This window comes from Solanum lycopersicum, chromosome 11 (genome assembly GCF_036512215.1).
Source record: "Solanum lycopersicum chromosome 11, SLM_r2.1".
NCBI lineage: Eukaryota > Viridiplantae > Streptophyta > Magnoliopsida > Solanales > Solanaceae > Solanum > Solanum lycopersicum.
In genome coordinates, this window is record NC_090810.1 from 13,327,130 (window position 1) to 13,397,792 (window position 70,663).

At 34.3% G+C, this 70,663-nt stretch overlaps 2 protein-coding genes across 3 annotated transcripts; both read right to left on the minus strand.

Annotated features, from left to right (window-relative positions):
• Window positions 1-37,576: 37,576 nt before the first annotated feature.
• On the minus strand, window positions 37,577-49,494 carry LOC101253343 (uncharacterized). The gene is made up of 11 exons (XM_004250371.4): window positions 48,825-49,494; window positions 47,759-47,806; window positions 47,521-47,676; window positions 47,316-47,362; window positions 45,716-45,872; window positions 45,557-45,618; window positions 45,226-45,424; window positions 44,021-44,110; window positions 39,634-39,764; window positions 39,418-39,538; window positions 37,577-38,722 (listed from the first exon to the last, which is right to left on the minus strand). Exons 1-11 carry the CDS (start codon window positions 49,296-49,298, stop codon window positions 37,718-37,720), a joined length of 2,490 nt encoding a protein of 829 aa, XP_004250419.1. The 5' UTR covers window positions 49,299-49,494; the 3' UTR covers window positions 37,577-37,717.
• Window positions 49,495-51,313: 1,819 nt separating this feature from the next.
• Window positions 51,314-58,963, minus strand: LOC101253649 (uncharacterized). 2 transcript variants are annotated; one of them, XM_004250372.4, is made up of 11 exons: window positions 58,380-58,963; window positions 57,365-57,412; window positions 57,129-57,284; window positions 56,923-56,969; window positions 55,305-55,461; window positions 55,151-55,212; window positions 54,816-55,008; window positions 53,659-53,748; window positions 53,340-53,470; window positions 53,114-53,234; window positions 51,314-52,420 (listed from the first exon to the last, which is right to left on the minus strand). In XM_004250372.4, exons 1-11 carry the CDS (start codon window positions 58,851-58,853, stop codon window positions 51,446-51,448), a joined length of 2,454 nt encoding a protein of 817 aa, XP_004250420.2. In that variant the 5' UTR covers window positions 58,854-58,963; the 3' UTR covers window positions 51,314-51,445. The 2 variants fall into 2 exon arrangements, with proteins under 2 accessions (XP_004250420.2, XP_069147714.1); XM_069291613.1 differs by having other exon boundaries at window positions 57,365-57,404; window positions 58,380-58,943.
• Window positions 58,964-70,663: the final 11,700 nt, after the last annotated feature.

A 70,663-nucleotide genomic window follows, 5' to 3' on the forward strand; every position in this document is an offset into this window, starting at 1 on the left:
AAGAATCGTATTCGATATTTGACTAAGTTATTACCTCGTACCAATCAATACTAGCCTATTAGATAGTATACACTAAATCTATGTTAATAATTCTTTTCCTATTATCTACCTCTTTGGTCCGGCAAGTAGCATTAAGGTGAGTTTCAACGTTAGCCATCCGTTAAAAGGACTTTTAAGCGAAAGAATTATTAATACATGCAAGACACTATTCTAGAATTGTTATTTTAGTTAGGGTTTATCTCATTATTTGCCTATGGTTCCCACAACCCTAGTTATCGAGTTTAGTTACTCATGGCCATAAACACAATATTCAAATATATTAAATGAGAATTCATGTACTTACTTCAATGAGAAAGAGTAAAATCCGAAAGTTTGCATGATTAATCACCAATATTCACTTGCAAGAATATCAAAGTAATCAATAATCTCACAAAAAGTCTAATGATTATCAAGAATCTCACAATACAATGTTTACCAATACGGAGTTTTACAACCTAAGAGCCTAACAATCTAAGATTCTAACCTCAAAAATGAGGTTTTTCGAACTATTTATAAAAAATAAAAACATAATTAAATAAGGACTCTGTTTGCTGGAAATCTGCCAAAACACGGTTGGGTCGATGGACCTCGCGACGGATCGTCGTGGTCACGACGGACCGTCATGGACTACGTCATCCCATACTTATGCAATTTCTTCTGCTGCTCTCTTCACCACCCTCGACGGCAAGTATGACGAACCGTCATAGGCACAACGGTCCGTCGAGGGTCTTCGTTTCAAAACACTTCAACTCTTGGAATCTGGGTACTGGGATTACTTCTTTGAACTTCATAACGAACCTACAGGACGGACCGTCATAGCCACGACGGACCATCACAAGCTTCATAACCCCACACTTGGTCAGAATTCCCCATCTTCCTTCAGCAACTTCACTATGCTGCCACCTACAGACCGTCACAAGAACGACGGACCGTCAGAAGCTCCGTAGGTGGTCTCTTCTGCATTTCTTCGCTCAAAATCTCTGCATTCAGCGTTGGACAGATTTCCTGCAAAACAAAGAGAAACTTTTATAAAAATTAGCACAAAAAGACTTTCGAACACACTAAACTTAAGGAAAAAGTATTAATTATACCATGAAACCACGGTATATCACCTTCTCATGAGCATCATATAAGCAAAATTAATGTAAATACTTAATAGTAAACTCAGAATACATTAATATATCAAATCTTATAGTTGGGAGGTTTCCAAGGATGAATCATGTGATCAGTGTGGCTTCTCTTTACACAACATCCTATAACAGTGAACTCCTGATAAAGGACTTAAATATTTATATCGGTAGATCCCTGTTCGAGGGATAGCGGTAACGGTATACTAGTTCTACCTTCCCACTAGCAAGGGCTTTATCAGTAATCGATAATTACAAGGTGCATCAGATCTAACGATCCCGTTGTTAGCTACAGGATTCATCAAGGTTTACTCCCACTTATAATTTTTCTTGTAATCGGTATAAGCATTTTAAAATTGAACAGAGCATTTAAATGTTATCAAATCATATCATTTCAAAGTTCAAAAATCACCTATCGAAATACTATTTCTCAAATAAAAGTAAAACTTTTTCAATAATAATAATCATATCTTCACACACAAGGAACAAGGAATACGTTTTCTTTTCTTTTTCAGTCATTCACGGGGGAACAAGAAGAGATCAATGTTTTTTATTATTTTTAGCTATTGTTGTGTCAATAAGAGGAGGAGGTTGAAAAGGTTTAGTAGACCATTTTTTTATGTTTGCACGTGAGATAGGGCTAAAGACCATTACCTTTCCTTTTGTTTTTAACTAAAGCTAATGACTAAATTGCCCCAACTTAATAAAATGGTTCAATCATAGGGTATTACACAAAGAAAACCCTTTCACAAACCTTCTATAATAATTGATCAAGGCAAAAAAACTTCAAATATCTAAAGGGAATAGAGGTCTAGTGCAGTTATTAATCACTTCTGTTTACTTGGGATCTACCTCAATACCCTTACCGGAAATAATGTAAACAAGAAAAACCACGTATCTCAACCAAAACTCAACCATACTAAACTTTTCAAATATTTGTTGTTCCTTAAAGACTTGCAACACAATCCTTACATGACGGCATGTTCATCCTTACTCGTAAAATCAAGATATCATTATAAACACAATCATGAACGTATCAAGATTTTGTCTGAACACTTTATTCATCAAGTCCATGAATTTGGCTGGAGAATTAATCAAACCAAATTATATCACTAATAGTTCTTAATGAGCATACCGAGTTTGAAATGTCATTCTCTGTCACCCCAGTTGGTAAAATCCTGGCCAGAGGTCAATCATACAGAAGTAATTTGCACTTCGAGTTGATCAAACAAGTCATCGATCCTTAGAACAAGATACTTATTCTTTATGGTAACCTTGTTAAATTTTTAGTGATCAATACACATGTCAAGTGAAGCATCCTTATTACAAACAAATAAAATTGGAGTACCCCATGGAGAGATACTCAGTCGGATGAAACCCTTATCCAACAAATCTTTCAATTTATCATTCAATTATTTAAGTTATGTTGGAGCCATACGGTGAGGAATAGAGATAGGTTGCATATCTGGGAGAAGGTCTATACCGAAGTCTATTTCCCTTTTGTGAGGAAAATCATGTATATCATTTATACACACTTCTGGAAACTCATTTATCCGAACTAGATAATATATGCAACCCTTAGAAATCATCTTTCTAGCTTTAAGAGAAGAAAAAAACTAGCCCTTAGGCATAAAATTACCTCATTTCCTATCTTGGACGGGCTCATTAGGAAATTAAAACTTAACCACTTCGGTTCTACAATCAACAAAATTATAACAAGAATGGACCAATCATACCAAGCATAACATCAAAATCCAACATACAAAGCTCTACAAGATCAACAGAAGTGACTCCATGGAATAAGGTGATGGGCAAATTTATATAGACTCTCTCAGCCAAAATAGATTCACCAATAGGAGTAGAGACAAAAAGGACCTAACAAACATCCGGAGAAACATCAAATCTCATAACCCATATGGAGTATCAAAAGTCAAAGTATCTCGAGGATCAAGCAAAGCATAAACATAAATATGAAAGACTTTCAATACACCAATAACTCTATCTGGAGACCTGTATTGATGATGTCGATTTTGCTTCGGAGCACTTAACCCAAACCACTAGGTTGAGCTTGCCTACCATTTCTCCTTGTCGACTCTAGATGGAAAATATCTCAAGTTATGACCATTTTTACCACAACCAAAATAATTATCCATACCCATCAAGCATTTCCTCGAGTGACTCTTGCCACACTATTGGCATGCGGGAATCAAAAATCCATTTCCACTACCATTTCCTTTTTGATGTTTACAGTTAGACACCATATATTTGTTTGAATTAGGAGCCTGAGCATTGGAGGAATCTTGACCATAAAACCTTTGTCAGAACCTAGAACGACCACATCTATCGGACCTTGAATGTGAGAAGTCAACATCAATGGTATTTTCCCATTTTGCCTCCTTGCAACTTTCCTTACCATTATCCTCTTCAATTTGTTGAACATTAATTATTAAACAATAAATACCCATTTCCTTAATGAGAATAGTGGTACGAAATTCCTTAACCACCATTTCAGACACATTCAAAACAAACTTACTCATCTTTTCCCTAGAATGGGCAACTAAAGAAAGATCATACTTGGACAATTGTGTGAATTTCAAAGCATATTATCTCAAACTCATATTTTCTTGATGAAGTTTATTTAACTCAAACACATTTGACTCCTTCTTCTCAAGGAAAAAAGAACCTATCAAGTAAAGTGACTTTAAACTTATCCCAATCATGAGGAGCCGCATTAACCGCCATTTCTTCCTTTCATTGATTTAACCAAACTTGAGAAACACCATTAAGTTAATAAGCGGCCAATCCTTTGTCTACGCAATAATGTCCAACATACTGAGGACTAAGTTTTCCATTCTTACCAAACCTCATAACACCCTTCATGGATCAAACATTCAAGTATACCAATTATTCACCTCAAAATCCAATGGCCTTCTCCTAACATATGTGTTGGATTTTTGATGAATCTGTGCCATTTTCAATCTCTCTTGAATCACATTAACTTTATCCATAGCTTGATGAATTAGATTTGGTCCTATCAACCCCGCTTCACCAACTTTGAACAACTCAATAGGAGATCTGCATCTTCTCCCATAAAGAGATTTTTATGGAGTCGTTTGTATGCTTGAATGATAATTGTTGTTGTAAGAGAACTCAATGAGAGGTATATGATCATCCCAATTCTCCTTGAAATCTATCACGCAAGCCCTCAATATATATTCTAAGGTATGGATAGTACGTTCTACTTTCCCATCCATCTGAAGATGAAAAGCAATGCTTAAGTCACCTTTGAACCTAAACTTTTCTGGAAAACTTTCCAAAAATGTGTAGTAAATTGTGCACCTCTATCTAAAATTATCGAAAGTAGGACTCCATGAGTCTTACCACCTCCTGAATGTATAACTTTGCAGAACTCTCTACCGAATGAGTGGTCTTTACCGACAAAAAATAGGATGATTTTGTCATTATGTAGACAATCACAAAAATTGAATCATGTTGTCTACGACACCTTGGCAACCTTGTGATGAAGTCGATATGAATCATCTCCCACTTCCATTCCGGAAGTTCAATATTCTGAGCCAACCCTCTAGGCCTTTGGTGTTATACTTTCACTTGCTGTCAATTCGAGCACTTCGCAACAAACTCAACTCGCGGTACATATTTGTGGAACCCAGATGAATTTAATATCTAAAGTCGTGAGCTTCCTCCATGATCCTTTCTTGGAGTTCATCCTCCCTAGGTAAACTTATTCTACCTTGATACTTCAGAACACCATCTCCCCCTTGTTCATAAGCTAATATTCTTTGCTTCTGAATATTTTCCTTCACATAAAGCAAAATGGGGTCTTGGTCTTGGTTATCTTTCACCTCTGACACTACTAATGATTCAGCCCTGTTTTTCAAAACTATCCTCCTTTTGTGGAATCCATAAGTCTTACTTTCAAGCGTGCAAGTCTATGCACATTTTGGATAATTCCCTCTTTTATTCCTCAACATAAGTGGTACTCCTCATAAATAACATGCTTAAAGTATCAGGAACCACATTAGCCTTACCTGGGTGGTAAATAATACTCATGTCATAATCGTTGAGTATTTCTAACAACCTACTTTGTCTGAGATTAGAACCTTCTGAGTAAATATATATTATAAGCTCTTGTGATTTGTGAATATGTCTAAATGAAAACCATACAAATATTGTGGCCATATCTTCAAAGAAAAAACTACCGCAGCCAATTCTAAGTCTTGGATAGGATAATTCTTCTAGTGAAATTTCAACTATATGGAGGCATAAGTTATAACCTTGTCTTTCTACTTTAACACATAGCCCAATGCAGCTCTAAATGCATCATACTACACTACAAAACCTTGAGTACCTTCTGTTATGGTCAAAATTAGGGCAGAAGTCAACCTCTTTTTCAACTCCTAGATGATTTTCTCACAAGTTTCAGACCATTAAAACTTGATTGTCTTCTGAGTCAACTTGGTCAAAGGAGACGAAATAGATGAAAACCCCTCAACGAACCTTTTATAGTAGCCAGCCAAACCCAAAAAACTCCTTATATCAGTTTGAGATGTGGGTCTAGGTAAACTTTGAACTGCTTCTATCTTTTGGGTATAAACTCTATCCCATCACCGAAAAATATGTGGCCCAAGAAAGCCACAGACATAAGCCAAAACTCACATTTTGAAAACTCAGCATATAACTCCTTATTTTTAAAGTCTTAAGGACCATTCTAAGGTGACTAGCATAATTTTCTTCATTTCTTGATTAGGATAGTATGTCATCAATGAAGATGATAACAAACATATCTGAATAAGGTTTGAAGACTCTATTCATAAGATCCATGAATGCTGCAGGCGCATTGGTCAACCCAAATGACATGAACAAAAACTCATAATGTCACATTCTCACCCAAATGACATGACCAAAAACTCATAATGTCACATTCTCTAACTTTCAACTGGTGGTATCTTGATATGAGGTCAATCTTTGAAAAACAAGAAGCACCCTGAAGCTGATAGAAAAGATCATCTATCCTTGGAAGAGGATACTTATTTTTTATGGTAACCTTATCCAATTGATGATAATTATACACGTCCTAAGAAAACCATCATTCTTCCTCACAAATAAGACTAAAGCGCCCCAAGGTTAGACACTTGGCCTAATGAAATCCTTATCTCACTTGTCTTTCAACTGTTCTTTCAACTCTTTCAACTTTGATGGTGCCATTCTATATGAAATAATAGAGGTAGTACGAGTATTTGGAAGAATATCTATACCAAAGTCTATTGCTCTCTCATGAGGGGCTTCGGAAAGATCATCTGGAAAGACTTCTAGAACTTTTTTACTACTGGAACTGACTGAATATGAGGTTTCTCAACACTAGAGTTATTAAATCGGACTAAGTGATACACCACCCTTAGAAACTCACCCTTAGAAACTAACTCCCTCACCTTCAGGTATGAAATGAAGCAACTCTTAGGCATTGCTGAATTGTTTTTCCACATTAAGACAGACTCATTTGGAAACTGGAACTTGACTACTCGAGTCTTAGAATCAACTGTGGCATAAAATCCATGAAGCCAGTCCATACCAAGGAACTACATGGAACTCTACCATGTCTAAATCAAATACATCATACATGGTACTCTTGTGATTGATGGTTAAAGGATAATCACGATGGTCTATTTCTTCTATAATGAATTCACCAACAGGTGTGGAAATACTGAATGGTTCACTAAGTTGCTCAGGAATAATATCAACGTTCATGGAAACATATGGAGGTACAAAATATAAACTCGCTCTTTGATCTAGCAATGCATAAACAATAAAGTCGAAGACTTGAATCACACCAGTAACAACATCTAGCGAATTCTTATGCTCTTGGCGATTGTTGAGAGAATACAAGAGGCCCACCAGTACTAGAAGCAGCGACCTTAGGTACAGCCCTGTTTGGTGGAGCAACTGATGAAGATTAGGCTCTATTGCCCCCATTACCACTTCCTTGCTTATTCTTTTGACACTATCTCATGAAATGGCCGGTCTGACCGCACTTGAAACAACCAGTTGAGCCCTCAAGAAAAACATTGGATTGGTTTTTACCACACTTGGTGTAGGCAGGAGGATTATTACCGCCCTCTCCCCCGCGCCAAACTACCCTGTGAATATGCGGGTTTAGCTCTGGAATTATGACCATAGTACTCACCCTTGTTCTTAGGTACAGGTGAACTTGAAGATGATGGGGCAAGGCCCTTTTGTTTTTATTGGAAGGATGACATGTTGTCATTACTCTTCTACTGCCCAGACTCATTCCATATCTTATCTCTCTTGTTTCTATACTCTTCTTTGTCCCTCAGCTTCTGCTCTTCAACCTGCTGCATATAAACCATCAACCTGGATATATCCATGTCACCTATCAGCATTGCAACTCTACCCTCTTTTCTTGATGCACGACCCAAGCCAGCGACAAACAAGTTCATCCTAATCTTTATGTCCATAACCATTTTAGGAGCATAGCAGAACAGCTGGATAAGCTTCAACCTATACTCATACAAACTCAAAAGGTCCTGTTTCGTGTAACAAACTCTCATACCTTAGCCTCTTTTGAATCTAGGGGAAACAAATGCCCCAAGAAAGCCTCTTCAAAATATGTCAAACTCAAATATGGTGCAACCTCATCTATGCCCTCCTTCCACTGATCGAACAAAGTCGTAGCCACATTTTCTAGTGATATGCAAGTAACTCAACTCTTTCAGCGTCAGCAACATACAACACATCATGAACTTTTTTAGTTCCTCAACAAAATTCTCTGAATCCTCATTAGAGATTGAACCCGTGAAACTTGGAGGATTCATTCTCTAAATCCTATAAATGTCAGCCTCTTCTTGTGGATCTTCTCTCTGTTGTCCAGCCTGATCAGTCACAGCTTAGCTAAACATCTGGACAGCCTCACAGAATTTAACATTTGTGACTTCTCCTAGAGGTTGCACGTTTGGTGCATTAGGTACCACTATCTCTTCAAAATTTCTTCTTAGATGGACGACCCCAGACTAATCTTCGTGGAGGCATGGTAATATAAAAACATGCGCAAGCACTAACTAGAGGGAAACTTTTAGAGATAAAATCTAACGAATGAAAAGGAATATGAAAGAATTAAAGTATTTTCTAAATGTTGAAGCCTCCTAATTATAGATGTGGCACGCTTCACACTAATAACTAGAACTCTACAGACATGGCTTCATAGACTTCCTAGGACTCCTGAACTTTGTACTCTGATACCAATTTTGTCACACCTCGAGCCTACACCCTGGACGTGGCCAGCATTGAATTACCATTGTTGGCCTCGAGTGGACCCTTGGTCTGGCTTACTTAACTTAGCGTAAGACTTAACTCAACATAATAGAATCATTCAATAACTTAAAGTAAATATATTTTCTAAAATGGCACTTGAGTCTCATAACAAACAGTCTGCAATACGAAGATAAGAGATTAAATATTAAATGTTTGGTTGTCTATCTATGAAGCCTTCTAAAACTGAGATGGATGTTGGGAAAGACCCGACAACATCCTATAAAATAAAAACTGAAAAGCGAATACGTGTGTCCTCCAAAATAAAAGAAGGCTCACCACTAACTCCAAGTGCTCAGCTGGAACAATGAGGTGCTAGATGATGTTGATCATGGTTACCTGCGTCTACATCATCATAAGATGAAGGCCAACTGGCATTAGTATATTGAATGTATGAGTATGAAAGTTGGAATGCTAAAACGACTTAAGCTTGAAAAGAGTAAGAAGAAATACTACCTTGGCTCTGCTCAACTTATGAATAACATAACTCATTAACACTGACTCATTTTAATATAAAGTAATTTAAACGCAAGTGCAATATAAAGATAAGTTGTTTGAAAACATGTTCTAAATTCTGAATGTATATATATATATATATATATATATATACACATTTAACTTCTGTGGGAATTTTTATAACCGACAACCATCACTTAAGAGCTACACTGATGATACATCGTTCTACCTCACGTTGCCAGTGCATTCTATACCCGTCCAAAGGTATAAAACCTGAATTGCCTAATGGATTAACTAGTCTACTATCAAAAGGGTTCATCTAAAAAGTATGACCCTTTTCTTCTACCCATGGTTTATGGGGGCTGTGAGTTATTTAAACTCTTGCCCATATCGGTACTCAATACTGCACTAAAATATATTGTCTCTTATGTTTATAAAAACATATTGACTCTGTGATTTGAGATTACTTCTCAAAATACTTAGCTCAAAGGCTATCTTGAAAATCTCAGTTTCCCTGCTTGCTTCATTTAGAAAGCTATTTTTATTTAACTGAAAACTAGCCCGAAGGCTCTTTGGAAATCTCAGTTTCCTTTCTTTATAAATATGAAAAAAATTTAAGCTCCTTTGGGAACACTTTGTTTTCATATACTTCCTTGAAGGAATACTTCACTTTACTCTTAATTGAACTCGAGCTTAAGTATTAAAATGACACTTAAAAATAATTTTGAAAGACTTATGAAACTTGAAACGGAATTTTTCTTCTTATCTTTAGTCCTTACTCAACCTGATCTTTAAAGTCATAAAACAAGGTTAAAGACAGACTTCTTGAAAGGACTTCAGGAATTTTCTCTACTTGGCTCTAACTTTTTCGTAAAATTTGAAGTTATGGATTCAAGGATGTAAATATGTGTTTCTGGATGATTTCTATATGATTAGAAGTCATTTAGAGTAGTTAGGATCATTAGAAAGTGTTAAAAAACCTTTGAAAGGCTTAATCGGACTGAATTATGAAAAATGGGCGGAAAATGCACATTTGGGCGCATTTTGGGCGCGCCGCGCTAGGCCTCAAGTTCAGAGGCCTCATTCTGGCGAAGCGCAGATATGTCATTCTAGCCCTCGAGCGCAGATTGGGCTTGCCGCGCCTGGCTTTGTCCAGGTGACGTCTGACGATTCTCAACTCATTGTTCAACGCTAAACCCCCTAAACCTCCATAGTTCTTGTCTCAAATCCTTAAGGTCATTAGTACCTTCAATACCCAAAAGATCTAACTCTAAAAGCAACTGGAATTACGAATCAATTCAGCATTAGGCATTCAACAACTCAATCAACAAAGATTCAACAATATTCTTCAAGAACTTCACCACTTTTTATTCAACCAATTAGAAAATCTCTCAATTTAAACAAGCTTGATCTATGATTTGAATGACAAGACCATTAATGTCATGCAAACCATGGAGCAACACAGATACCTCTTACAACCAAGAGGATGGTGTTTCACATCACTAGAAGTATGATACAATTGCTCCAAATGAAAGGTTCCTTGGGGTCTAGATCATGAGGATCCCTATGAGCACCTTAGGAATTTCAAGGAGCTATGTGGACCCTTTGTGTTCAATAATATATCCCAAGAATTTGAGAGGTTGAGGTCATTCTCATTCTATATAATGGGAGACGCTACGAGATGGTTGGCATACTTGCCAAATGATTTTATTACTACGTGGGATAAGTTAACTAATGCATTCTTTGAAAGATTATTTCCACCCTTGCAGATTGTTAAACTTCACATCCAAATCCAAAATTTCAAGCGTAATGGTGGTGAGACCTTGGACATTGCTGAGGTTCAAAAAGTTACTTTTGCAATGTCCAATGGATGCCGTTCCAGTTAATTTGCTGCTACAATACTTTTATTTTAGCCTTAATTTAGCTCGGATAACCATTATTCCATGGTGGATTAATAACACAACAGAATGAGGTATCTTCTTTGTTACTAGATTATATGACTAAGTTCACTGAGCATGGAACACTAGAGAAGACCAAGCTTCTACAAGTGGGTTTGAGCAAACACCCCGTCGAGAAGGACCATGAAAGGATCTAAACATGACCAAAATGATAACTCAAATCAATTTTTGTCTAAACATGTCATAGAAGGTGGAACCACGGTAAATGTGGTTGGAACCATCAGTGGGTAGTGCCCAACTAATGCCAAATTTGAAGCATTATACAATGAGGAAGTTCATTACTTGGAAAATCAAGTAGGGGGTTTCACAGAAATTATCAAAGACAAGGTTGGAACAAGGATAGACATAGTGGTTAGAAAGACAAGCGGGGTCGAAATTTGTAAGACAAGGAGAAGGACAAAGATAGGTATGTGCCTCCCCATGATCTTCCACGCCTAAAAGAACCAGGTGGTCCGGAAGGAATCTGGACGGAAGACATATTTGTAAGGATCTACAAAAAGGTGTGAAGAATTTGAAAAATGAATTCTCAACTTTATCCTAGATGGTGACTTCTCACTAGGTTGCTATCAAACAGTTAGAGACCCAACTAGTTCAAATTTTCACTCATCTAAATCCAAGGGAGAAGGGAACTTTCCTAGTGACAATCCCAAACCACAAAAAATGATTGTTGAGTGTGAGCAATATGTCGTGCCACGACATTAAATAAAGCGCTTCTTAGAAGGCAATCCAAAACTTTATTTTTGTTTTTACTTCTTTCAGATAACATTGTTATGAGTGGAGGTTGAAAAGAGGTTGGAACATTTCAAAGGGAAGCATAGGAGTTGTAAAACCCAAACATAAATTTGCCGAAGGCATTCTGCGGACTAAATTTTGTCCGTCATTCGAGCTTTAAAAGATGGAAAAGTGCACTATCAAGATCAGCAATCTGAACTCCAAAGGGCAATTCATTGAAATGCACAAAGCAAACTCCATAGGGCTTGCCAAACTAGCTTTTAGGCTTGGTGTTTTTTCAGGCATGTTCGATGAGCTTAGAAGATTGGAGGTTTAAACACATGAATATTAGAGCCTCACAAGGTGAGCTGAGGAAAGAAGGTAGATTTTTCGACCAAGTTTGGAAAGTCCGACAATGTTGCCGAGTCAGTCACTAAATGAAATTTTGGGCCAAATTTTGAGAAAACATAAATAGCCCAATGGATGTCATTTTAAAGAGAGATCTTTTGGAAGATAATTCATAATAGATTTTTAATTTGGCGAGTATTTCACAGAATTGAAAAACACTTTACCTTTAAAGAAAACTTTTCTAGCTTTTGGGGTTTTACAACTTGGACTCTAAATTTGATAAATTGAAGATTAAATGCAACGTGGTTTTACTCTAAAAATTTTCATTTCATGTTACCCATGGCTACTGTCATGGAATGTATAATTTGTTTAATTTTTGTGATGGGTGGGGTGAAAACCCGGGAATTAAGAGTTCTCAAATGGGGTTGGGTGTTTATTCAATGTAGTGGGTATTGTGCTATGCTCTTTTGTTATTGTTCATGCATGAAGTCGGTCCAATTACCATAGGGTTAACTGAAGATTTAGGTTGCAAACTAATTCCTACTTTTGATCTTCTGTTGATGTTCGAAAGAGATTGATTGGAGAAGGTGATTAGTTAAATACTAGCCATTTAGGTTTGACGTATATGGTTGCTTGAAAGAGAGGTTATGGGTCAGATCACTCTAGATCAACACAATCACCCCTATGTGACATCGATATCTAATTCCTGAACCCCTATATTAATTGCTTCTTAAATTTTGATTTCTTCGATATTTTAGTTTAATTGTGATAATCGATAAACAAATCTTTATATTAAGTTGGTGGTACCATCCAACCAATTGTTTTAACTATTACAAATGAGTTAATTTAAAGTCCAAATTTCATAATAAGGAATTCTCCACGACGTAACATTCCATGTGGGATTCAACCCCGAGTCTTTGTTGGATTTTTCACTAGCTACAATTACTCACTCTTTTAATTGGTTTAGAGGGTGATTTGAGCGTTATAGGGTCCATTTAATTTCAACTAAATTTCATGTATTAACATTAAATTATGCATTATAAGACTTAATCAATAATAAAAATCATAATTAGGTGAAACTCATAGAACCCTAATTTTTTATTAATTGAGAAATTGAAAACCTTGGGGACCCCGTGGAGGAATGGATTCCATGGGTGGATACCCACATGAATGGTGAATTGATACCCCGGAATGATCCCTAGCTTCTTGTTCTTCAGATGAGGTTATAGTTGTGTGTCTTCAAGGTTGTGTACCTCATCTAAATTTGGAGGGTCTCACAGCCTTGAAGAACACAACAATGTCTTCTGATCTTCTTCTTCCAACTTGGGATTTGCTCTTTCTTAGTCACTCTTTTTGGGTGAATTTATTGAAGATTTTGTTCGAACTTTCTAATTCAGTGGACCTATCTGATCTATACTTTGCGATTTTTCTCTTTTTTCCTCTCGACTTGATATGGATTCGCTTGCGGATTTCAATAGTACTTCCTCTGTTCCTAATTACTTGTCCAATTTTGTATTGGCACACCTGTTAAGAAAATAATGATTGTCATGTTAAGTTTATACCTCTATTAATTATGAAGTAGATGAATTAAAAACTTAAGATTTTAAAAAGTTATATATTTTTAAAAATAACTAATTCAGGGTATATAAGGTCAAAAAAATTGTCCATGTTTGATATTTCAAATGGGACAATTAATTAGGGAGCTAAAAAAATAAAAGTTCACAAGTAATTAGGAACATAGAGAGTGGTAATTTCTGGTTTTCTTTCTATGGTATTTGATGGAACTGGCATTTCTTCTGGGTTTAGATATATTGTGGGTGCATAGTTATGACCTTATCAAAAGGAAATCTTAGAAAAGATTTTGTGTTGACCTTAAATTTATTATACACATGCACTAAACTTTTTACTTTTTTTAAAGCAATTCCGTTAGGCAATATGTGCCTAAGGCTAGTTTTATTAATAAAAAGAAAAGGATCTCAATGAGAAAAGTACAAGCAAGGGGGCCTAGGTTTTACCTTACTAATCCTAATGAGGAAACGAACCTCTACTAATTAACAAGCATAAAAAAAATAAGAGGAAGAGAAAAGTAGATATTCTATGATGAACGACAAACAAGGATGCTTAAGTAATGCAACAATACAAAATCTAAGAATAAAGTTGAGTTATCAACCTAAAACTTGTAAAAATTAAAAGAGATAGATTGCCCGTGTAAAGTAACCTGAAATATTTCCCTCTTGTCTTCTTCGTCAAATGCGTCCAACAAAACTTGATAGTTCTTCACTATTTTTTTGGATTTACTGGATCTTGTTTTTGCTGAAATTGTCATATTATTTTTTTTGCCAGCCTCATGGGTTGGTGCCTTGGAAGAAATTCCTCAGTCACCTTACTATTCCAACTATGTTGCCCGTTATATGCCTTTTTTTTGTTTTTGTTGCTTCCGCTTCTTTGTTGCCTAGGCGAGAGATCTCCATACTGGTATACCTGATAAAATAATATGTCTAGCATCTCATCGTCATCATCAAACTTTTCACTGCCCAAGTTACTATCATAAGTTGTAGTTGAACTAAGTCCTGAAACTCCAACTTGTGGCTCATGGCTCTTCTCCAATACCTTGGTGGTAATGGTTAAGATCTTTTTGGATTTATAAATTGTCACCGCCATAGATGGATTTGCCTTATTTAAAGTAAAAAATATTGGTGTTTGAGGACTTAACTTACTCATTGCAAGTGCAGAGATATGTTCTTCTTCCTCAACCAAATTTGCCCATCTAGAATTTCTTGTTTCCTTCCCCAAACTCTTGTCATTGCTTTTGGATATTGACAGTTGTACAAATATTTTCTCTCCAAGATATATTCCAGCGATGGAGAATTAGGAACATCATGATTCGAGGTGTTGATTGTTTCCATAGGTGGTTTGACCATTGGTTTTTCTTTATTCAACATTGTGGCATATGACTCTATGATTCTGGATTACAAACTTGAAGAATTAGGGTAGAGAATGCATGCAGCTCTTGATCGGAATTGATCATTAAGGCATCAAAGGTGTTAGAGCACATAACATTCCTTGATACTTTATCTTCACAATTCATAGTTTGTGCTTTGTGTGTTGGATTAGTAAAATCGACTTGTTGCAGTTTGGTGTTGTTGACATCAAATTTTTGTCCGATAGTTTAAAAATTGATACATTTTGAGTCAAATACAAAAAAAATCTGCCTTTCGCACATATTTTCTCAAACAATTTTCAATTTTGCAACAGTCCCACATCGGTATTTCATCCTTTTTGAGAATTTTTGGGTTTCTATATAAACCCACTTCATCCACTATTTTTAGAGAAGGATTTTGGAGGGGAAGACCAAAGAGTACCCATAAAATTTTGAGAATTCTTGGTTCTATAGTTCAAAATTATAAAGTGTTTTTGTGGTCTTTCGAGTTGATGGGGTGGAGTCGTCTCCTTCAAACTTGTAGTTCTGGTTCGCTGCCCAGAACCAGGTATATTTTTTTATTAGCCTTGTTTTATTTAATTCCCGGGCCCGGGTCTTTTATGTTTTCTGTTTATTATATGTAGCTTGTTTTGTTTTTTAGTTTAATGAAGTTCTAAAAGTCAATTAATATTTGTGTTTATCGTAGTTTTAATATTAGTATTATTTTACGGTTTGATGTTTATTTATTTATTATTATTATTATTTTAAAATTGTTAGTCGACTATTTGCTATCTTAACTTTTCAGGGTTTTATTATTATTCTATTTTAATGTTTTTTTCAATTTTTATATATTACGTTATTGTTGTTTCCATTTCTAATTATGTTGTTTTAGTTTGGTTGTTGTATTCCATATTCTCTTCGGATAAGTTTGTCATGTTTTGTTGATGTTCAGGTTATATTAAATATATTTGTTAAATTGGCCAATGAAAAATCTATCCTTCAGGTTTAGAGGGTTTTCCATTTTAAAAGATGGAAATTTTAATTTAAGTTCATATATGTTTATTTGTTAAATGGTCGATGAAGAAATTACCGTCGATTTCCAAGGCCTTTCATGTTCATAAGACGGACTTTTATTATTAAGTTATCATTTGATTAATTTATATTTATTTATTTATTTATTACTGACACTTTTACTAAGTTTTTTTACAGGTACACAGAGTTGCTTCCCATGAAGTTATTCGAAAAAGCTCGAGTTATATTTTTATTTCATTATTATGTATATATTGACGTTAAGCAAACCTTAGGACGATAATTATTATTTTATTTTATTGTGTATATTGCATGTTTATTATATTTGTACATTATTCTATTCTCATCCTCAATTTGAAAAAAATTAACTCAGTCGGGAACCACAGTTGTGGATTTCGAAGGGTGCCTAACCCCTTCCCTTCGGAATAACTTGAACCCCTTACCTAGAATCAAATTGATTCCGTAGACATTTCTTTCAGGTTAATTAATTAATCAGTTTTCTAGTTTTCCCAAAAAATTAGGTGGCGACTTTCATTAATCCTTTTAAACTCATTTTACTACTTTTGACCAATTTACCCGTTTTAAAAATTATTTTAACTAATTCTTTTTTTAATTGAGTCGCAGCGACGTTGCTCCCATTCAAAGGATGTCAACAGAGTGGCGACTCCGCTGGTGACATAGAGGTTCTACCCATTATCGGTTTATTTTTTCAAATTGAGGATAGTTTTCTTTTATTGTGTTATTTATTATATCTTGTATATTTTGTTGATTGTTTTCATATTGTACTCAGTATTGATTTATTATTTTTTGTATATTGTCATTGCATGCACAACATTTATTCCATCAAACGACACCTAATTTTATTTTTTTACTTAAAGGAAGATTATGCGGGTTCGCAATCGTTCGTTAACCAAATTTTCTCGGGGCACCCTGACGAATGTAGTTGACTACTGGATAGTCAACGGTCGTTAACTGTCTCAACCCAAGTAGTCCGCTTGGGTCACCTATCCACAATATACAAAGTCCACTCTTAATCATCTTGTATAGAGCGATGCCAAAACCTCATATTAAGCATGACACAATTGTTTTTATGTTATGTGATATACTTGTTGTACGCAAATATGTTGTATAATAGTTCATTATTTTAAAATCACTTTTGTTAACCTAGTTTTTACAATATTCATAATTCAAGTCCAGTTTTTATTCAAGTTAACTGGTTGGAACTACGTTTGACCTGATTCCTACTTCAACGGGATACGTAGGCGCCACTTCAACGGGATACGTAGGCGCCATTAAGGCTCGGTCATCTTCCATATAAGTTTTCCAAATTTTACGAACAGAAACTGGGGCAAAATTTTGTGAAATTCTCCAAAATTTTACAATGGAGATAGTTGTTCCAAGATTAAATACCGGAGGTTTGTCGAAGCTGAAACAGGGGCAAAAAAACTATAGGAATGCCCTCAAAATTTTCACCAAGATTGTACACAGACTCCAGAATTTATGAGGCTTCATTCCAAAAGTGTTTGTACATTCTACATTAATTTTTGTACATGATGTCATATTTACTGTATATTTTTATTTTTATTTATCTTATATACCACTAAAAATATCGTTTTGAGCTGTGTTGCCCGCATTCCAATATGACTCATTCATTTTCACTTTTGTTATTTTTATTTAATTGTTAGAAAATCCTTTTTTTGTTAAATTTAGGTGGTCCGCCCTTCAATGTGACTCACTGATTCATTCGTCCTTGTAAAATTTTCTTTAAATAGTAAATAAAAAATATTTTTTTCAATTCGGATTGTGCGCCTTTCAATGTGGCTCATTTGTTGTTTATGAATTTTATGTAATATTAGGACGAACTACGCAAACCTGATTCTCATCATTGAGATACGTAGGCAGCCCTTTGAGGGTTCGGTATTTCTTTATTCAAAAGATCTTTTATTTTTATTTCTTTTAATGTTTATAATTTTTAAATCATTTTTTGACTTGGTGGATGCCAACACAGTTCAAGTGTGCATGTGAAAAAATAATTTGTACAATAAAGAAGATTGACTTCTTGTTAAACCATGGATTATTTTGGTACTTCTCATCCATACTTTGTTACACTTGCAAATGTTGTCTTGTATAAATTCTAGATTAGAACAAAATCAGATTCATTGTTTCATGTGCATTGTGTGGTGAGTTTTGAATTAAATTCAATTATTTTGCATTGTTGATCTAGAACTTGGCATAAATGTTATTGAGGCGAAATTTTGAGTAATGTTTGATCTGAAAAATGATTGTAGGCCTTCTTTGATCCGTTTGAGCCTTTCAAAGCCTACCAAATAATGTTAATCCTTAGATGTCCCCACTTTGAGCCTTAAGCCTTTTCTTTGGACAACCACATCTTACCTATACCTTTTCTGAGTGTTTTTACGCACTATCTCTCTTTTGACCAGACTTTCTTGAGCGCACTGAAGACATGCAAGTTATAAGAGAAGATACAAAGTTCAAATTTCTCAAAGAAAAAAGTTATCAAAGTTCCTGAATGTCAAGAAAACAAAAATGACTTCAGAAGAAACAAAAAAAGGATTCAAAATTCCCTACAAATTTAAGAAAGCAAAATTTCAAAAACACTCCAAACAAAAGAAGAGAAAATTCAAAAAAGAGGAAAAACTCAGACAAACAAAGTTTCAAAGAAGTCAAAAGTGCAAAAGGAAGGGACAACAAAGAGAATCAAACGTTAAAAGCGTAATAAATGTTGAAAGCATGTATTTAGTGCAATGCTCAACAAGGAATATGTCACTTTAATCCCAAATGACTATCCTACCCGTTCCTAAGCCAACATTACAAGCTATTAACAAGCCCTACATGATTTCAATTCAAATATTCCAGATTAGTGGAGATTTACATGAAGGTCAAGCCTATGGTATCACAATTGCATGCATTGAAAATTTTTGCTGAGTGTGAGTGTGCTTTTCCAGATGTTCCCAAATCAAAACATTTAAATGTGCACAAATTGAAAGTTTCTTTCTGGTGAGGGCACTTAAAACATGATGTTAGGTCTAGTTCAAAGATTTTGTTTGTAGAAATATAACAAATCTTGTTGTTACTTAAGTACATTTGAGGTACCACTTGAATCCATAGGAATTACGTCGATGTCAATTTCTGTTGAAAGAGAAAAATTGTGAGAATTTTTTGTACAATACTATTGTTGGCGCTAATCAAGTTAAAATATGTTTCATTGTTCATAAAATAAAAAATGGGTTGAAACCCACTTTACAATATTTGTCCATACAAACTTTGTGGGCCGTTTCATTGTTGATATTTGTCCAAACAATTTTGTGGACCGTTTCAAAGTTTAAATTGCATTTTTGATAGTCATACCCTTCAAAATGACATCTTTTATTTTTCGGTAGTCATACCCTTCAAAATGACATCTTTTATTTTTCGGTAGTCATACCCTTCAAAATGACATCTTTTAAATTTGGGTCATCATACCTTTAAAACGGACATCTTTTTATTTTTATGACCCATATTTGTCAATACCAACTTTGTGGACCGTTTCATTGTTGATATTTGTCCATACCAACTCTGTGGACTGTTTCATTGTTGATATTTGTCCAAACAATTTTGTGGACCGTTTCAAAGTTTAAATTGCATTTTTGGTAGTCATGCCCTTCAAAATGACATATTTTTAGTTTTTGGTAGTCATACCTTTCAAAATGACATCTTTTTTATTTTAGGTCGTCATACCTTTCAAACTGACATCATTTTATATTTATGCCTAATATTCGTCCAAATAACTTTGTGGATCATTTCAAGGTTTAAATTGTATTTTGGGTAGTCATACCCTTCAAAATGACATCTTTTTATTTTTTGGGTCGTCATATCTTTCAAAATGACATCTTTTTATTTTTGGGTCGTCATATCCTTCAAAATGACATCTTTTTATTTTTGGATCGGCATATCCTTCAAAATTACATCTTTTATTTTAGGTAGTCATACCTTTCAAAATGACATCTTTTAAAGTTAGGTAGTCATACCTTTCAACATGATATTTTCTTAAATTTAGGTCGTCATACCTTTGAAAATGATATCTTCTCGAAATTGATTTGTTATCTCAAATAAAATGATTTATTTCAGATTGATTTGTCATGCCGTTCAATATGACACTTTTTTTATTCCATTTTAAATTGACATTTTATTTAATTCATGATGTTATTAGGTTTGAATCATTGCATTGGTTAATACCTTGTTCATATGGTCATGTTTGCATAATTTATGTTATATTTGCTACTAACATTGATATTGCAGATTTCGTGATACGTCATGTTAAGTTCAAGTTGGATCGTCCGCCTTTCAAAGAGACATGTTGGGTTGTCATATCCCTTCAAATGATACGTTAAGTTCAATATTGGGTTGTCATGTCCCTTCAAATGACACATTAAGTTCAAAATTGGGCTGTCATCTCCCTTCAAATGACATGTTAAGTTCAAGTTGGGTCGTCCTCCTTTCAAAGGGACAAGATTGGGTTGTCATCTCCCTTCAAATGACATGTTAAGTTCAAGTCGGGTCGTCCTCCTTTCAACGAGACAGGATTGGGTTGTCATCTCCCTTCAAATGGCATGTTCAAGTCGGGTCGTCCGCCTTTCAAAGAGACAAGATTGGGTTGTCAGCTCCCTTCAAATGACATGTTAAGTTCAAGTCGGCTCGTCCGCCTTTCAAAGAGACAGGATTGGGTTGTCATCTCCCTTCAAATGACATGTTATGTTCAAGTTGGGTCGTCCACCTTTCAAAAAGACAAGATTGGGTTGTCATCTCCCTCCAAATGACATATTAAGTTCAAATTGGGTCGTCCGTCTTTCAAAGAGACAAGATTGGGTTGTCATCTCCCTTCAATTGACATGTTAAGTTCAAGTCGAGTCATCCGCCTTTCAAAGAGACAGTATTGAGTTGTCATCTCCCTTCAAATGGCATGTTCAAGTTGGGTCATCCGCCTTTCAAAGAAACAAGATTGGGTTGTCATCTCCCTCCAAATGACATACTAAGTCCAAGTTGGGTCGTTCACCTTTCAAAGAGACAAGATTGGGTTGTCATCTCCCTTCAAATGACACATTAAGTTCAAGATTGGGTTGTCATCTCCCTTCAAATGACATGTTCAAGTTGGGTCATCCGTCATTCAAAGAGACAAGATTGGGTTGTTATCTCCCTTCAAATGACATATTAAGTTCAAGTTGGGTCGTCCGCCTTTCAAAGAGACAGGATTGGGTCGTCATCTCCCTTCAAATGACATGTTAAGTTCAAGTTGGGTCGTCCGCCTTTCAAAGAGACATGATTGGGTAGTCATCTCCCTTCAAATGACATATTAAGTTCAAGTTGAGGCGTCCTCCTTTCAAAGAGACACGATGGGTTGCCATCTCTCTTCAAATGACATATTTAGTTCAAGTTGGGTTGTCCGCCTTTCAACGAGACACGTTGGGTTGTCACCTCGTTTAAAGTGATACGTTATGTTCAAATTGGATCGTCCTCCTTTCAAAGAGACGCGCTGGGTTGTCACCTCATTCAAAGTAACATGTTATTCGCATCATCCTTCTTTCAAAGGTACACCACCTTCATTGTTCAATTTTGCATGTAACATCAAAGGTATGTGAATTTTCTCTGTTTGCAATCAATCTCCGTCTTTTGTTTATTATTTTCATCCCAGTCGATCAATGTGGAGTCTTGCTCAAAAGTTCTACTAACTTCTCAATTGTTTTGTTCAATGTTTATCAAACCAAATTTGGTTCGTCAACTTTGTTTGAACAGGATCTCTTTCATCGATCCTAATCAAACAAAGGGGCAAGTTGTTGACACCAAATTTTGGTCCGGTGGTTTTAAAATTAATAAATTTTGAGTCAAATACAAAAAAAAAACTGCCTTTCGCACATCTTTTCTCAAATAATTTTCAATTTTGCAACAATCTCATATCGGTATTTCATCCTTTTTGAGAATTTTTGGATTTCTATATAAACACACTTCATTCACTATTTTTAGAGGAGGATTTTGGACGGGAAGACCAAAGAGTACCATAAAATTTTGAGAATTCTTGGTTCTATAGTTCAAAATTTTAAAGTGTTTTTGTGGTTTTTCGAGTTGAGGAGGTGGAGTCGTCTCCTTCAAACTCGTAGTTTCGATTCGCTGCCCAGAACCAGGTAAATTTTTTTCTTAGCCTTGTTTTATTTAATTTCCAGGTCTTTTCTGTTTATTATATGTAGCTTGTTTTGTTTTTTAGTTTAATGTAGTTCTAAAAGTCAATTAAAATTTGTGTTTATCATAGTTTTAATATTAGCATTATTTTACGGTTTGATGTTTATTTATTTATTGTTATTATTATTTTAAAATTGTTAGTCAACTATTTGCTATCTTAACTTTTCAGGGTTTTGTTATTATTCTATTTTAATGTTATTTTTAATTTTTATATATTACGTTATTGTTGTTTCCATTTCTAATTATGTTGTTTTAGTTTGGTTTTTGTATTCCATATTCTCTTGGGATAAGTCTGTTATGTTTTGTTGATGTTCAGGTTATATTAAATATATTTGTTAAATTGGCCAATGAAAAATCTATCCGTCGGATTAAGAGGCCTTTCCATTTTAAAAGACGAAAATTTTAATTTAAGTTCATATATGTTTATTTGTTAAATGGCCGATGAAGAAATTACCGTCGATTTCCAAGGCCTTTCATGTTCATAAGACGGACTTTTATTATTAAGTTATCATTTGATTAATTCATATTTATTTATTTATTTATTACTAACACTTTTACTAAGTGTGTTTATAGGTACACAGAGTTGCTTCCATGAAGTTATTCGAAAAAGCTCAAGTTATATTTTATTTCATTATTATGTATATATTGACGTCAGGCAAACCTTAGGTCGATAATTATTATTTTATTTTATTGTGTATATTGCATGTTTATTATATTTGTACATTATGCTATTCTCATCCTCAATTTGAAAAAAATAAACTCAGTCGGGAACCACAATTGTGGATTTCGAGGGGTGCCTAACCCGTTCCCTTCGGAATAACTTGAACCCCTTACCTAGAATTAAATTGATTTCGTAGACATTTCTTTCAGGTTAATTAATTAATCGATTTCCTAGTTTTTCCAAAAAATTAGGTGGCGACTTCCATTAATCCATTTAAACTCATTTTACCACTTTTGACCAATTTACCCGTTTTAAAAATTATTTTAACTAATTCTTTTTTAATTGAATCGCCGCGACGTTGATCTCATTCAAAGGATGTCAACAGGTGTTACCTGGAGAAAACATTTTGCTTGGTACTTCTGTCCAACCTCCCTTATTTATGTCCTTCAAAGTGACGTCATGATCACATACACCACCAGGTTCAGAAATTTGATCCAAATTCTCTTCACACTGCTGCACCTTATTAGCCTGGCCAGAATCTTCAATCGTGGCCAAATAAGAATCTTTTCAAGATAAAACACCAGCATTAGGTAGTTTAGGATTATTATTTGCATCTACACTCGAGTATTATCAGCAATACTTTGATCTAGTCCCCTCTTCTCATTTAATATTTATCGCAAATCACCTTGAAATTTTCTCACCATTGAATTGTTCATCTCCAACCACTCCATTATCTTTGTGATTGTTATCTTGATTGTTTTTCAAAATTAATCGACAGTCGTTTTCATCGTGGCCTTGATGTTTACAATGGCTACAATATAAAGGTAAATTATCATAAACAAATTCCTGGAAAACCTCTTGGATCTTACTGTTCTGCTCGTCCAAATACTGGAGATGCATCCTCTTAGGCAGCTTGTCCATAAGATCAGGTATCACCATTACCCTAGAAATGCTAGGCCTTGTCTTGTCTTGTGTTGCCTTGTCGATAGCTATTAGCCTTCCAACCGCTGATTCCATCGACAACAAGGATCTCTTGGCAAATAAATCTGGTGATAATTGAGGCAACGAAATCCACACCGCGGCCATTTAAGTTTCTTCTCTTGAATTGAAATCTATTGTCCAAGGAAAACCCCTATAAAGATGTTGTTGTCCATTGAAAGGCAAGAAGCTTACCGATTTTGATAGAGCAACCACATAAACTTCATATTGGTCTATCCTTAGTAGAATAAGTCTACGAGCAAGTAAACCAACTAAACAGTTTCTTTGATGCCCAAGTGTTTAGGTAAAACTATTAGCAAATCCTTCACTTCTAGTATATCAGATGAGAACTTAATAATTACAGCTTTATGTAATCCTTCTTCCTGTGCGAAAACATGTTGTTCTCCCTTTGTGAATTAAATCGTAGGCTCTCCATGTACATATTGAATCTGTTTCAATTGAATTTTTGTCAAATTTTGGGCAGCTTGATTTGTGGTTAATCGAGTAGCAAAGGGTGTTTGTTGATTAGGATTAGCGTTTGTCTCTCCCACAACCAGAGGCGGGGCTGCTAGCGGTTATTAGCAAGTCAACTTAAATGTACATTCTTTTGTTTTCTTTCTTTTTGTTCATTTAATTTTTTGGAGTTTGATGACTCGTTCAAGTTTTAATGCACTGAACTTTTTGCTTCAATTGTTAGTTTGCTTGAAATTTTCGTGACAATTTTTACAATTATCATTCATATTGTAATTGTTACTTAGGTTATGCAATGAAAGATAATATTTATATCTTTTAATGAGAATATAATTACAAAGCTGAGGGGAGCATATATAATCTCAACCAATTGTTAGAGATGTTTTTCTAATCATTTGTCATGCTTTCCAAACTATTTTGTGTCAAGTGTTTGGAAGAAATAATTTCTGTATTTCTTAGGATATGGATAAGATTTATGTACACACTATTATTCTCGAACTCTATTTATAAAATTACAGTGACGATGTTGTTGTTTTCTCTGCAAATGCTCGGGAGTTCAAGAAACGGTAAGTTTAATATATGAGCCTAAGAAACGGTAGGTAAGGCTAACTTCGAATTTAAATAGTTACTCCCTCCGTCTCATTTTATGTGGCACCATTTAATTCGGCACGAAATTTAAGAAATAAATGAAGACTTTAAATTGTTTACCAAATTGTCCTTCAAAAGTGAACTCACTTTTCTCTCTACTCATAAATGTATTAGAGTACTATTTAAAATTAAGTGTGACCAACAAGGATAACAGAGGAATTCTACCTTTAAATACTTATCATATAAGAAAATGTTGTTGGGTTTTATTTGCCCTGATTTCTTATCATAAGTAGGTTTTCCTTTTAGAAAAAGTTTTGGATTAACTAATCTTTTTTCTAGTAGAAAAAGGTTTAGGACTCTATAAATAGAGGTATGTTCCTTCAAACTTAATCAGCATTCACAATGTAGTCTTTAAGGACTTTGAGAGTTTTGGTTAGGGGAGAATTTATGGGTCACAAGCTTGATACGTTATCACTTGTGTGAACCTCCCATGTATTCCGAGTAAATTGGTTGAGATTGTTTCTCTCTGTATATTGTACTCTCGTATTTATAGTGGATTGCTCAACTCCTTTGTGGACGTAGGTCGATTGACCGAACCACGTTAAATCTTTGTGTCTTTTGGTATATTTCTCGTTGTCTTCTTACCCGTGGTCTTTTGAGGTTTGCTTTGCTAGCTTCTGCATTTACACCTGCTTATTTTCAATCCTAACAAATGTGACATTCTTTTTGGGACTGACCAAAAAGGAAATGGTGTCACATAATATGGAAAGGAGGGAGTATATCATCGTTCAGAGTCTCTATCCTGACACTAAAATGACAAACATTACACTATTCAACCAAATTATAGTTAAATATTCAATCTTTTTTGTTAATTAAATTGATTATTGACCTTAGCAAACTCAAAACTTAGGAAACATTATAGTTTACACTTAAACAACATGTAAAGATTCAATCTTTCTGTTAATTGAGATGATTCATGAAATTACCCAACTCAAAACTTAGACAAAATTACACCTAACTATAACACTACAACTAAAGATTCATAACCCTGGGAGAAGCACACATGACTACGAAGAGCAGTCTGTTATAGAGTTTTATGTGATTTTGAAAAATACTTCACATGAAACATGAAACTGTTGGGAAAGGCAAGCACAAAATAGATATGTGCACGACAAAGGCGATAGAGGAAGAAACCTAAGTCAAAACTTTCCCTTCTATTTGAACCAAGAGAAGACAAAATAATACAAGAATAAAATAGTTTGGGGTAGCAAACAAACCAACCAAGCAAGAAAAATAAATCAACACAAGAGACGCCAAATTTAATATGGAAAACCTCTTCGGTGTGAAGAGTAAAAATCACAAGACCAAAGATCCACTATAATCAACAAGAGTTACAAAAGTTTCCTCCAAAATGGTCACCAATAAAGTGTCAAACAATGAGCAAAACAACTACAAGATAACACCAAAAACTAGAGGAATAAGATAAGCAAAAACACCAAACCGCAGCTGTTGTTCACGAGCTAAAATCTGGAGCTAAAGGCATACAAATCACCATATATTAGTTCCCAATAAAATATTAAGTTGAAAAGAACACTCTATCCAAAAATTAGCTCAATCGAACAAAAACGAAGCAGAAATCGCGTTTTGAAAATGATTGGTAAGGCTTGTGCAAAAATATGCACTTTCTCACTTTTCTCTCTATATTGGCTGCTCTTAACTCTTGTGATTCTTTTCAAAATAATACCTAAAATAAAATCTTACATATGCATCATAATATTGGGCTTATGGCAAAATTGGGCTTGTCAAAGTTGGGCTAATTTTATCCACAAAGGAAAGGATGGAAGACTCAAAACCTTGGACTTTAATTCATCCACATAGGAAGGAAAAAAGTCCCAACCCAACAATTCTCCCCCTACAGACTATGTGGAGGAAATCGCCATCCTGGCGATCATGCAACAATCCTTAAACTTTCCTCTTGGCAAAGTTTTAGTCATCATGTCAGAACCACTATAATTGGTATGGATTTTCTCAAGTTCAAGCAACTAAGTATCTAACAGATATTGAATCCAATTATACCTTACATCAATGTGTTTAGACCAACCATGAAAATGTAAAATTCTTGCCAAGATGAATAGCACTTAATTGTCGTAATAAAGCACATACCTCTCTTAAGCACAACAATGTTCCCCCAAGAATCTCTTCATCCAGATCAATTCTTCGTAAGCTTCAACAGCTGTAACAAGCTCAGCCTCTATAGTAGATAAAGCTACACATTTTTGCAATCTAGATTACCAAGACACAACTCCCCCCGCAAAAGTAATCAAGTAGCCTGAAGTAGACTTACGAGTATAAACATCACCAGCGATGTCTGAATTAGTATAACCATAAAAAATAAGTTTTCGTATCCCAAAACACAAACTCAGACAAGAAGTGCCACAAAGATATCTCATAATCCATTTTACATCATTCCAATACACTCTTCCCGGATAATAAAGAGAACGGCTAACAATACCAACAGCATGAGCAATATCAGTTCTTGTACACACCATTTCATACATCAAACTACCAACAGTTGAAGCATAAGGAACTTGCTTCATATCTTTCTTCTCACCAGCATTAGAAGGACAATGTCTAGTACTCATTTGAAGTGCATAGCTAAAGGTGTATTGACAACCTTAGCTTAATCCATGTTAAACTACGAAGTACTTTCTGAATGTACTTTCCTTGTGACAAGCACAATTTCTTGGCATATCTATCACGGACAATCTACATGCCAAGAATTTGCCTTGCTGGTCCCAAGTATTTCATAGCAAAAGAGTTATTCAATTCTTGCTTCAACTCTTTAATCCTGCAAACATTCTAACCAACAACAAACATGTCATCAAACATAAAGCAAAATGATAATAAAGTCATCATCAGTTGCACAAAAACACAATGGTCTGAAGAATTCTTCTTGAAGCCCTACTAACTCATAAAAGAACCAAACTTCCTATACCATTGCCTGGGAGCTTGTTTTAGACCATACAAGTTCTTCTTCAATTTGCAAACATAATTCTCTTTTCCTTAGACTTCAAAGCCTTCGGGATGCTCCATATAAATTTCTTCATCCAAGTCACCATGGAGAAAAGCAGTTTTAACATCCATATGTTCAACCTCTAAGTTTAGACTTGCATCCAAGCCTAGAACAACACGGATGGATGACATTTTCACAACTCGAGAAAATATCTCATTAAAGTCGACTCTCTTTTTCTAGTTAAAGCCCTTCACAACTAATCAAGCTTTATACTTTGGAACCGAGTTACCATCTTCATGTTTCACCCTAAAAAACCACATGTTCTTCAAAGTTTTTGGATCTTTAGGTAACATAATCAAATCAAAGGTATGATTATCGTGTAGAGATTTCATTTCATCCTCCATAGCATCAAACCACATTTCTTTTTCTTCACTTTACATGGCCTCCTCAAGACTCTCTGCCCCCCACCCCTCCCCTGTCAGTCAAGAGTACATACTCATTAGGGAATAATGAATGAAGGTATTTTCTCTCTAGTGGATCTTCTGAGAGAACTCTCAAGAGCATCAATAATAGTTGGTTCCTCACCAACTACATCGTCTTGCACTGGAGCATCAATGACATTCTGGTCATTCTAAATATGATCACCATCTTCAATATCAACTTGAAGATTTTCACTAGTAGAATAGCCAAAGGAACTGGATCAACATTAACTAGGCTCTCAATAGTTTGTGAATCAACTCTCACAGCTTTGTCAAGATATTGAAGTGTTTGGTCTTCTTTCAAAGAAGCAACATCACAGCTTCTAACAAGTTTCTTCTCAACTGGATCAAAGAAACAATAGCCAAATTCATCTTGACCATAACCAACAAAAATATATTTCCTAGTTTTAACATCCAACTTCGGCCTCTCATCCTTAAGAACATGCACAAAGGCTTTACACCGAAAAACTTTAAGATGAGCATAACAAACATTCTTACCAGACCAAACTCTTTCAGGAACATCACCATTCAAAGCAATAAATTGATAACATAGGAAGCAGTGTTAAGTGATCTTGCCCAAAATGGATTCTGGCAGCTTAGCATCTGAAAGCATACATCTAACCTCTCAACAAGAGTTCTGGTCATTCTCTCTGCTAAATCATTTAGCTGAGGAGTCTTTGAAGGAGTTTTCTGATGTCGAATACCCTGCTCTCTACAATACCTGTCAAAAGGACCAATATACTCACCACCATTATCAGAACGAATGCATTTAAATTTCTTCCTTGTTTGTCTCTCAACCAAAGCTTGAAAATTCTTGAACACATCATGAACCTGATCCTTGGACTTCAAATATAATACCCAGAGTTTGCACAAATAATCATCAATAAAAGTCATAAAATAAAGTGCACCACCATGAGATTTTACCTTAAAAGGATCATACAAATAAAAATGTACCAACTCTAGCAAATCAAGCTTTCTTGAAGGTGGATGAATGTGAAAAGGAACTCTTTTTTGTTTGCCGACTAAACAATGAACACACTTGTTCAACTTTGCTTGCTTCACTCCGGAAAGAAAAATTTTCTTAGCCAAATTGTTCATCCCCTTCTAGCTCATATGACTCAGTCTTCAATGCCATAATAATGATGAAATATCATTCTTCACCACATTTACTGAGCCTCTGAGAATGGAACCTTGGAAAATATACAAGTTATCAAACTTGTCACCACGGGCTACCACCATCGAACCTCTTGTAAGCTTCTATTGGCTAGCACCAAGGGTATTAACATAACCCTTATCATCAAGGTATCCAACAGAAATCAAATTCAAGCGAACATCTGGAGTATGCTTGACATTATTGAGAACTAGTTTGGAGCCATTTATTACTTTCCAAACAAACAGTCTCAATACCAAGTACAGCAACCTCATGATTATTATCCATTTTCAACATTCCAAAATTACCTGGAGTATAAAAAGAAAATAATTCCTTCCTGGTGTGACATGAGAAGTAGCACCAGAATCCACAAACCAGCTAGACTGATCACGAATAATATTAATGGCATTTTCATCACAAGAAAAAAAAAGGTCATTATTAGCAACAAACGCAACACGATTTTCATTGTCGCCTTCTTTCTTTTGTTGTTTCATATCTCTCTTGTACTTGAAACAAAATTTCTTGATATGCCCAATATTATGGCAATAGTCACATGTAACATTCTTGAATTGAGAATTTGAATTTCCTCTACTTTAACTCTGTCATTCTGACCTCTAAACTTGTTTCTCCCCCTGTCTTCAGTAACTAAAACGTTAGTGTGTGAAGTAGAAAATGATGCACCTTGAGATCTTCTTCGCATCTCTTCATTTAAGACACCACTCTTAGCATATTCCATGGTGACAACACCACTGGGATCAGAATTAGTCAAAAGAAACTCGAAGAGTTTCAAAAGAGTCTGGCAGAGTATTAAGAAGTCATAGTCCTTGAATTTCTTCATCGAATTTTATACCCATTTCGGACAGCTGGTCAAGAACACCATGAAAATCATTAATATGATTAGAAATAGGAGTGCCCTCTTTATACCTAATGTTCATCAATTGTTTCAAAAGAAATAATTTATTGTTGCCAGTCTTCGATGCATATAGTGTCTCAAGCTTGTCCCAAAAACTTCTAGCATGTGTCTCATTCACAATGTGATTTCTAACATTATCTTCAACCATTGTCTGATATAGACACAAACCTGTAAATGTTCAAATTTCCAATCCTCATCATTCATATATTCGGATTTATTAGAAGCAAACACACGTAGATGCATTTTCTTGACAAATAGAAGATCTTTCATCTTGCCTTTTCAAGTATGATAATTACTACCATTCAAACAAACCATCTTGCTCATATTTGACTCCATCATTCAAATAGAATATCACAACAAATCAATGTTCTAATACCAATTTCTTGGGAAAGGCAAGCACAAAATAGATATGTGCACAACAAAGGCGATAACGAAAGAAATCCAACTCAAAACTTTTCCTTCTATTTGAACCAAGAGAAGAAAAAATAATGTAAGAATAAAATAGTTTGGGGCAGAAAACAAACCAGCCAAGCAAGAAAAATAAATCAACACAAGAGACGCCAAATTAAACGTGGAAAACCTCATCGGTGTGAAGAGTAAAAACCACAAGACTAAAGCTCCACTATAATTAACAAGAGTAAAAAAAAGTGTCCTTCAAAATGGTCACCAACAAAGTGCCAAACATTGAGCAACACAGCTACAAGATAACAACAAAAACTAGAGGAATAAGAGAAGCAAAAACACCAAACCGCAGCTACTATTCATGAGCTAAAATCTGGAGCTAAATGACTCCAAATCACCCTATATTAGTTCCCAATGAAATATTAAATTGAAAGGAACACGCTATCCAAAAATTAGCTCAATCAGACAAGAAACGAAGTGGGAATCGCGATTTGAAAATAGATGCTAAGGCTTGTGCGAAAATCTGCACTTTCTCACTTTTCTCTCTATATTGGCTGCTCTCAACTCTTGTGATTCTCTTCAAAATAAGACCTAAAATAAAGTCTTACATATGCACCATAATATTGGGCTTATGGGAAGAAGTAGGTTTGTCAAAGTTGGGTTGATTTTATCCACAGAGAAAAGGATGGAAGACAAAACCTTGGACTTTAATTCATCCACATAGGAAGGGTAAAAGGCCCAAACCCAACAGAAAGAGTGTGTTCACACTACAACAAATGTATTTTAGCGGCAATTGATACTCTTTGTATATGTCCCTAAAGTATTTAGCAATAGTAATTCTAATGGAACTTAATTAATACAGGTGAAGATTTTAACACTCTTTATTAATGTCAATATTTAATGTCGTTAAAAGTTATTTTTGTTATAGTGTCACTATCTTTTTCATGTCAATAGATGCCAAAAAAAATGAGTATAAATAATCTAGAAATTAAAAAAAAAACATCGGCACCACTAATAAAAAAACATGCATCATATGAGATGTCATAATTGCCTTTCCTTTATTATCTACTCTTTGTTAATTGTGGGCTTTTAGTTGTGAACTAAAGTAGTTTTCTGTTAAACTTCTCAAGAGAAATAATTATGATATAATTGTTAGAATTAATGCATTCACTTCAGACTTTGATGTTTAGTATTTCAATATTATCTCTTAGTTTCTTAAGAAGTCTTTTAGGATTTTATAATACATGTATCTACTAATTTGTGATACATGTATCCAGTTAATTGTGCAAGATTTTTTGTTTTCTATTTTGAGTAGTATAAATAGTGATGTTATTAATGATTGTAATTATCTCAAGTGGCCTTAAGTAGCCTATATAAAACTTGAGTATTCTTTAAAGATAGTATTCTTCTTTCATATTTTCTACAAATTGGTCTCAAGAGCAGGTTTCGTTCTTAATCTGGGGTTAGGTGAAGAAAAATATCGCATCCAAAACAAAAGAAGTTGTTGATTCTTCAATTGTTCTTACTCCATTTTTTGATGGAGCTGATTGAATACCCGAAGATAAGAATGAGAATACATTTGAAAGTTGAAGGTTTATGGAATAGTTGCAAATGTCTTTGAACAGATAGACAACAATGGTGATCTTATAGCAGTAGAGATGAAAAATCTTGAGGCTAAGAATCGTGAAGATGCAACCTTGAGCAAAATCCAAATGAGGTCTCAAGAGCATATTTTGCAAAAAATTCTACTTTTGAGACTGCAAAGAAAGCTTGGGATTCTCTGGAAACTGGGGTGAATGTTGACGACAATGTACGCACTATAAGTCTTCGAACTCTTACAAGAGAGTTTGAAAATTTGAAGATGATAGAATATGAAAAAATAGATGAATATTACACAAGAGTCATGAACATTGTTAATGAAATGAGAAATCATAGTGATACAATTTTTGACAAACAAGTTGTAGAAAAGATTTTAATCAGTGTCCCAGAAAAGTATGAGTACATTGTTGCTAACAATGAGGAGACGAAAGATCTTCTAAGTTTTTCATCAAAGAGCTAGTTGGATCATTTCATGCACACGTGAACCAAAGATTTTTTTGTGAAGATTAACCTGAAGAGACGACTTTCCAGTCTAAAACAAATGAGAATTCCAAAAATTTCTCAAAAGATCAACAAAAGAAGAATTACAATCCAAAAAAGAAGTAGGAGTGATGATTCTTCTATGAAGGTTGAAGTAAAAAGTGAGAAAAGTACTGGTTTTGTTTGTAAAATTTGCAAAATGACTAATCACAATGCAGAAAAATGTTGGCACAAAGGGCCCCAATGTAACTTTGCAAAATATTTGACCACACTGAGAATGATTGTTGGCACAAGCAACAGGAGCAAACAAGTTTTTGTAAAGAACAGGAGGTAGAAATGGAAGAAAATCTTTTTTGTGCTTCTCAATGTGATCTTTCAGCACAAAGTAATGAATGGTATGTTGATAGTGGTTGTAGCAATCACATGACTGGAGAAGAAAAAGTTTTCCTCTCGATTAATAATAGGATCAATACTAAAGTGAGAATGGAAAATGGAGTCGTAGTTGATGCAAAAGGTAAAGGTATCATTTCAATCAACATGAAAGGGAGCATTAGCAAATTCATGATGTTCTTTATCTTCCTGACTTGAAAGAAAATTTGCATAGTGTTGGTCAAATCATGAAAAATGGTTATTCTCTTGTATTTAGAGATAATTATTGTAAGATTTATGATAAAGAGACAAATAAAATCATTTTTAAAGTAGAGATGATAAAAATTAAATTGTAGTTACAATTTCATTGCAATGCATTCAAAAATGAAGTTGTAGATGATTCATGGCTTTGGCACGAAAGATTTTGTCACTTGGATTTTCATGATTTGAAACTTCTCATGATAAAAATGTAGAGTGACATTTATCAAAGATGCAACTTTGTCGGTGTGAAGAAAGAAAATTATGAAGAGGCAATAAAGCATGATGTATGGAAGAAAGCCTTAGCAGAAAAAATTTGAAAGATTGAGAAAAATAAGACTTAGGCATGTGTGGCTATACTCATAGAAAGAAAGTTGTAAGTCTAAAGTGGATTTGCAAAATCAAACTCAATGAAAAGGGTATATTCAAAAACACAAGAGAAAGGCGAAATTCAATTGCAATTATTGCCACACAAGAGAATAACTTACTGACATCTTCACCACAACATTTCCAAGTGAAAAGTTTTGACATCTTCGAGAAGGCATTGGAGTTTTCAATCAAATACATTAAGGGGGAGTGTTGGAATTAATGCATTCACTTCATACCTTGATGTTTAGTATATTAATATTGTCTCTTAGTTTCTCAAGAAGACTTTTAGGATTTTGTAATATATTATCTAGTAATTTGTGATACATGTATTTTAAGTGATATAAATAGTGATGTAATTGATGATTGTAATCATCTCAAGTGGTCTTAAGTAGACTATATAAAACTTAAGCAATCTCTAAAGATATCATTTTTCTTCCATATTTCCTACATTAATTTCAATTTTGGTACAAGGTAAACATTTGGTTAAATGCACCACTTTTATTCCACGCACCAAATTATTATGTACAAAATATGTTTTTACTGAAAATAGTACATTGTGTTGAAAAATAGGTACAAATTTTAGCTAAACATATGGAGAGTTGTGTTCACCCATTTCATAAACAAAACATATCTTCTCATTTGATCGTTTATCAATTAAGCTATATTGTTCTCTTAAATTAACAATAAACAATTCTATATGATAAATAAACTAGGTTAATAAATTGTGCTTCGTGCGGTTGTAAACTACGTCAATAATTTATTTCTAAACATTTGATAATATAAGTGTTTTCGAGAGGGTACATCCTACGATAACTTGTCTTGAATGTTTTATCCAAAGAAAAAATAAAATGTTTTGTTAATCTTAAAACGAAAAAATTTTAATTGTAAGTGTTTATGAATTTTGTTATTAATTCTTCATTTTACTATAGTTGTCCATCACCTAACTCTTTAGAAAAGATATGTAATTGTTTCTTTGACTATATTTGTATTTTCAAAAAGTGATACAGACATTTTATTCATTAGTTGGCGAGAGTTTTTCTCCTCTTCAAGGCCTCTACATATAGTATCTAAATATTATACATCTTATAAAATTAGTTATATACTTGATAAGTTAATAAAAATATAAAGCACATCTGTTGGAGTTCAATGAAATAATGTATGTCGCTCAAACAATTTGGATTAAATGATGTTTTGGCAAGTCCCTTATTCAAAATCATACGCAGTAGATGATACTACTTTGATAGACAAAAGACATATTTGTTATTTATTTTTCGGATCAATATTGTAAAAACATTATTCTTTTGGGACTTTTAATCTAAAGCTTATAAGGAGATAATTATTTCTTTAATATTTGATTAATATAGATTCATCCTACTTTAATGGGTAATTCATTGACTCTAACCAAACATTTGAACCTCAAACTTTGATTAAGGTTGAGTACGATATTACCATCCTACTAAATTTATTTATTTTTTGAAAGTCATTAATCTATTGAATGTCTCGATAGGATAGAAAGTTTAATAAATAAATCTCCAAGGTAGTGTGGAATTACCATAGTTTTTGACACTCAAAGTCCCTTCTTGAACATCTCATGGATTATTTAATCACTGAAAACTCTATAAAGATCAAAGTCATTTATTTTACAAGTGTAAAAATTATAATCTACATGACTCCAATAGTCTAATGATTACATCAAACTCTTAACTAACATATATTTTCTTCAAATAATGATCAAAAGTATAAACATAAACAAAAAAAATTTAAAACATCTACTCAAAAATAATAAAATAAGCATAAATTAATTACCGTAAAAAATATACCAGGATGTGTAATAATAAAATGAAACATAAAGGAAAAACTTGAGCGCACTGAATGGAAATTATTCCTTAAGGAAATTATTTCAGAACGGTTCTATTCATCAGTTTGTTGATTCAAAAACAACGGTGTCATTAAGTCAATCAATAGTAAAAAAGTGCAAAAGGAGAAGATTTAGGATTTCCGTTGTTTTAAAATGACAGAAAATCACTTTTTCATAGCTAACAAAGGGTAGTATGAATAAATATTCATTATGTCTTATTGAAAAGGGTGCAACTCTTTAGACAAGTCATAATCTTTCATAAAGTCATTATTTTTCATAAAAAGTTCCAACTCTTCATAGAAATTGCAACTCTTCGTTAAAGTTGCAACCCTTCATAAAAGTCACAACTCTTCATAAAAGCCGCAACATTTCATAAAAAGTCAAACTTATTGTAAAAGTTGCAAATTTTCATAAAAGTCAAAAAATCCATAAAAGGGGAGGCTAATTTTGTAAATATTTAGGTTTAAGTCATCTACGGCCCCCTAAAGGTGTCTTTATATTTCATTTAGACACCTCAACTATTGTTTGTATTCATTGAACACCTATATTATTCAAAAACATGTGTCTATTAAGCACACAATGTTGATATTGCTAAATAAATGCATCTCGCTGCATGAAAGCGCGTGAACATGTCTCAAAAAATTTTAAATATTTTTTTTATCAATAATAAACTTCTACCTTTTTCCCTTCTAATGACACTTGGCATTTAATTAATTAACATAACAAATACACCTTTGCGTTACAATATCCGAAAAGAAAACAAACCCACCCCCACTCCCACCCCCCACCCTGTTCCCTGTTGGCTATACCAACAATTGTCGTCTTCTTCACTCCATTTTAATCATTGTAAACTCTGTGTTGGTTCTTTATTTTTTATTTTTTCGGTCTTTATAAATTAAAAAAATGAATCTGCTAAGTGTTCAACGAACTTGCAAGAATAAAAAAAATTAATCGGACATCATAATTTTAAAGGCAACCCTCGTTCATCTCTATTTTCGACTTCGATAAACAAACATCACCAATCATCAAAATTATAAAATAATATCAGAAAATTGATATTATTCTTTCAAATCCTCCCGATTTCTTCGTAATTAATTTCAAAATAATTTATCAAAGTTAATTTATTTTTCACAATAATCACTCCATTAATCTATAATAATGTATGATAACTAATGAAGAAGAAGAAAGGACAAATAATTCAATGACTGGGGACAGATTTGTTTTGTTCTTTCTTTTTTCAATACCGCAGGAGGTGTCGGTCGACTTCAGGAGAAGAAGAAAGATGAATGGTTCCTGTGGGATGTTGGGGGAGGAAAATTTTTTTCTTTTCTTTTTGTTAATCAATTTTTTTGAAAAATTAAAGGTTGGAATTTTAAAAAAAATGAAAATCCAATAAATTGGTCATGTGCCACATGTTAAAGTTTTATTGGTTATTTTTCAAGACAATCTGTGTGAACTACACACTAATTTAAAAGTTTTATCATCATTTTGTGTTCAATAAGTACATATTCATTAATATTAGAGTGTCTAATTATATACTAGTCATAGTTGAGGTGTCTAACTGAATTATATGAACAACTTTAAGAAACCACATGTGACTTAAGCCAAATAATGAAATTAAAAAAGTATCTTGATTTTTGGTGACACCACATAAGCAAGCCTACTTTTATATAAATATATGATTTATCAAGAATCTTTTTGCACACTGTAAAAGGCAGCTCTTGGAAATCGACATGTTCACTAAACCAGTTATAATCGAGAAACCAATCCCCATCAAATATAATGAGAGAGCGGTGAGCAATAAACAGAAAAGAAATCAATAAAGTACCATCAATCAAAAGTATATATAAATAGAAAACAATGTTACAAGAAAAAGCATTAAGAAACCAGAAAATCTTACACTAATTAATCTGAAAATGTAAACAAAATCATGAGCTTAAGCTCCTCAAAGATCCTAAAGTTCATTTCACTTTCCCCGGCCTCCCTTGTTGCCAGCTGCTGAAGCCTTTCCTGAGCCTTTTCCTTTTTGGTTGCCCTTCTTCCCCTTGTCCTGCTGCTTCTTCTTTTTCATTCCATGCTTTCTTGCATCTTTTTTCATTCTTGGATCAACAAGGACTTTTCCCTTGCCAACCTTAACTTGAACTCCTTTCTTTGCCACTACATATTCCCTTTCTGGTTTTTTTGTTGACGATGCCTTCCTGTATAGCTGTTCAATCATTTTTCTCTTTGAACCTTCAGAGATTTCAGTTTGGTCTGATATTGTGTTAGCTTTCTTCCTAAACTTCTCTAGCTTTCTATGTGCTGCCCGTTTCTTACGAGCTTTGGCTTCTGCAACCTTCTTTGCAGGCCGAGCATCAATTGCTTTAAATTGAGCTCTCATTGCAGCAATCTCCTCTTTTGTCACGGGTTTCACTGGCTGGAAATTTCTCTTTTCCTCATCAACGAACCACTTTGGCAACCCCTCATCGTGGAACATATATCTGTTGTAAGCATCATCAATCATTTCTTCTCTAGGCCTTTTCTTCAGCATCATTTTTGCTGTAGCCAATATTTCAGCCTTGGTTTCAATATCGTCATCAGATTCATCAGAAGATGAGTCACTAGAATCAGTAGCAGGAGCAGGAACAATCTCAAAATCATCATCTGTCTTAGAAGCTGAGACCTGTAAATTTGTTTTTTTCCTCGTCAGATCTTTAGTTTCTCCCTGCTGTTTATCATTTGTCAGTTCCTTAGATTTTTGGATCTTCTTAGCCCCTCCATCTATTTGCATTTCATCATCACTGTCATACTTGTCCAAGACATCTTGCTCTTCTGCTTCAGCAAAAACATCTTGAGTAAACCACTTCTTCACAATCTCCTCCTGAGGTGGTGCATCCTCAAGGGGCACAACAAGAGGGTTGACTTCATTATCTTCCATGTCACTCTCAGAGTCTTGAGCAGAATCAATCATCATGCTATCATCATTGTCATCCTGGAAAGAAAACAGCAGCACTACCATTAATGCAAAGAAAGACAAAAGAAAGATAAACTTCCGAGTAACTTGAAGAGCTATGTGGGAAAAAAAAAATGCTGTACAAATTTTTTTAGATGATTTATGAAAGACACTTGGAAAGTTTAAGATAATGATCAAAATTTCATTCAACCCTTCTATGTAATCCTAAGTTAAAGGACAGACAGGATTTAGTTAAATCAATTTGAATTTGTCTTTTATTTTGGTAAAAACTGAATCTTACCAAATCTACAACTCAGTTAATATATTTGAAATCTACATGGCACTGTATTACAACTCATAAGTTGTTGTAATACAGGAAATAGATGTAAACAATAACAAATCAAGTATATAGGAAGGAGATGAAGCTGTGCCTAGTACTCCCTGGGGCAAACACAATCCAGATTTGGAGTCTCTTACAGATCAATTTTGATCCAGAAGAACAGGAATTAAATCTTTGCCAAACTAGAACAAAGCTCAAACAAGTTAAAGCTCCCACTAAATCCAGCAGAGCATCATCAATTAAGCACTAAAAGAATGACCTCTATTGAATTTATATAGAGAGTACTTGTTGAAGGAAACAACAAACTCTCTCCCATAGCAAAAGGAAACAGGAAAAGAACTAAAGAGAGGATGTACGGATAAGAATTTCGTAGTGCAACTTAAACCTCACTTACCTGCAGATCATCCTTCAAGTGTGCTTGTTTGGATCGCTTTCTCTGTTTTGATTTACCTTCCACTCTACCCAAATACCGTTCATAAGCCTCATCAAATAATGCCTCAATATTATCATCATGTCTGAAAATGAAGGGAAAAAGAGACCTTGTAGCTTTAGAAGTTTACAGACAACAATCAATTAAAGAAGTAGATCCGCAAAGAGCTGGCCATAATACCTTCTGCGTTCGTCTTCAGAGTCCAGATCGCTGGATGAATGTTCCTGGGCTTCCTCGTCACTTTCATCGCTTACCTCAGTAGTTTCTTTGTCGTATTCACTGTTATCAACAACTACAAGATCTTTCTTACCCTGAAATGTTTTTCAAATGCATGTGAAGAATATAATTAACAAATGTTACAGCAGACTCTTCACATAGCAGTAAAAATGAATTAAATTGGGTGAAAAGAAAAATTATCAAGATTAGTAGTGAAACAAATCCGCATATCACGTATCTAACAATGGAAAGGATAAGAAAAAATAGCATGTGTTTAGTCTCGGTAAAAAAGCTAGAAAGCATTACTACTATTTTATTTTATTTTGATAATGGTAACTTTACTTCTATATAACCACAGTATACTTCTATATATCCACAGGTATACTACAACCAAAGTGTAGTACACCCCCTTTCAAAAGTATTACAACTTACAACTTGTAATTCAGTTCTGTGCCTTACAAAAAGTTTAAAACATCACAAATATCTTCTGTTTGAGCTTGTAGTTTTAGCTCACACCAAAAATAAAAAAGGCCTAAACTCATTTGAAGATTCTGAATGTTGTTCTGAGTCCCCTCAAAACACCTTTCATTCCTCTCACTCCAAATTGTACACCAAATGCATGCTATTTTAAGGATTATTCTCAATAGGGTTTAAAAGATAGATGAAAAAAGTTGGGAAAAAAGGGAGAGATAACCTTTAAGTCTTGCTAAGTGGAACACTTAGGGCCCGTTTGGATGGGCTTAATAAAAGCAGCTTTAAAAAGGTACTTTTAAAAGTGCTGAAACTTATTTTTAAAATAAGCAGTTATGCGTTTGGATAAAAGTGCTGAAATTGTTATGTCAAACGTGAAAAGGGAAAAATGGAAGAAAGAAATGTTAGGGTTATATGGGTAATTTGGAGATTGTATAAAAATATTAAGCACAAAAAGATAAAAATGTGGTCAACTTAAAACAGCTTATAAGCTAAAAAAAAAAAGAGCACCCCTACCCCAGCTTTTAACTTTTGGCTTAAAATAAGTTTTTTTCAACTTAAAATAAGTTGTTTTGAGTATTGCCAAACAGCTAAATACGTCAAAAACCAGCTTTTAAGTCAGTTTGACCAGCTTTTAAGCTGAGCCAAATAGGCTCTTAAAGTGGTCCCATTTTGAGAGCCAATAAAGATATCACTCTTACCTTGCATTTTATTCAAGGTTGACGCATCCGCCTTATAGAAAAGATGTGTTTCTTATTTCTTATTATATAATATGATAACCCCTCCTATTTGCTGCGTCTTACAGTCCTTTTCTGCCATGGTCCAAAGCAATACTCTTCAAATGTCATTCTCTCTCTCTCTTTGTTTGCTGTTCAGCGTCTGCCATGTTAAGGATGGTCCAAAGCAACCCCAAGAAATTACTGTCCAACAGTGGTCCTGGAAGTATCAACTTCATCCCTATTTTCCTTTCTTCTCTAAGTTGCGCGGACTCTTCATTTTTGCAGGCGAACCTGTCTCGACACGACTCAGGTGCGGGGTGCGTGTCGGATTCGGTCAATCCAATCCGTACACTTTGACCGAAGCCGAGAAAAGATTGGGTAAGAAAAAATCAATTTCCGACGACGTAAAGATTACAAAGCTTGAAAAAGTATAGAGAATAGATAATAGAAGAAGAGAAAATCAGTTTCCGGCGACAACGACGGAAAGTTGAGAACAACAAAGAACTGAAAAGAGAAGAAGAGATTTTTTTCTTGAAAGTTGGACCAAGTAAAAGAAATATGTATTTTTCTTGAAAGTTGAAACAAGTAAAAAGAATAGCCTTTTTTTAATTTTTCTTGAAAAGTACATACTTTTTCTTGAAAAGTTACATTGACTTTTCTTAAATAAGTACATGGTCTGCAGGGAGCCAGAGAAAGGGTTTTTTTTAAAAAAAAATAATAAGTGTAGTTTTATTTAGTACTTAGTATATATATTAAAGTGTGTTAGTACTCTTACGTATACTCAATTGTATTACATAAAATGGGATGAATGAAGTAATAAAATTCATACCATTAAATTATACTATAAGTCATATTAAAATTTCCTTTTTAAATAGAGATTCGATTGGAAACAACTTTACCTTGTATAGATAAAAGATAAGGTATTTATACATTTTACATCTACAAATTTCATTGTAAAATTATATTAAATATATTATTATCATTATTTTGTTAAAATTTTAAATATATTATTATTATTTTGTTAAAATTTCAAATTTTAACACGTAATGTATAAATTTTAAATCCACGCAGACTAGACGTTATAAGCTATAAGATTAAGAAGTAGAATATCTTCGTAACTATATTTTTATAATATTGAAATTTTTTAGTCGTATCCCCGCACCCGTATCCAAACTCGGATTCGCACCCAAGAATCTTAAAATTTGGATTTCGCCGAATCCGACTCTCGGATGCGCATCCGTCTCGGATACCCGCACCCGAGTCCGAGCAACTTAGTTTTTTCTTATCTCGTCTCCGCACAATACACCCTCACACTTCCTTAGAATGCTCTGAGATTTTCCCAACTGTATGATGGTCAACCAGATACACCAACTTTTTACTTGGTGGACGCCATAGGCTTCTAAATGTCCACAAGTTACAGACATCCATATTGCTTATTGAACAAATGTGGAAATTGAAATGGTGTGCTTCCTGAACACTCTTTATATTTTTGGTTCAATAGTTTATTTTTTAAACGAGTGTGTAGTATATAAATTTGGAGAGGGGGTGGATTTAACTTCCCCTATTCTCTGTATCCTTGAAATCTCAACCACGTCACAAATGCTCAAAAGCACATATCCCCTGCTGCTATCCTACAAACCACATACCTCCAAACACTATCCACTGCACCTTTCTATTTAAAGAACTAAACTAATTACATCATGGATAATTCTTTAGGGTATATTATAACATATAAATTTAATCATTAACATTCACATCTATGAAATGTCGTATCCTATAAAAAATGTTATGGTTCTAAATATCAATTTACTTCTACCCGCAGAAAGATTCTAAAGCAACTTGACAACTGTAATTAGTCAGTCACCAATATTAGCTGATATAGCAAAATAACTAAACCATAAACCAGGGAGGGTTGTCCATCAGAAATCTAGCAACTTATAGCAAGTGCATGTTTGACAGAGTGGTTATAATTTTTAAAATTTAATGGTTCATATTAAGAACCTAAAAGTTAAATCGATCAAATGTATATTTAACATACATTTTTTTTTCATAATCGTACACCCATCTAGCCGAAATCCTACATACGCCCCTGATGGCACTCAATTTTTTCAAAATTTCCTCCCTCCATATTAACCAAAAATACCAAATGGAGGCATCTTCCATAACCTCTTTTTCTAACCTCCAATATGTATGTCTACCAACTTTCATCACTACTTTAGAATATAAGATTTATTGATGAAACTAGCAGAAAGTGGGCAAATGTGGGTCTACTCCTTGTGTCCTCTACATAAGCAACAATAAATATTATGATACGCATCTCCTCAAATTATCTTCTTTCAGAATAGCATCCCACTAGATGCACCCAAAAAAGAACTAACCTTCAACCGTTCTATAGCATCCACAATGATTCCAAAAGGGTTCCATCAAATCACCTCAATAAATTGGCTGGTTATGATATAACCTTTGAATCAATGTTTACATCTCAAATTTAAGATCCTGTATGGATATGTCGAAAGTTAAATTCCAGAAAATCTGCTACCTTCCTTGCTAAAAAGCTCCCCTACATTCCTGTCATTTCAGAGAAAATCTAAAATTGGGAAACCATAATTCAATTTTATGTTACATTCCTTTTTCTCCCAGAATCTCAAATTACCATTTCCAACTAAAAGCAAGTGAATTCAGAAGACCCTTTTAAAATCAAAATCACCTGTTGACCCTTTTCACCAGCTTGTTCAGTATGTTAAAGAACCCCTTCAGAGAACAACCCATGTTGATCAATTCACATATGCTTTCAGAATGTTGTTTAGCTATCAAGATTCAGTAGAGCGAATTCTTCCTATCACAAAATGCTCCTCTAAAGCATCATCCAACTAAACTACCACAAATTTCATAACACGAACTTAAAGCAAATATATAAATAAATCAAACCTAACAAAAAATAGACAAGTTGATATTATCACATAGCAACTATTTCGGTTTCTAGCAACAATATCTAGCTGATATCTAGATGTAGATTTTCTCAAATACACCAGACTTCATCTAGACGTTGAAGAACAGAGCTTTCAACCAGATAAAACTTCTAGGAAAAACAATTTCTCTGTAAAGGTCGCATCCAGTCCACTAGTGCAAATGATATATCAAGGATCTAAGTGTGAAAGTACCTTGATGGAAGATAGAGAGAACAAATCCTGATCACCATAGCCATCCTCTGTCGCGTCGACTTGTATCCCAAGTGCCTTGCGTGCTTTCTCCTGCAATCAAAAAAATAAAGGGGAAACAATCAGTGAAATAGATCCCATGTGACTACTTCATGATTTTAGGGAAGTAACAGAAGTTGTTGGAGGGTATATATCAATTCAAGAAACCACTACCAGATTTTGGTCTAGTGTTAAGAGCACAACAAGTGATGTGTGAATTAGGCGCTTGTCAGAGATTGAAATCTTTTCTCTTTTTACTAAAAAAAAGGTAAGAGTTGTATTCTTCAGCATTAAGGGTGTGCTGAGTACTTCCAAAGAGATGCAAGTTATTCCCTTAATTACATAGATCCTAGGAAATCTACCAACTGTTCTACTTGTTCTATACCATCTTCTTTACACCAAAAATACAACATGTTGATGCAATTTTCTTTAACCTTCTGAATAGTGTTAGTAATATTCTCATGACACCTGAGGATTCTTTCTCTCAAAATAGCCAGCCAGAACAAGCCGGTAATATAGACCACTTCGTCACAGGCTGAATCTGACTGCACAAAAAAGGCTGGTATTTAAGTGGAGAAGTGTAGTGGGACAGACCATCATCCACCGTGTCTCAAACCAAGAGCCGATGGACTCGAGGATTTCTCAGTTACAAAAAAAAATAAAGAAACCCTAATGTCAAGACATCTACCAAATAATTCTTAGTAGCAGTTTAATTTTCCCAGAATGCCCTGGTGTGAGTTTCAGTCATTGCCCTAATGTCAAGACTTCTACCAAATAATTCTTAGTAGCAAGTTTAATTTTCCCAGAATGCCCTGGTGTGAGTTTCAGTCATTGCCCTACACAAGCAATCAAACAAATAATCAACTTGGCTCTGAACTGCAACTTTATCCAGGCTCTACTTAAGACTAATTCGTTTTATAGCTAAGATACCCTGAAGAAAAGATTTTTGGGGTTAAAAACTTGAAATGCATGAAAGTGCACTTGTTTTCTCAAGGGAAAAGCACAAAAATCACAATTTGGGATACTTGTTTGTCCATTAAATCTTCTGAGTTCAACAGAAAATATCAATCCCCACATGATGTTGTATGGAACAGTCTTAACTATGTGTAAACAACAACAGCAAACCAAAACAGAAATTGAAAGAGACTTGGTGAAGCATATGCATAAACCTTGGCTCGTCTTTTTGCTTGAAGTTTCTTCTCTTTTTTCTGTTTTTTCTCCAAAATATTGGTTTTCTCCTCTATTTCATTGAGAACTCTTTCATCTTCATCTTCACCTTCATCTTCACCTTCTTTGCTCTCACTTTCAACAACTGTTGGGGTCTTTATTTTTTCAGGAGATAAAGCTTTTCTTATCTGCATACGCCACCTAGTAAAAATGCATCATAAAATCATAAGAGGAACATAAAAGAATGAGAATACAGAATAATGTAACTAAATTCATTCAAGAACTTTGAGCATCCCAAAAAGGAAAGGTGCTAAAAAGGTTTCTGTTTCATACTTTAAGAGATACTTGAATTCTTGCTTTGCAAGAACACGCAAATCATCACATAGAGATTTAACCTGACACAAAAATTGAAGTGTAAGGCTAACGATAGCAAGCAACTACAGTATCTAGCAACAACAGGCTATAGCCTAAAATAGACCACACGTAATATACCTCCTCTGTTGTGAGAGTGTGGTCTCTAATGGCCAAACAGGCAGGATCATCAAAGCTCATTGAAGAAAATGTACCAAGGACCTGAACAGGGTTATCAGACCATACAAAATCTACAACTGAGCACACCTTCCTTAGGACTGTGGCTCCATCTTCGTACCTGCAAGGTTCATTTTATACAAATGTCATATGGATGCAAGTCTGATGAGATAATTCATGCATCTGAAAATAGAAAGAAGGAAATCAATTAGCTCAAATCTTCGCCCGGATTAGTTCTAATAATGACAAACCCATTAGACTGAATCAAAGTTAACATCAATCATTTGACAGCTGGCAATTAGTTAGAAATTCAAATGTCAAGGTCTACTGAAATGACATCATCTATTAATGATGGATAATAAAAAGGATGAGCCGGGGATACTAAGCTAGCATCTGGCCATAGATTTTGGGACTAGATTTTGAAAAGTTTATCTTCAAATAGCTGTTTTGCCATGAAATTTTATTGAATTTCGAAAGCTTCAAATCTGCGAACTTCAATTATTTTTGGTTTAAAAGACTTCCACACACAACTTCAAAATTCCAAAAATTACAACTTCAGATACTCAAATTTTCAAGTGTAATTAAAAATATATGGCCAAACAAGATCTAAGAGGTTTCAGATGTTGCCCCAACAATAAAAGGCTCTAAAACGGACTAGTAGAAGTTGAGGCTGGAATTATTAGTGAAGTCTGAGAGCAGACAAAGCAACCTGAGAGCTTCACTATCAACTCAGTGCATGATTCTCATTAATACATGCAAAGAAAGATATTTGGAGAGTGAAATCTTCAGCATCAGACAGATAAACAAACATCCAGTTTATTTTGATGGAACAAAATTAGTCATAATCCACCGTCCAGCAAGACCATGAAGGAAGTGAAGCAGGCCAAGTTTTAGGAAGAATAAAGAACAAACTATTGCGATGCTGCCAAAGGCAAGAGCCCCACAAACTCACACATTTCTCTCGCTGTCACCATACACTCTGTCTTCTCACATTCATCATTTGACAATGTTACACTCTTTTCAGTACTCAAACTACTTAGTAACCTCTCAACCTGTTGTGCCCATTGTCAGATATTTGTTTTTCACTTTGCTAATACTTGCTCAACAAAAATTTCACCAGAACTCAACCCATGTGACGAAACCAAAATTAAAAGGAATAAACAACTTATTTTAAGCAAACTATCTTTATCATTGTATACTGCATCTCTTCAAATGAATGGCCACCTATTATCATTATTTAGCCAAAAAAGACAGATTCAGCTTCTCCGAATTCAAGCTTGTATGAGAAGAAGGTCAAGCATCCACATATATACTAAATCTAGTGAATTGTTTACTTGTCAAAAAGGACAAACACATCATCTGCCTCCCTGCCTCAGTTCCACTACAAGGGCATATTCCGGGAAGTTTCAAAAGCAGAATGGATTACAAAGTTCAAGCTCCCAAAAATCTATGCACAAATAACATGTTTCTATGATTTGATTATAGTCAATAGAATGTCATGTTCCTTTTCATGCACTTGAAACAATTATTCAAATGCATAAATAGACAGCAAAATAGGATATACCCATCACGGTGTCTCTTCTGCTTCGTCGCCCCGAGTACATCAATCACCTGATTAAGTATACACAAGAAGCTCAATGAGATTACAGGAGTGTCTATATGTTAAGGAAAAGAAAGTGCACGGACCTAGCATGCAAAAGAGATAAAAGGGGGAGGGGTTTAAGGAGAGAGTGTGAGAGAGGACCATAATTCAAAAACTCGTTTAGTACCTTGGGGGGTTCTTTTCCTCCTTGAAAGAGGTGTTTTACATCAAGAAGTCGTGGATCGATCTTTGAAGGAGCTTTATATTTAAAACCTATAATATAAATTTCAGCAGATGCTGAACGACTGGCCAGAGGTTTGTCCACTTCAACTTTTTCAAAAAGCTGTAGATGAAACTCAAAAGTGAGGGATCATTCGTTCCGTTTATACTTGAATATAAAAGTAGGTATAGATGTGGAAAATTACCTGTCTTAGACAGTAAAGAACTGCATTATAATCTTGAGATCTGAAAATCTAAAAGAGAAGATCATATCAGTCTACTGGACAAGTATGTTTGTATGAGAATGAGAAAAAGTATTTTCATCACAATTACGCTCGAATACACATACAAATATGATCATTGTCTCCAAGCAGAAAAAGGAATGAACCTAAAAATGTTATTTGAGGTTGCTTAATAGTGTAAATACCAACAGATCTTACACTAGAGCCAGATTCAACATTGTTAAAAGAGGCCAAGGGCTTTATTTTGGACAAATACATGTGCATACCAAGAGTTTTGCCAACATATGAGGCAGGAATTGTAGCACAATAAATAAACGATAGGCCATGGAAGATAGTTAAAGCAAAGATAAAACCATCAGAATTCATCCAAATACACCATTAGCTTCAGAGATGCACTCAACCATTCAAAAAAATACACTGATGAAACAACGAAAAGAATGATGTATCAAGAAAAAGATTACTAAAAGAACATAGTTATTGAACAGGATAATGACAATGTAGCGCCTAGATAGTTGGCAGCGATGTATGATATGTAGTGCTCGTTCCTTCATGAGGATCAACTTTAAAGGATGCACACTTTGGGAAGCAGAAATACTCAAAGACTAGAAACTAGAATAAAAGAGCACAGCTGTCCGGCAAGGTAAGCCATATGAAGGAAATAGAAAAATTTAATCAGCAACTCAGTTGAAATGACATTTCAAAATTTTCCGACTGTTGTAGGCAAATGGCTGTGTTGAACATAGTTAGAATCCCGGCAACACAGAATAACGTTAATCTAAATTCAAAATTAGAAGTCATAGACTACTAGAGCTTTCTGGCATTACTCCAAATGATTCATACAGGCATAAATAACGAAGAAAACATAAAAACGCCAGTAACCAATTACATTAACTAATAAAGGAACTCATCATTGCAGATCCAGAATCTAATATGACAAAAACACAAAGCTCATAGTAAGACGTACACGGTCTTTTCCACTTTGTCCAACAAGCTTAACATAATCGAAAAAGATTGAATTTTTAGCGAGTACCTTTGTAATAAAAGTCCCTTTTGGAGCCAACAATTCAGTAGCAAGCTTAACCGAATCAATAACCAATGAGTTCTGACTAGTAGCTTCTTTAGCCCAAGCACCACCAACATTAGGGGAACCATCATGAAGAACCAAATCGAAAGCTCTACATCCATTCTCAGCCATAAGTTTCTTAATAGTTGAACGACATTTAGGTGTAGTAATATCCTGTTGAACAGAAATAGCACCACGAATTGGCCTAATTGGATCCAAATCAACACCGATAACAAGACTACCAACCGGTACATGTTTAACAGCAACTTGCATCCAACCCCCAGGTGCTGCACAAAGATCAAGTACTGATTGTGATGAACGTAGAAAACTGAACTTGGAATCGAGTTGGATAAGCTTCCATGCCGCTCTAGAACGATAACCTTGTTCTTTGGCAAGATGATAGTACTTGTCCAAACGATGCTTTCCTTTCACCTTCCCCATTTCAACCAAGAGGGTTTAACAAGTTTGCTAGGGTTTGGCCCCTGGCCGACTTTATATATGATTTTGTGTTCTTCTCTCACGTGTTGCTCGCGTGAACAACACAAAAGCCTAAAACGTGTAATTGGGTATAAGTAGGAAAATATTAGGGTACTTTCTTTCTTGTATCAGGGTGTGTTTGGTAACAGAAAAATATTTTCGTACAAAATATTTTTTCGAAAAATAAGTGGTTTTTTAATTAGTTTTTTTTCATGTTTGGTTAGTGAGTAAAATATATATTTTTGAAAAAAAAAATTTACATTTTGTTGATAAATGAAAAATATTTTTCAAGAAAATATCTTTTACTTTTTACTTGAGACTAAAAAATATTTTTTAGAAAAATAATTTATGATTCAAAAATTAACTCCGGTAATTGATCTAGGACCCTGGACAAGACCCCGATGACCGATTCAAAATACAATCCTGATATATGATAGGATCAATACTAAAGCACGGTCTTAGTAATATTCATTAAAATCTATATTATAAAATAATACACACACAAGAGATGCATGTGGTCAGTCCTCAAAATGTATTGAATATGGAAGACTATGCACGATTATAACAAGATAACATGATAAATCTAAAAATATAATAATGCAATGATCAAATAAATATAACATAATTTGATCATATAATTTCATAAAACATAGTATAAGGTCATGCATTCTTCTTTAAATAATTATCATTATCGTATCATAAGTCTTTGAGGAAGTCATAAGCCTTTGTGGGAATTCATGTCTTTGAGGAAGTCATAAGCCTATGTGGGAATACCCTTAACCCACATAAATCATATAAGTTATAACTAGAGTTCATTGTATTGTTTCATACTGAAAAAGAGAGAATATTCTACTTTTCACAGTAAAGACCATAATTATGAACTTATATGGATCCACTAGCTAGATTCAACTAAGACTAATTCATACAGGGTACTTAGTTTTGAAACAAGGAGATTGTTACTAAAAATGTAACACCTCGAAACTTGGTAATTTGAGTTGGAAAGAAAATTCTGAAACTTGGCTATTGATGCATGTTGCACGACCCCGCCTACGGACCGTACTAGGTCATAAAGTTTGTAGGAGGGGCAATTGTTGTAAGAGATGCCCAAACCTAGAGGAATTCTTATAGACCACTGTGACAGTTTATAGAAGTATATACAACTCGTAGGAAGGAGTCCAAACTTGGTGATATTTTGATCGACTTTTGGATTATACAATTGGGACCTACGACTCGTAGAAGGGTTTACCAACTGTCGAAAGTGCTCCTGAAAAGTGATTGGAATTTTGGTCTCTAGTACTTTGATTAACGGATGACCAGGACTGTCCACAAAAGCTTGTACGAACTGTAGGCCACCTCTGACAATTTTTAAGTTAGGTTATTTGAGCTATTTCTTATTTTTTCTACACCTAAACTATGCCGTTTTGACCCTATAACTAAGCCCTATTATTGCTTTTACCCTTCAAAGCCTACCTATTTCCCCCTCACTCACCCAAAATCTCTCAAGATTTTCAGTGTAAATTCTCTCCAAGGGTTTTGTCAAGTGGATTAGGGTTCTTCAAACTTTTGAATCTCTTCCTCTAATTGCAAGGCTTAAGTATATGTTCTCCTTCATCGAGACCCAAAGATTTCTCTATTCCCTTCAATCATTTCAACCCAAAACTCCAGAGTCGTATATGATTCTTCGTGATTTTGATTATTTATGATCCAATCGATTATATTTAATCTTATTATGCATGATTTGATTCAAATTACATGCTTTCAAAGTATTTCATATGAACCCATATTATATGTCTATCTTGTGATCATCGGTTGAAGTTCTGAAAATTATGCACATAAAGAAAATATAGTGACTATGATTCTAGGGTGCTTTCAAATAAAGTATCTCATGATCTACGATTTACAAAAGTAGATTGCTTCTGATTGAAGTATTCCTACTACGAAAAATTTCTATGGCTTAGCCACCTCCAATTGAAGTGTAGTTTTACTAAAAAAGAAAGATTATCATGATTTAAATGCTTCAGTTAAATGTATATATAAATAGAAAACAGAAAAAGGCAATAAGAGATCAGAAAATCTGAAGACTAATTCATTTCAAATGTGAACAACAAAAATCATGAGCTTAAGCTGCTGTTGAAGCCTTTCCTGAGCCTTTTCCTTTTTGGTTGCGTCTTCTTTTTCATTCCATGCTTTCTTGCATCTTTTTTCATTCTTGGATCGACAAGGACCTTTCCCTTGCCAATCTTAACTTGAACTCCCTTCTTTGCCACTACATATTCCCTTTCTGGTTTTTTTGTTGACGCTGCCTTCCTGTATAGTTGTTCAATCATTTTTCTCTTTGAACCTTCAGAGATTTCAGTTTGGTCTGATATTGAGTTAGCTTTCTTCCTAAACTTCTCTAGCTTTCTATGTGCTGCCCGTTTCTTACGAGCTTTGGCTTCTGCAACCTTCTTTGCAGGCCGGGCATCAATTGCTTTAAATTGAGCTCTCATTGCAGCAATCTCCTCTTTTGTCACGGGTTTCACTGGCTGGAAATTTCTCTTTTCCTCATCAACGAACCACTTCGGCAACCCCTCATCGTGGAACATATATCTGTTGTAAGCATCATCAATCATTTCTTCCCTAGGCCTTTTCTTCAGAGTCATTTTTGCTGTAGACAATATTTCAGCCTTGGTGTCAATATCGTCATCAGATTCATCAGATGACGAGTCACTAGAATCAGTAGCAGGAGCAGGAACAATCTCAAAATCATCATCTGCCTTAGAAGCTGAGACCTGTAAACCACCATTTGTTTTCCTCCTCGTCATATCCTTAGTTTCTCCCTGCTGTTTATCATTTGTCAGTTCCTTAGATTGTTGGATCTTCTTAGTCCCTCCATCTATTTGCATTTCATCATTAATGTCATACATGTCCAAGACATCCTGCTCTTCTGCTTCAGCAAAAACATCTTGAGTAAACCACATCTTCATAATCTCCTCCTGAGGTGGTGCATCCTCAAGAGGTACAACAAGAGGGTTGACTTCATTATCTTCCATGTCACTCTCAGAGTCTTGAGCAGAATCAATCATCATGCTATCATCATTGCCATCCTGGAAAAGAAAGAGCAGCACTACAATTAATGCAAAGAACGACAGAAAAGAAGATAAACTTCTGAGTAACTTGAAGAAGCCATGTGAAAAAACAAACCACTTTGTTGCACTTTCTTTTAGATGATTTATGAAAGGCACTTGGAAAGTTTAAGATAATGATAAAAAATTGATTCAATCCTTCTACGTAATCCTAGTATAAGGCCAGTCAAGATTTATATAAATCAATTTGAATTTGACTTTTGTTTTGGTAAAAACTGAATCTTACCAAATTTACAATCGCAGTCAATATTTGTTTGACATCTGCATGCCACTTTATTACAGCTAACAAGTTGTAATATAGGAAATAAATGTAAATAATAACAAGTCAAGTATGTATATAGGAAGGATATGAAGTTGTGCTCCCTGGGGAAAACACAACCCAGATTAGGAGTCTTTTACAGATCAATTTTGAACCAGAAAAAACAGGAGTTAAATCTTTGCCAAATTAGAACAAAGCTCAAACAAGTTAGCTCCTACTAAATCTAGCAGAGAATCATCAATTAAGCACTAAAAGAATGACCTCTATTGAATTTATATACAAAGTACTTGTTGAAGGAAACAAGAAGCTCGGTCCATAGCAAAAGGAAACAGGAAAAGAACAAAGGAGAGGATGATCGGATATAACTTTTGTAGTGCAACTTAAACCTCACTTACCTGCAGATCATCCTTCAAGTGTGCTTGTTTGGATCGCTTTCTCTGTTTTGATTTACCTTCCACTCTACCCAAATACCGTTCATAAGCCTCATCAAATAATGCCTCAATATTATCATCGTGTCTGAAAATGAAGGGAAAAAGAGGGAAAAAGAGACCTTGTAGCTTTAGAAGTTTACAGGCAACAATCAATTATAGAAGCAGATCCGCAAAGGGCTGGCCATAATACCTTCTGCGTTCGTCTTCAGAGTCCAGATCACTGGATGAATGTTCCTGGGCTTCCTCATCACTTTCATCGCTTACCTCAGTAGTTTGTTTGTTGTATTCACTGTTATCAACAGCTAAAAGATCTTTCTTACCCTGAAATGTTTTTCCAAATGCATGTGATATCTAGATGTAGATTTTCTAAAATATACAAGACCCCATATGGATGACGAAGAGCAGAGATTTCAACCAGATTAACTTAGAGGAAAAACAATTTCTCTGTAAAAGCCGCATCCAGTCCACCAGTGCAAATGATATAACAAAGAAGCTAAAGTGTGAAATACCTTGATGGAAGATAGAGAGAACAAATCCTGATCACCATAACCATCCTCTGTCGCATCTACTTGTATCCCAAGTGCCTTGCGTGCTTTTTCCTGCAATCAGAAGAATAAAAAGGAAACAATCAGTGAAATAGATCCCATGTGACTACTTCATGATTTTAAGAAAGTAACAGAAGTTGCTAGAGGGTACATATCAATTCAAGAAACCACTCCAAAACTTTGGTCGAGTGTTAAGAGCACAACAAGTGATGTGTGAATTAGGCGCTCGTCAGAGATAGGAATCTTTTCTCTTTTTTGTTAAAGGTAGAGTTGTATTCACCAGCATTAAGGGTATTCTGGCTACTTCCAAAAAGTTGCAAGCTATTTCCGTAACATAGATCCCAGGAAATCCACCAACTGTTCTACTTCTTCTATACCATCTTCTTTACACCAAATATACAACACGTCAATGCAATTTTCTTTAACCTTCTGAATGGTGTTAGTAATATTCTCATGACACCTGAGGTTTCTTTCTCTCAAAATAGCCCACCAAAAACAAGCAGGTACTACAGACCACCTTGTCACAGGTTGAATCCGACCACAGAGAAAAGCCTGGTGTTTAAGTGGAGAAGTGTAGCGGAACAGACCATCCACTGAGTTTCAGACCAAGAGCCGCTGGACTCAAGGGTTTCTCAGTTATAAAAAAATCAAGAAACCCGAATGTCAATATTTCAACCAAATAATACTTAGTAGCAAGTTTAATTTTTCCCAGAATGCCCAGGTGTGAGTTTTAGTCATTGAACTACAGGCAATCAAATAAATATTCCACCTGGCTCTGAACTGCAACTTTTCCCAGGCTCTAGTTCGACTAATCTGTTTATAGCTAAGATACCCTGAAGAGAAGATGTTTACGGGGGTATTTAGAAGACGGCGAGGAGCCATCATAAGTTTTTTCCAAATGTTGACAACTTGAAATGCATTAAAGCACACTTGTTTTCATAAGGGAAAAGCACAAAATATTCACAATTTGGGATACTTGCTTGTCCATTAATTCTTCTGAGCTCAACAGAAAATAACACTCCCCAGATGATGTTGTATGGAACAGTCTTAACTATTATGTAAACAACAGCAGCAAACCAAAACAAAAATTGAAAGAGACTTGGTGGAGCATATGCATAAACCTTGGCTCGTCTTTTTGCTTGAAGTTTCTTCTCTTTTTTCTGCTTTTTCTCCAAAATATTGGTTTTCTCCTCTATTTCATTGAGAACTCTTTCATCTTCATCTTCATCTTCACCTTCTTTGCTCTCACTTTCAAAAACTGTTAGGGTCTTTATTTTTTCAGGTGATAAAGCCTTTCTTATCTGCATACGCCACCTAGTAAAAATGCATCTTTTGCATTAGAAAAATCATAAGAGGAACATAAAAGAATGAGAATAGAGAATAATGTAACTAAATTCAACCAAGAACTTTGAGCATCCAAAAACGGAAAGGTGCTAAAAAGGTTTCTGTTTCGTACTTTAAGAGATACTTGAATTCTTGCTTTGCAAGAACACGCAAATCATCACATAGAGATTTAACCTGACACAAAATTTGAAGTGTAAGGCTAAGGATAGCAAGCAACTACAGCATCTAGCAACAACAGGCTATAGCCTAGACCACATGTAATATACCTCCTCTGTTGTAAGAGTGTGATCTCTAATGGCCAAACACGCAGGATCTTCAAAGCTCATTGAAGTAAATGAACCAAGGACCTGAACAGGATTATCGGACCATACAAAATCTGCAACTGAGCACACCTTCCTTAGGACTGTGGCTCCATCTTCGTACCTGCAAAGTTCATTTATACAAATGTCATATAGATGCAAGTGTGATGGGACAACTCATGCATCTAAAATAGAAATAAGGAAATCAATTAACTGAAATCTTCACCCAGATTTAGCTCTAAGAATGGCAAACCCATTAGACTGAATCAAAGTTAACATGAATCATTTGAAAGTTGACAATTAGTTGGAAATTCAAATTTCAAGGTAATAGCTACTGGAATGACATCATCTATTATTGATGGATAATAAAAAAGAGGAGTCCCGATATACTAGGCTAGCATTTGGCCATAGATTTTGAAAATATATTTTCAAATCGCTGTTTGGGCATGAAATTTGATTGGATTTTGAAGCTTCAAATCTGTAAACTTCAATTTTTGGGGTTTTTGGGACTTCCACTCAAAAAACTTCAAATTCCAAAATTACAACTTCAAAAACTTAAATTTTCAAGTTTCATCTTCAAAACCTATGACCAAACAGGAGCTAAGAGGTTTCACATGTTGTCCCAACAATTATAGGCTCTAAAACGGACTAATACAAGTTGAGGCTGGAATTTATTAGTGAGGAAGACTAAGCAAGCTGAGAGCTTCATTATCAACTCAGTCCAAAATTCTCATTAATACATGCAAAGAAAGAGATTTAGAGAGTGAAACTTCAGCATCAGACTGATAAACAAACATCCACTTTATTTTGATGGAACAAACAGTCATAATCCACCGTCCTGTGAGACCATGAAGGAAGTGAAGCAGGCCAAGTTTTAGGAAGAATAAAGAACAAACTGCTGCGATGCTGGGGATGCAGAAACTAAAAGGGCCCTCAATGGCCAATGGCCAGAGCCCCACAAACTCACACATTTCTCTCTCTGTCACCACACACTCTCTTCTCCCGTTCATCATTTGACAATTTTACACTCTTTTCAGTTTTCAAACTACTTAGTAACCTCCCAACCTAGCATCATGGCCCATTGTCAGATGTTTGTTTTTCACTTCGCTTAAACTTTCTCAACAAAAAATCTCACAAGAACTCAACCCATATGATGAAACCAAAAGAAAAGGGAAAAAACAACTTATTTTTAGCAAACTGTCTTTCTCCTTATGTAATGTCACTGCATCTCTTCAAAAGAATGGTCACCTATTATTATTATTTAGCAAACAAAGACATATTCAGCTTCTCGTAATTCAAGCTCCTATGAGAAGCTGGTCAAGCATCCCCATAGATACAACATTTAGTGAGTTGTGTACTTGTCAAAAAGGACAAACACATCATCTGCTTCCCTGCATCAGTTGGACTACGGCAGATTCTGGGAAGTGTAAAAAGCAGACTGGTTCAGTTTACAAAGTTCAGTGTCCCAAAAATCTATGCACAAAAAACATGTTTGTATCATTTGATTATAGTCAATGATGTCATGTTCCTTTTCATGGACTTGAAACAATTATTCAAATGCATAAATAGACAGCATAGGATATACCCATCTCGGTGTCTCTTTTGCTTCGTCGCCCCGAGTACATCAATCACCTAATTAAGTACACACAAGAAGCTCCATTAGACTATAGGAGCACATATATGTTAAGGAAAAGGAACCTGCACGGACCTAGCATGCAAAAGAGATAAAACGGGGAGGGGGTTAAGGAGAGAGTGTGAGAGAGGACCATAATTCAGAAACTCTTCCAGTACCTTGGGGGGTTCTTTTCCTCCTTGAAAAAGGTGCTTTATATCAAGAAGTCGTGGATCGATCTTTGAAGGTGCTTTATATTTCAAACATATAATATAAATTTCAGCAGATGCTGAACGACTGGCCGGAGGTTTGTCCACCTCAACTTTTTCAAAAAGCTGTAGATGAAATTCAAAGTGAGGGATAATTTGATCCTTTATACTTGAAAATAGAACTTTGTATAGAAGTGGAAAATTACCTGTCTTAGACAATAAAGAACTGCATTATAATCTTGAGATCTGAAAATCTAAAAGAGGAGACCATATCAGTCCATTGTACAACTCTGTTTGTATGAGCATGAGAAAAAGTATTTTCATCACAATTACGCTCCAACAAATACAAATATTGATCATTGCCTCCCAGAAGTAAAAGGAATGAACCTAAAAATGTTATTTGAGGTTGCTTTTAATTGTAAATAATACCAATAGATCTTATACTAGAGCCAGACTCAACATTATTAAAAGAGGCCAAGGGCTTCATTTTGGACAACTAAATGTGCATGCCAAGAGTTTTGCCAACATATGAGGCAGGAAGAATGGGACAAAAAATCAGTAGGTCATGGGAGATAGTTAAAGCAAAGACAAAACTCTCAGAATTCAGCCAAATACACCATTGGCTTCAGAGATGCACTCAACCATTCCAAAAAATACACGGATGAGACAATGAAACGAATATATAAGAACATCGTTATTGACCAAGAATATAACGATGTAGTGTTTAGATAGTTGATACCAATGTAAGATATTTAGTGCTCATTCCTTCACGAGGATCAACTTTAAAGGATGCACTTTGGTTAAGCTACAGCAGAAATACTCAAAGACAAGAAAATAGAATAAAATAGCACAGCTGCCGGGCAAGGTAAAACATATAAAGGAAATAATTTAATCAGCAACTCAGTTGAAATGAAATTTTCAAAATTTTCTCTCTCTAGCCAAATAGCTGTAAACATAGTTAGAATTCCACTGCATAGAGCTCAAAATTACAAGTCATATACTACTAAAAGCTTTCTGGCATTACTCTACATGATTCATATAGGGCATAAATAGCAACGAAAACTTAACCAGACCAGTAACCAATTACATAAGAGAACAGCAGAAATCCATTAACTAACTAAAGGAACTCATCCCCGAGCACAGAGTCTTTTTCGCTTTGTCAACATTCATAATAACTTCAACAAGCTTAACATAATAAAAAAAGATTGAATTTTTAGCGACCTTTGTAATAAAAGTCCCTTTTGGAGCCAACAATTCAGTAGCAAGCTTAACAGAATCAATAACCAATGAATTCTGAGTAGTAGCTTCTTTAGCCCAAGCACCACCAACATTAGGGGAACCATCATGAAGAATCAAATCAAAAGCTCTACATCCATTCTCAGCCATAAGTTTCTTAACAGTTGAACGACATTTAGGTGTAGTGATATCCTGTTGAACAGAAATAGCACCACCAATTGGTCTAATTGGAACCAAATCAACACCGATAACAAGACTACCAACGGTAACATGTTTAACAGCAACTTGCATCCAACCACCAGGTGCTGCACAAAGATCAAGTACTGATTGTGATGAACGTAGAAAGCTGAACTTGGAATCGAGTTGTATAAGCTTCCATGCAGCCCTAGAACGATAACCTCGTCCTCTGGCAAGATGATAGTACTTGTCCAAACGATGCTTCCCTTTCACCTTCCCCATTTCGATAAACAGGGTTTAACAACTTTGCAAGGGTTTCGGCCCTCGTTGGCTCACTTTATATAGGATTCTTTTCTATAGAAAAAAGCGTTTGAAGAATATTTTTGTCATTTAATTATTTTATTTCACAATTATTATTTTATTCGATTGTGATAATTGTCTTCATATTAATTATCATTAATACCACATAAGTTCTCACAAACTTTGTAACGGGAGTTAAGAGGTACTAAAAGGTTATCTTAAGATTATCTTATATACTCATCATATCAGATGTTCCATGATTGTTTTTCACTTTAAATTTTATAATTTTATGTTATGTTGTATCTTTCATTATATCGTAAGGTGATTATTTCGATTAGAATTATGAAATTGTATGAATGCTTATTCTATTCTTAATAAAATAGATGAATTCTTATTATCCTGTATTAAGAATATATAGAAAAATCAATTGTGGATCTTTCAAATAATAACATACACACTTTTAAACTTAAAACTTTATGAAAATCATAACTTTAACAAGTAAGCTGATCAAAACTAAACAACATAACTTTCGTTGGAAAGAGAGAGATTAAAGTTAAGGATGCTTACTCATCGCTTAACATATCGCTTAACATAAGAAACTTTAAGTTAATCTACGCCCAAAAAAGAATGTAACAAGTATGCTACAAATACACTACACATACTGGTAAGTATCTTCAGCCATCAAGAAAATCATGCAACATAATATAGGAATCACATTGGCAATCATGAAGATCCTATATAACGCCCCAATCATCCTTAATTAATAATCTAACCAACAAGATTTTTCAATATATGTAACAAGTATATTCAGTAATTAGTTATATCAACTAATCTCATGGATCAACAACATCAACTATGACAAAATCATAAGCAACATAAGAGTTATACATAGCTTCATATATGTGCACATACATCAGCATCATTATACATATTTATTATCAATGCATCACACTTTCCCTCGATTGTATGGACACACTGAAGATTTATTTATGTCCAATATTTAGGATATGTGGGGATCAACTTTATGTATATATCATTACCTGACTTTTCTGGAAATATGTAATCACTCATTCAGAAGCTAACCTGTTTCGAGCCTTTTATAAAATTGCAAGTCGATATGTTACGCCTACTATTCTCACACATACATGTAACTGTTCATCCGTAAGCTCACCTTGACTTCGAATAACTCATCAAACTATAAGCTCATACGTTACCCTTACCACTATCACACATATACCTAAGCATAATTATAAACACACTTGCAACACAACAGATTCAATTATTTAATCAACACATAGATCATATCCATACAAAACACCCATAAAAAATTTCATATACAATAACACATAATTAAGTCTCTTTACTATTTAAATTCTATATTTTATCGGTCAAACGCCATGTCCGTGGACCTAATCATGATTCTCCGGTTAAAATTATATTATGCACACAATATCTAACCATAGTCTACAACTCATAAATATCATGTCACTTACGGACAAATTATTACAAAATACTAATTCATTCTGTTTTTAAAAAAATGCAGTTATCTATGATACAATATGTTACTCATATTTATACTAACAAATTTAAGTGTAATAAAGAAATGACAATTTACTTCTTAAAAAAGACACAAATACTTTAGATACCCACGATTTTATATCATACATTGATAGGATATTAATAAAGGTCATGTTCATTTTTTTCGAAATAAAACACTTTTTTTAGTTTTTTATTATATTAAACATGATGTATATGATATAGTGACAAAGTATCAAAAAGAATTAAGGGATTCATTCTTTCAAGAAAAGCACAACTCAGGTCGCTATGATATCAAGAGTCCGGAGCCTAAACGGTATAAAATATTAACAAAAATTCCAAAACAGTATATAAAATTTTATATTAACCAAAACGGTCGACTTACCCCACCGAAAAAAGAAAAATCGCTGCCTCTGCAGCAATTTTACAAAATGTGATTTTTAAAAAAAAAATGAAATCGCTGCCTAAGCAGCGATATATAGAATTTTTTTTTTTACAAAATCGGTGCCTAGGCAGCGATTTTTATTTATTTTTATTTAAGAATAAGGAAATCGCTGCCCCAAAAATTTTTTTTGAAAAAAATAAAGAAATCGCTGCTTCATAAATTTTTTTTTTGAAATTGTTTTTTAAGGAAATCGTTGCAGGGGCAGCGATTTCAATTTTTTTAAAAAAAAATTCGCTGCCCTAGCAGCGATTTAATATTTTTTTAAATTTTTTTTAATGAAATCGGTGCTCCAAGCAGCGATTTCGTTATATTTTTTTTAAAATCGTTGTTGAGGCAGCGATTTCCTTATTTTTTTATTTTATTTTTTAAAAAATATTAAATCGCTGCCCTAGCAGCGATTTCTTTATTTTTTTAAATTTTTTTAAATCGCTGTTGGGGCAGCGATTTCCTTATTTTTTTTAAAGCCGGGCAAGAATCTCATGGTAGTACGAAGGGGGAGCAGAATCGTATCTGGGATTGGTTCTTTGGGTCGATCACAGATTCTCGGCCCCGTCTTTTGGCTTCCACTCTAGGCAGCGATTTTGTAAATTTTTTTTCTATATATCGCTGCTTAGGCAGCGATTTCATTTTTTTTAAAAAAATAATCAGATTTTGCAAAATCGCTGCAGAGGTAGCGATTTTGCTTTTTTCGGTGGGGTAAGTCGCTGTTGGTGCAGCGATTTTACCGTTTTGGTTAATATAAAATTTTATATACCGTTTTGGAATTTTTGTTAATATTTTATACCCTTTAGGCTCCGGACTCATGATATCAACATAGTATATATCTGTTAAAGAATGATAAAAGTCTCAAATCGGTGGTTAATGAGATGAGTGAACTCCTCATAAGGCTTGGACAGTCCTCCTCCCTTTGAGCTAGTTTTAAAGATGTGAGTAAGGCCTAAGACCTAATTTAACAATATCATTTACTAATAGAGTATATGAATGACTTATTCACATGATTTATCCATCACAACAAGATATTATAGATGAACGAATCATTCTGATTTATCCATCACAACAAGATATTATAGATGAACGATAGATTCAATCGTTCGAAAAAAAATCTCAGTCATATATCATACATATATGGTATATATTATATGTTGCCAGGATATCATAGATATTGGTTCATTCCTTAAAGGCTGAACCAATGACCCTCTACATAAATTTACACCAAATTTCACTTAGACATGTCAACTGAGCTTTGATAATTTTAAACACCTTATGGCATGTTTCACTATGTCATTTTGACACTTCTTCAACAATCAGCTAGCAAAAATTTAAAAATGTGTGTGATCCACTCACGGATGACATGACATGATGACAAATTATGAGAATACATGTGTCAATTTGGTAAAAAAAAAATAATAATTAAAAGAAGAACAAAGAAAAACCATTTAAATTTATATTTTAAAAATATTTCAATAAGAAAAATATCCAATTTTTTTCAATCAAAATTAGAGTTCCGCCGAAAAAATTGAGGAGATTTAGATCCAATCCCCCCCCTCTCCCCCGAAAAAAAATGACATCTCATATTTTTTTATAACTATTAATTCTAATGCTAAATAAAATGTGTTTTTATGGAAGAGAGGGAGAGAGAAAGATAGGAACAAAAATGGCGAATCTCCATCTTTTTCGGTGGGTAATGATGTTATTTTTTAGATATGTTTATTTTTTTTAAAAAAAGCTTTTGTAAGGTATTTCAATCAGTTTATGATTAATTTTCAATCAGTTTCAATGAATATATAATTTTTTTCGTTTTACTCAAAATCAATACATAATGGTGGGAAAGGTGAAGGAGTAAGAGGGAAGAAGATTAACTGAAAAAAATATTTTTTTTCACAAAAGAAATGTTTTCCACACGTTTAAAATCAGTGTAACACACGTACTTTGTCAATTTTGTAAAAAGTGTTAAAATGGCACAAGAAAACATGACATGAGATGTCTAAAATGAACAAAGTTTAATTAAGGTGTCTAAGCCACTAATGAATTCAGCCTTCCTTAAAAATAATTTTTAGTCCTATATGATACACATGGTACATATATCATATCCTGATAAAGTATCATAAGGGTTAATTTATTCCTTAAACAATATTTATTAGTTCTCTTTGATATTCAAATGGTACAAGCATGTACAAATAAGTTATCAAAGTTATGCTTAATTTTGATATTTTATAATCAGTTTTAACGAGTACATTTCAATAAAAATAATTATAAAAAGAATAGAGTCATGTTTTAGATATAAGTTCTTTTTTTCGCAAATGAGATTTTTTCAATAAAAATATATTATTTCATTAATGTAGATTGAACAAAGAAACTGGTGGGTTAGTATGTTGTAATTTTCTTATATATTTTTATTATATTTTAATTTGTATAATTTTCTCTTTTAATAACCTAGAAATAGTTAGTTAGTATTTTATAAATTTTTTAAAGTGTTTTAAAATATATACTGAAATTGTATGAACCGATCTCTTAGACAGAATCTATATCAACACAACCAGATAAGAAGGAGAAGAAGACGAATTGAGAGAGAAGAGAGTTTTTGAAATCTTATCATCCGAAAGCCTTCAATGGCTTATGAAACATTTTATATATACAGATATATACAAGAATAAACCTACCTAACCATCTAATCTAGTTAGTTAACTCTTACTAAGTAAGTTAACCTTAGTTAACTTTCTAACTACTTGTCACTAACTTTTAAACTCCTAACTAACTTCTTGAATATTTAAGCGACACCTTCAATACTCCCCCTCAAGTTAGGTACTCTAAAGATGTTTTGAATACCTAACTTGGAAATCAGCAATTCATGTTGCATTCTGGACAAACTCTTAGTACATCTGGAAGTTGTTCACTTGTAGGAATATATCTAGTAGAAACCATCCCTTCCATGACCTTCTCTCGAATGAAATGACAATCTATCTCAACATGTTTAGTTCTCTCGTGATAGACTGGATTTGTTGTGCTTACTGTCACTATACACATTGACTGGAAGAGTAACTTCTATATTAATCTCCTTCATTAATCCAATAATCCACACCAATTCTGCCACTATTGAGGCCAAGCTTCTGTATTCAGCTTCTGCTGAGCTCTTGGAGACTGTTGTTTGTTTCTTAGACTTCCACATAATAGGAGAGTTTCATAGCTTAACTACATGCCCAGTCACTGACCTCCTGGAGTTAGGACATGCAACCCAATCTGTATCACGATAAGCTGACACATGTAAGTTTCTCACTGCTAGATAGTAAGACTCCCTGTTTTGGCTCTTTTTTTCAGATATTTTACCACTCTAATTGTTGCTTCCATATGTGACTGTTTAGGTGCTTGCAAATATTGACTAAGATTCTGAACACAAAAAAGATATATCAGGTCTGGTCATAGTGATGTATAAAAGTTTACCTATGAGTCTTTGATATGCTCCTTCATCAGCCGTAGGTTCTGCTTTAGTTTTACTCACATGATCATCATACTCTTGTGATGTCAGCTTAACATTAGTGTCCATCGGAGTCATAGCAGGCTTTGCTACCCCTAGACCAATCTCAGAAATCAGGTCTAATGAATACTTCCTTTGGTGCATTAGGATACCTTTCTTTGACCTTGCAAACTCAATACCAAGAAAATTATTTAACTCTCCTAAGTCCTTCATTCTGAATGCCTGTTGTAAGTACACTTTGGTCTCACTGATCAACCTTAAAATATCACCAGTGATGAGCATATCATCCACATACACAAGGACAAGTGTGATGCTTTCTGTGGTTTTCTTAGTAAACAATGAATGATCGTGCTGACTTTGCTGAAACTCAAACTTAATCAATGCCTCAATTAGTTTAGCATTCCATTGCCTAGGAGCTTGTTACAATCCATACAAGGATTTCTTGAGTCTGGATACTGTCTTAGTCTCCCCCTGACTCTTAAATCCTTGAGGCAACTCCATGTAAATCTCATCAAACAAATCACCTTGTAAAACAACATTAAACACATCCATTTGATGGACATGCCACTGTTTTTTGCTGCAACAACAAGTACTAATCTTACCATTTTCATTTTCACCACTGGAGAGAATGCTTTTTGATAATCAATCCCTTCCTTTTTAGTATGTACTTTTGCTACTAATCTAGCTTTAAACCTCTCTACTTCACCATTGGCTTTATACTTTATTTTGTAAATCCACCTACATCCAATAGTTTTTTTTCCAACAGGTAAACACACTACCTTCCAAGTATTATTCTGTTGTAGTGCACTAACTTCTTCTTTCATAACATCCACCCACCTAGGATCTGTGACAGCTTCAGTAGAACTTTTAGGTTCAGTGGAGGCAGAAAATGCAGCAGCATAGACTTGATATTTGGGTGCTAAATGCTCATAAGCAACATACTTTGATATAGGATAAGCTAGTGTTTTATTCATACTCAAAGAAACAAAGTCTTTTAACCACACATGAGGATTTCTTTCTCTTTCAGACCTCCTAGTATTTCTACTAGATTCTGCAGGAATTTCTACTGATTAACCTCTTTTTCGTGTGTACTACTCACATCTTCTAGAAATATTGTATCTTTATGTGTAACTCTCATTTTAGCTATATCCATTACCTCATTGTATGTACTAGCTGGAATAAACAACTTGTCACATGATACTCTAATATTGTTTTTGAAAGGAAAGACATCTTCCCTAAATATAACATCCCTGCTTACCACCAACTTCTTTGTTTCTAAATCATACAATATATACCCTTTTTGAGTCATATAATATCCCATATGCACTGTCACTCTTGACCTTTGTTTTAGTTTATTAAATTCCTAAACTACCTTAGCATAGCATAGACACCCAATGACTCTTAAATGTGAGATACTAGGCTTCCTTTTATTGAACACCTCATAGGGAGACTTTTTACTTAACATTGAGCTAGTTAATTTGTTTATAATATGTACAACAACTAACACACACAAACCCCACAAGTTAATAGGTATCTCAGCTTGAAACCTTAATGCCCATGTTACCTGTAGAAGGTGTCTATGTTTCCTCTCAGGTACTCCATTCTGCTTAGGGGTATAAGCACAACTAGTTTGATGAATTATGCCAAAGGTTTTGAACAAATCTCTTCATACTGAGTTGACAAATTCAGTCCCATTATTAGACCTTATCACCTTAACACATCTACCAAACTGATTCTTAACATACACAACAAACTGTTTGATTATCACATACACGTCAGACTTCAATTTAACAAGTATACCCAAGTCAATCTCGAAAAGTCATGTACTATAGTAAGAAAAAATGTGTTACCATCAAATGTAGGTACTTTGTAAGGGACCCACACATCCATGTGTACAAGATCAAAACAAGTTGAAGTTTGTATACTACTAGTGGGAAAAAAATTTCTAACTTGTTTTGCATGAGGAAAATAGTACAATTATTCAATGTAGCAGCTATACAATCTGACTTTACTAATATAAGCTTGTTTAATGACCTTTTGGATGCATGTCCCAACCTTTGGTGCCATAACTCCACATTTGCAGACCTCTTAGAACATGTACTACTAGGTACAACCACAACACATCCACTTGTCTGGGAATGAGACTTCTGCACCTTTGTGCTTCCAGTTAGAACATATAATCCATTTTCTCTCTACCAATCTCCCTCACCCTTCTAGTGGAGAGATCCTGAAACAAGAAAAAACCAGGAAAGAAAATCACTGAGCATCCTAATTCTTTTGTGAGTTTAGACACATACATCAAATTAAACTTGAATTGTGGTACATGCAACACATTAATCAGGGATGTTCTTGAAGTGACACTACTACGACCAGTATGAGTTACTTTAGCAACAGCTCCATTAGGTAAGTAAACTCCTCTAGACAGAGTGACATGCTTATCTATTAAATTAACCTCAGCTACCATATGATTGGTTGCTACACTGTCTACTATCCATTCTTGTCTGTTTTTATTCGAACAAGCACTGGACTGAATCATACCTGACAAGTTTGCTGACGAATCTGCAGCATTGTTGTTGTCTCTCATGTTCTTTAACAGATTAACAATCTGACCATATTGCTCCTTAGTAAATGGATACAATCCCATTTCAGACTCTCTATTCTGTGAGGACTCAATTTCGTATGCTACTCCCTTTCCTTTGTAATCTACCTTAGTTCCTTCAGCTACACTGTCATATGTATTTACCATTATATCACCTTGCTTTGACTCCTAAAATCGCCCCGTAATCACATTATGTGCTCTTGCATTTGAATCATATCCACTACTGCCTGCTTGCACTCCTTTCTGAACTTGTTATAGTCTAAGGGATACCCTACTAACTTGTAGCATATATCTTTTGAATGACCTTTCATTTTATAGAATTCACACTGCAGATTGAAGTTTTTCTAGTATCTTGTAGGGCCATTCCTTGTAAACACAGCCATATCCAAGCCATTACCATTTGCTGTTGGATTTGCCCTAAGATTCAAGAATTTGTAGCCACAAATCTTTGTCCTTCATCACTAATTACCATTCCATAAGCGTGATTGACTGATGACATATGAATCATGAGCAAGATCTGGCTTCTTGTGTTGTTGTATGAATCATTAAGACCCATACTAAAACAATTTTAATTTCTACAAGTGTACTACAAACTCCTTGGATTTTTTACAAGTACAACTGGGATTTGGAACAAGAGCCTCAAACTCTTCCCACAAATTTTTTAATCTAGACAAATATGAAGACACTGTAGCCGTACCCTGAGTTAATGTAGCAATTTCCTTGTGAAGATTGTAAGTTCTTGAACCATCAATTTTGTTGAATCTCTCGTATAGATCATCCCATACTTCTTGGGCGTGTGAGGCATACATTATACCCCCTAACAACCCTTTTTCCACAGAATTCATTAGCCAAGTCAAAACTACAACATTCTCTCTTTCCCAGTGATTTCCCATTTGTTCTGGGAATACCTCTTTCTTACAAGAACCATCCACCATGCCTAACTTGTTTCTTCCAAGTAAGGACACTCGCATTGACCTAAACCAGATTGCTTAGTTTTCAACCCCTATTAACTGAAACGAGATAATCTGACTACCACTCACATCTGCAGGGGAAAGAAACAAGGGATGATTATAGTCGATTCTAGTCTTCAGACCAGACTCAGTTACTTGTGACAACGTAGATTGATCTTCTTCTTTCGCCATTGAATCTAAAGATTTTTTTTAACTTTCTTCTTATACAGAATTGCAGATTTTTTTTAAAAAAAATTCTGTAAATCTGAATTGTGAATCGATTATGTCAATCAGCTACCTAGTTGTCGCCTTGCTCTGATACCATGAAATTGTATGGACCTATCTCTTAGACAGAATCTATATCAACATAATCAGATAAGAAGGAGAAGAAGACGACTTGAGAGAGAAGAGAGTTTTTGATTTCTTATTTATTCGAGAGCCTTCAATGGCTTATGAAACATATTATATATACAGATCTATTAAATAAGAACAAACCTACCTAACCATCTAATCTAGTTAGTTAACTTTGACTAAGTAAGTTAACCTTAGTTAACTTTCTTACTACTTGTAACTAACTTTTAAACTCTTAACTAACTTCTTGAATATTTAAGTGACACCTTCAATATATGCCATTGTAGAAATTGATAAAAGAAGAAGAAGATAATCTAACCAGAAAAAAAAGAATCATGCTAAATATACTAAACAAAAGAGGAGCCAATAAGAGAAAAAGAAATTAAAAGAAAAAAAAAAGAATAAGAGAAAGAATATCTGACAAAATTAGTAAAAGAAGAGATAAATTATGTAATTAATTCGTTTTAAATAGACAATTCTTGTATTGTTACTTTAATTTATTATCGTATTTGATATTATATTAAGTAAGTTTCATAAATTTGGCTATTGATATGTATGCCTATGTTTGAACTAATATTTCATCTAATGTTTTGAGTTTTGATGCTAATTTTTTGGAAGTGAAATTTATCTTTTATAAATTTTTATCATTAAAATATTTCTTATTTGATATATTTACTATTTATATTTTTCTCTTCATTTCAACTCTGATCCCCAAATGAATTTTCTTTTTTAGCTGACTACTAGTGGAAGACTCACTCAAGCAACAATAGGCTTAAAACAGAACTTGATCTCAAAATGAAACTCAATCGAATGTTTGAAAGTACTCATTGAATAATTATAATAGTTGGGACAATATCTTTGAAGGAAAAAAATATTGAAAGACTCCCCAACTCTATATATCTACGGAGTCTCTAATGTTTAAGATAGGTGTTGGGACAAGACCTAGGACGCCTGAAAAATACTAACTAAAAGTAAACGTGAGAAATCCTCTCGAATGTAACAAGACTCACCAAAACTGTCTGGAGTGCAAAGTGATCTCAATGGAACGCCTGTTGATGATCCTAAACACCTTTGTCCGTATCACAAAAAGATGTAGGTGAAATAACGTCAGTACATTGAATATACAAGTATGTTATACATCTGAAGTGAAACAACTAACATAAAGGACAACATTAGATAAAATATACTCAAGCCAAAAGTAAAGAGACAAATAAGTTATATCATTTAAAAATTTACAAATACTTATTCATGTCTAAACTCATCAGAATAAATACCCAGAAACAAGCTTCATATTGAAAAATAGACATGAACTATCAACTCAATAATCACAATACAATCTACAACAATTCAATAATTAGAAATAGGAATTCAATAATAAAAAACTTAAGAACTCAGAACTCAATATCAACTCATCTCAAGCGTACTCAAATCTAAGGATAGAACCCTAAATTACTCTTTCATGATTTGAAATTAGATGTAAGACGTGAGGATGAACTCGTCCAACATTGAAATTAGATTTGATCCTACACCTAGGACGTCACCAGCACCCGAGAACCATTATTGGTCTCCTAACAAATTCTCATCCTGTCTGACTACAAACGAAAGACTAACTCGAGCATGCATAAATATCAATATGAAAGAAATGCTAAATCATCCGTGTATTGAATCAAAAAACTCTTTGAATATGTTGAGTATTAATTATAGGCAGAATGATTTGGTAGACCCTCGTACTTGAATCGATTTGTATTTTGAACTCTTCTACTTACCCCTTTATCATCTGGACCCCTAAACTAAATAAAACACAATATTTGAAACCCCTTTCTCATCATTTGTGTGTGCGTGTATTGCACTCAATTTACACATGAAATTCCACGTTAATTTTTAATGACACGTCAGTATTATTTTTTTTAATGACACGTCAGTATTATTTTTTTTAATGACACATCAGAAATTAAATATTTAAAATAAATTATATTTTTTAAAAAGGTACAATTCTTTTTCTCTCTCTATACTCATTTTCCATATTCCCACTTCATCTCTTCCTCCCCACCCTCTACCGTTCATTCAAAAAATAAAAATCACCACCTGCCCCTATCCATTTTCTTTTCTTACGCACAAAACACATATTCTTTTGAATATTCCACCGGCAACATGAAATTCCGATCATAGATTTCATCTTCCTCCTCCATCAATGCCGCCGCCGACCACCATGTTCCTCCGCCGAAAGAGTGTTTTCCGATCATAGCCTCTTTTTGTACCATTAAGCTTATCTTCATACAAAAGAAAAACAGTTTCTTCCATTTAAACTTGTCTTCTACAAAAAAAAAGTGACATTGAGAATGAGAGTCTTGAAAAGAAAATTTTGAATTTTAAATTGGATCAAAATTAATCTTTCTTTGTTTCCTTTTATTTTCCTTACTTTGTAAGGCTTGTGTAGTT

What these genes read in the sequence shown, in the direction of transcription:
- LOC101253649 (XM_004250372.4), bottom strand. Translation starts at nt 58,853, where the DNA reads ATGGGGAAGGTGAAAGGGAAGCATCGTTTGGACAAGTACTATCATCTT. An exon ending in GAGGAAAAGAACCCCCCAAG is followed by an intron (nt 56,970 to 57,128) that starts GTACTGGAAGAG and finishes GTACTTAATTAG; the next exon opens with GTGATTGATGTACTCGGGGC. An exon ending in ACTTGAAGGATGATCTGCAG is followed by an intron (nt 52,421 to 53,113) that starts GTAAGTGAGGTT and finishes TTTCTTTTCCAG; the next exon opens with GATGGCAATGATGATAGCAT.
- LOC101253343 (XM_004250371.4), bottom strand. Translation starts at nt 49,298, where the DNA reads ATGGGGAAGGTGAAAGGAAAGCATCGTTTGGACAAGTACTATCATCTT. An exon ending in GAGGAAAAGAACCCCCCAAG is followed by an intron (nt 47,363 to 47,520) that starts GTACTAAACGAG and finishes ATACTTAATCAG; the next exon opens with GTGATTGATGTACTCGGGGC. An exon ending in ACACTCTCACAACAGAGGAG is followed by an intron (nt 45,619 to 45,715) that starts GTATATTACGTG and finishes TTTTTGTGTCAG; the next exon opens with GTTAAATCTCTATGTGATGA.